The 71,844-nt window shown below is 49.2% G+C and overlaps 1 protein-coding gene across 1 annotated transcript; it reads left to right on the top strand.

Moving 5' to 3' along the window:
- The first annotated feature begins 23,720 nt into the window (after positions 1-23,720).
- On the top strand, positions 23,721-26,371 carry LOC138246703 (olfactory receptor 6M1-like). The gene is made up of 2 exons (XM_069201475.1): positions 23,721-23,801; positions 25,421-26,371. The coding sequence occupies exons 1-2, from the start codon at positions 23,721-23,723 to the stop codon at positions 26,369-26,371; spliced, it is 1,032 nt and encodes a 343-aa protein (XP_069057576.1).
- Positions 26,372-71,844: the final 45,473 nt, after the last annotated feature.

Below are 71,844 nucleotides of genomic sequence, written 5' to 3'. Positions count from 1 at the left end.
AGTGTCCCATTGGACACTACCAGATTCCTCCTAAAACGTCCACTAAATTTCAGTATTTAGTGGGAATTCCTAGACCAAGAAATTAGATCCGAAGGATACAAAGAACACCAGCTCCAAGAAGAACCAAGGCACAAGAACTGTGGACTTGGTGCACAAGAAAAGGAGCCAAACCCTGCCTGCCGCACCCAGAGCCTGACAGTCGCTGCTGCGGAGAAGCTGGACACTGGACTGACCTTAAGAAAGGACCTCCAGGCTTCACCAATCACCCAAGAACTCCCTCCAGAGTGGAGGTACCACTCTGCAACAACTCAAGAACCAGCAACCCAGTGAGCGTCACTTCACTGACTGGCTAATATCTCCTGAACCGAAAGTTGCAGCCAGACCCAATGACAAATTAACAACCATAAAGACAAACCCTACATGTACCAACTGTGGGCCGTGGACATGGGCGGCTGGTTCCCACGACTGCTCTTCGGGTGGGTAACCTTTCCAGTCTATTAGATAAAACAGATGTCCTTGTTGTCTACAAGAATCAACAATGCGATGGGGTTCAAATTCTTCATGATTATCCCTAAGTATGGAAGGTGGTGGGTGTGAGAAAGTAGCCTCTTTCTAGCCTTGTTACCCCCACTTTTACGCCTGTTTGTGAGTGTATGTCAGGGTGTTTTCACTGTCTCACTGGGATCCTGCTAGCCAGGGCCCAGTGCTCATAGTGAAAACCCTGTTTTCAGTATGTTTGTTATGTGTCACTGGGACCCTGCTAGCCAGGACCCCAGTGCTCATAAGTTTGTGACCTATATGTATGTGTTCCCTGTGTGATACCTAACTGTCTCACTGAGGCTCTGCTATACAGAACCTCAGTGGTTATGCTCTCTCTGCTTTCCAAATTGTCACTAACAGGCTAGTGACCAATTTCACCAATTCACATTGGCATACTGGAACACCCTTATAATTCCCTAGTATATGGTACTGAGGTACCCAGGGTATTGGGGTTCCAGGAGATCCCTATGGGCTGCAGCATTTCTTTTACCACCCATAGGGAGCTCTGACAATTCTTACACAGGCCTGCCACTGCAGCCTGAGTGAAATAACGTCCACGTTATTTCACAGCCATTTACCACTGCACTTAAGTAACTTATAAGTCACCTATATGTCTAACCTTTACCTGGTAAAGGTTGGGTGCTAAGTTACTTAGTGTGTGGGCACCTCGGCACTAGCCAAGGCGCCCCCACATTGTTCAGGGCAAATTCCCCGGACTTTGTGAGTGCGGGGACACCATTACACGCGTGCACTATACATATGTCACTACATATGTATAGCATCACAATGGTAACTCCGAACATGGCCATGTAACATGTCTAAGATCATGAAATTGTCACCCCAATGCCATTCTGTAATTGGGGAGACAATTCCATGATCCCCCGAGTCTCTAGCACAGACCCGGGTACTGCCAAACTACCTTTCCCGGGGTTTCACTGCAGCTGCTGCCAACCTCTCAGACAGGTTTCTGCCCTCCTGGGGTCCAGCCAGGCTTGGCCCAGGAAGGCAGAACAAAGGACTTCCTCAGAGAGAGGGTGTTACACCCTTTCCCTTTGGAAAAAGGTGTTAGGGCTGGGGAGGAGTAGCCTCCCCCAGCCTCTGGAAATGCTTTGATGGGCACAGATGGTGCCCATCTCTGCATAAGCCAGTCTACACCGGTTCAGGGATCCCCCAGCCCTGCTCTGGCGTGAAACTGGATAAAGGAAAGGGGAGTGACCACTCCCCTGACCTGCACCTCCCAGGGGAGGTGCCCAGAGCTCCTCCAGTGTGCTCCAGACCTCTGCCATCTTGGAAACAGAGGTGCTGCTGGCACACTGGACTGCTCTGAGTGGCCAGTGCCAGCAGGTGACTTCAGAGACTCCTCCTGATAGGCTCTTACCTGTGTTGCTAGCCTATCCTCCTTCCTAGGTAGCCAAACCTCCTTTTTTGGCTATTTAGGGTCTCTGCTTTGGGGAATTCTTTAGATAACAAATGCAAGAGCTCATCAGAGTTCCTCTGCATCTCTCTCTTCACCTTCTGCCAAGGAATCGACCGCTGACTGCTCAGGACGCCTGCAAAACCGCAACAAAGTAGCAAAGACAACTACTGCAACCGTGTATCGCTGATCCTGACGCCTTCTCGACTGTTTTCCTGTTGGTGCATGCTGTGTGGGTAGTCTGCCTCCTCTCTGCACTAGAAGCTCCAAAGAAATCTCCCGTGGGACGACGGAATCCTCCCCCTGCAACCGCAGGCACCAAAAGAACTGCATCACCGGTCCTCTGGGTCCCCTCTCAGCACAACGAGCATGGTCCCTGGAACTCAGCAACTCTGTCCAAGTGACTCCCACAGTCCAGTGACTCTTCAGTCCAAGTTTGGTGGAGGTAAGTCCTTGCCTCCCCACGCTAGACTGCATTGCTGGGTACCGCGTGATTTGCAGCTGCTCCGGCTCCTGTGCACTCTTCCAGGATTTCCTTTGAGCATAGCCAAGCCTGGGTCCCCGACACTCTAACCTGCAGTGCACAACCTCCTGAGTTGTCCTCCGGCGTCGTGGGATCTCCTTTTGTGACTTCAGGTGAGCTCCGGTTCACTCTTCTTTGTAGTGCCTGTTCCGGCACTTCTGCGGGTGCTGCCTGCTTCTGTGAGGGCTCCCTATCTTGCTGGGCGCCCCCTCTGTCTGCTCACGCAATTGGTGACATCCTGGTCCCTCCTGGGCCACAGCAGCATCCAAAAACCCTTACTGCGACCCTTGCAGCTAGCAAGGCTTGTTTGCGGTCTTTCTGCGTGGGAACACCTCTGCAAGCTTCTTCACGACGTGGGACATCCATCCTCCAAAGGGGAAGTTCCTAGTCCTCTTCGTTCTTGCAGAATCCACAGCTTCTACCATCCGGTGGCAGCTTCTTTGCATCCTCAGTTGGCATTTCCTGGGCATCTGCCCAATCTCGACTTTGTCGCGACTCTTGGACTTGGTCCCCTTGTTCCACAGGTACTCTCGTCCGGAAATCCACCTTTGTTGCATTGCTGGTGTTGGTCTTCCTTGCAGAATTCCCCTATCACGACTTCTGTGCTCTCTGGGGAATATAAGTGCACTTTACACCTACTTTTCAGGGTCTTGGGGTGGGCTATTTTTCTAACCCTCACTGTTTTCTTACAGTCCCAGCGACCCTCTACAAACTCACATAGGTTTGGGGTCCATTTGTCGTTCGCATTCCACTTTTGGAGTATATGGTTTGTGTTGCTCCTATACCTATGTGCTCTCATTGCAATCTATTGTGACTGTACATTGCTTGCATTACTTCCTTTTGCTATTACTGCATATTTTTGGTATTGTATACATATATCTTGTGTATATTTGCTATCCTCATACTGAGGGTACTCACTGAGATACTTTTGGCATATTGTCATAAAAATAAAGTACCTTTATTTTTAGTATATCTGTGTATTGTGTTTTCTTATGATATTGTGCATATGACACCAGTGGTATAGTGGGAGCTTTGCATGTCTCCTAGTTCAGCCTAAGCTGCTCTGCTATAGCTACCTTCTATCAGCCTAAGCTGCTAGAAACACCTCTTCTACACTAATAAGGGATAACTGGACCTGGTACAGAGTGTAAGTACCCCTTGGTACTCACTACAAACCAGGCCAGCCTCCTACAGTGGGGGAATAGGTTGAGTGGTGGGGAGAAGTGGTTTGAGCAATAAGACATGAAATACTGGATGCATTTTAAGTTTACTGGGAAGTTTTAGTTTGACAGCTGCAGGGTTGATAACTTTAACAATGGTGAAGGGACCTATGAACCGAGGCTGTAGTTTATGAACCCCTGGTATGGATAAATAACGGGTGCTTAGCCATACGTGATCACCTTCTACATATGTTGGTGCAGATGTACAGTGTTTGTCTGCTTGTTCTTCCATCTTTAACTTGGTGTCAATTAGGTTTTTTTTGATCTTATTCCAGATTTTTTGTAATTCACATAAATGTGCATGTCCTGCAGGTACCTTTTGGAATGGTAGGAATGGTATGCGCCTGGGATGATAGCCTAGATTCCAATAAAAAGGTGACATGTTATGAGCCGAATGAATGCTGTTGTTAAATGCAAATTCAGCTAAGGGAAGTGCTTTCAACCAAATGCTAGTTAATGCGGTAATTAAATAACGTAGGAACTGTTCCATGGTTTGGTTAGTTCTCTCTTCTTCTCTGTTTGACCATCAGTTTGTGGATGATGTGCAGAGGCTAACCGATGGTTAATACGTAGAACATTGGCCCTCATTGTGAACTTGGCGGTAATCACCACCGACCGCCGTGATAACGGTGAACAAAAAACTGCATACCGCCGAATAAAGATGGCAAAAACACATCCCGCCAAAAAAATGACAACCGCCACTTACCGCCAGGGCCAACAACGGTGAAAAGGAAGGACACAGCACCCCACCACTGCCATTCCAACAAACTCCCCACCCACCAAATAATGATGCACAAATCAGCGCAGCGGACAGTGGATGCTGAATGACCATTGGCGGTAATGACCGAGGCGGACAGAAATGGGAACCGCCAACAACAGAAGCACAGTGGCAAATTTGAAAAAGCACACACCTGACACACATCCACGCCACCATAAAACACACATATACACAACCCACAATCTTTTGCAACGCCAACAGCACCACAGAAATCAACACCACAACATACACCCAAACAACCACCACACAAGTCACAAACACAACACACCACCCACAACACACACCATGGCACCCCCTAAGCACCCCCGCGTCACCGACAGGGAGTTGAGGACCATGGTGTATGAAATACTCAGGGTCGAGCCGCAGCTATTTGGGGCACAGACGCAACAGATGCCCTTGGTCAAGAAGATGGAGCTATGGCAGAGGATTGTCAACAAGGTCAACGCAGTGGGAATCCATCCACACACAAGGGATGACATCAGGAAGAGATGGAATGACCTACGGGGGAAGATGCGTTCCATGGCATTACAACACAACATCGCCGTGTAGGAGACTGGCGGTGGTCCCCCACCTCCTACCACCGAAAACACCGACTGGGAGGAGAGGTTCTTGGCTGTCCTGCATCCGGAGGGCCTCACTGGACTCTCTGGAGGACTGGACCCGGGAAGTCGACTACACCTGGAATGCATGTATCACCCCATCCCTCTCACTACCTCCATGCCTCATCCCCTACCCAGCTCACAACACCAGACACTCCTACCAATGTTCCCTGCATGCCCACAACACCCCCCCAACCCACAGATCACCATCCAGCCCCCTCTGCACAGTCACCAACACATGCATGAAATGGCAGGAGCACTACAACATCCAGAATGTAACCCCCCCCCCCACTAAATGCATCCAAATGAACACCAAGGGACCCTGCATGCTACCACATAGGAATGGAACCACCAATAACCTGTAAGCAGTGCTGCAATGGACAAGTAAGTGCAGGACACCCACATCCCTATTCTCTCACACACAGGCACCACCACCCATGCCACCTGGACGGAGATGTCCAGGAGTGCCAGTCCTCCACCTGAAGACGAAGTCCCCACTCAGGAGAGTGCAGATGGATGTCTGGACACAGAGGAATTCCCTGGCCCATCCCACAGCCCTGGACAGTCACCCTCCGGAAGCCCCATCCATGACACCATTGACACCCCTACCACTTAGCCACCACCATCAGCTCTGGTCCAACTCCCCCACACCATTGTCTCCAGGACACGGACGGGCTGCCCACAAGTACAGATGCCTGAGTCTCCACCCACTACCAGACAGGATGATGAAGGGCCCAGTGCAAGTGGGACTGCCAGACATGTGCAGAGGACACAGGTACAGGGGGCTAGGGCCAGTGGGAGGGGAGCAATGGATCAGGGGTGGCTCAAGGAGGGATGCTGCTGCAGAGGAGGCCATTGCTGACGTCCTGGAAGCATACCACCATTCCCAGGACAGGATGGTCCAGATACTGGCCATGCTGGAGGAGAATCAGAGGCTGCAGGTAGCACACCACCAGGAGGCCATGGAACAATGGAAACAGCTCAATGTTACCATGGCCTCCATTGCAGGGGTGCTGCAGCGCTAGACAAACATCCAGCCTGAGTCCTCCACCCACCTGCAGGCCCCTTCCACGAGCCATGACACTGCCTTTTCAACCACATCTGCAGCTGCTAGTGGACTGGTGGCACTGCCAGAGGACTCACAGGACACCAGCACCCCTTCTCCTGCAGCCCAGTTTCCCCTTGCAAACGTGGCCTCAGACCCAGACATCCCTGTGAAACACCAGTCAAGACCAAGCCCACTGCCAGGAAGTGACTCTGCCCTGAACTGTTTTCCTTGTGTGCAACTGTGCTACCTTGTCAGCATGCCACTGCCATTTCACCACCTTCCAATGGCCCCATGGACTCTGCCCCTCTACCAACAGCTGTGGAAATGTACCTGAGTATATTGTACACCATGTGCCCACTCCCTTCCACTGTCCCATCACTCATGGATGTTTTGACTTTTAATAAATAAACTAGTGCACTCAAAATATCTGTCCTTCATCAATATGAGCAATCAAATGTAAATATGGATATAAGAGCCTGTTTCCTTCATAATGCCGTTTTTATTGCATGAAGGGGTCTAACAGACTGCAGTGTTTGAAGTATGTCACACTGTACATTCCATTGCTGTAACACACATCTCCTTCAGTCCCTGGTAAGGGACACCACAGCACTTTGCACATAAGTCACCCTGAAACAATGCAGTAAACCTATTGGCATCATAGAACAGTACCTGAGAGTCACTGGAAGTATAGCTGGATTAGCTGGGTCCTAGAGTTGATGTCTTCCCCCTCCTCTTCCCCATCACTCTCATCCATCCTCTGAGGTGGCAAGGGTGGTTGGACAGCATCCTCATCATCCAGTAGTGGGATAGCTTTCCTCAAAGCCAAGTTGTGCAGCATGCAGCAGGCAACCACTATCTGACACACCTTATCAGAGACATAGCACAGGAATCCTCCAGAGGGAAGGAGGCAACATTATCTTGCCTTTAGGAGTCCTATGATCCTCTCTGTCACCCCCCTAGTGTGGCCATGTGCCTCATTGTAGGAGGTTGGCCTGGTTTGTAATGGGTACCTTGGGTACTTACACCTTACACCAGGCCCAGTTATCCCTTATTAGTGTAGAAGAGGTGTTTCTAGCAGCTAAGGCTGATAGAGGTAGCTATAGCAGAGCAGCTTAGGCTGAGCTAGGAGACATGCAAAGCTGCTGCAATATCACTTATAGTTACACAGTACTTATACACAAGTAAAGACAATACTCAGTGTTACCAAAAATAAAGGTATTTATTTGGGCGACACAGTACCAAAAATATCCTAGAGACAATACTCCTTCTGGAGGTAAGCATTGTACACAATATATACACTAAACACCAAAATTAGACAAGTAAATAGTCATAGAACAATGCAGTAGGAAATCCTATAGAATGCAATGGGAGAAAATAGGTCTAGGGGCAACACAAACCATATACTAAAAAAGGGGAATGTGAATCACGAATTGCCCCCAGACAAGTGTAGTGTGTGCAGAATCGCTGGGAGAGTAAGAATACATTAAAGGTAAGTAAATTACCCCACCCCAGAGCCCAGAAAAGCAGGAGTAAAGTACTGCAAGTTTCCTTAGGACACACTATACTTCGTTTTTGGGATTTTGCAGCAGCCAACCAAGTCTGCAAAGAACAACTGCTGGATTATTGGACCTGAACATCTGCAAATGAAGGGGACCAAGTCCAGAAGTCGAAAGAAGTTCCAGGGAGGACAGGAGCCCCTGCCAACCCAGAAAAGGGTGCAAAAGAAGAGTCCTCAGTTAGCCGAAGACTGTAGGAATGCACTCTAGGAAGATGCCAGCGGGTTCCTGTGTGATGCAAAAGATGTCCCACAGCATGAAGATTGTTGCAGGTGAGATTTCGTGTCGGAAGTCGCCAACAAGCCTTGGCTATGACAAAAGTGTGTTTTTCATCAAAATGGTGCTGAATGGACCCAGGAGAGACCTGGGGGCCTCAAATCTGTGTGAGGAGGACTTCAGAGAGCCCTCAGGATGCCAGACAGCACCCCCAGGAGTCACAGGATGCGGGTTCAAAGGAGGTGTAAAACACAGTTGATGCAGCACACCAAAATAAGGTCCCACACCACCATAGAACAACTCAGCGAGTTGAGCATCACAGGATGGAGTGCTGGGGACCTGGGCCAGGCTGTGCATGAAGGAATTTTGAACATAATGCACAGAGGCCTCAGGAGGCGAAGAAGACTCAGTACACAGGGGTACCATCGTTCTCGGGAAAGACAAGGTCTTACCTCCTCCAAATTGTGTCAGCAGGACCTCAGGGCAGTCTATGTCAATTATGTCCACCCTCTGTGTCCTTAGGAGCATGCTCGCCGTTGTGAGAGGAGTCCCAGGGTACAGGTCGTCGTCTTGGAAGGTGCCTGCTTGGAGCAAGGGAGTGACTCCATCACTCCACAGGATATTTCTTCAGTTCTTCTGGTGCAGGATGAAGACAGGGAGTCCCCAGAGCATGCACACTCTCAAAACTGTTGCAGTTGCTGACTTGGAGCTGAGGTTGCTGAAGAAAAGTGTCTCTTGTAGACACTTTGTTGCCGTTACAGCGTTTCTTGGAGCAGGCTGCGGTTGATCTGAGGTCAGAAGAGTCTGAAGTTGTTGCAGAGGATTCCTGAAGGAAACTTGCAAGCAGAATCTGAAGAGAACCCACAGGAGAGACCCTAAATAGACCTGAGAAGGGCATTGGCTACCTCATCAGGTATGGACCTAACAGGAAGGGTCTCTGACGTGACCTGCTGGCACTGGTCACTCAGAGCCCTCCAGAGTGCCCCCACACCTTGAAGCAAGATGGCTGAAGTCTTGGACACACTGGAGGAGCTCCAGGCACCACCCCTGGGGTGGTGATGGACAGGGGAGTGGTCACTCCCCTTTCCTTTGTCCAGTTTCCCACCAGAGCAGGGAAGAAGGGGTCCCTGAACCAGTGTAGACTGGTTTATGCAAGGAGGGCACCATCTGTGCCCTTCAAAGCATTTCCAGAGGCTGGGGGAGGCTACCCCTCCCCAGCCTGTAACACCTATTTCCAAAGGGAGAGGGTGTAACACCCTGCTCTCAGAGGAAATGCTTTGTTCTGCCTTCCTGGGACTGGGCTGCCCAGACCCCAGGAGGGCAGAACCCTGTCTGTGAGGTGGCAGCAGCTGTAGCTGCAGTGGAAGCCTCAGAGAGCTGGTTTGGCAGTACTGGGGGTCCGTGGTGGAGCCCCCAGGATGCATGGAATTGGCTCCCCAATACCAGATTTGGACTGGGGGGACAATTCCATGATCTTAGACATGTTACATAGCCATATTCAGAGTTACCATTGTGAAGCTACATATAGGTATTGACCTATATGTAGTGCACGCGTGTAATGGCGTCCTGCACTCACAAAGTCCGGGGAAATGGCCCTGAACTATGAGGGGGCACCTTTGCTAGTGCAAGGGTGCCCTCACACGTAGTAACTTTGCACCTAACCTTCAGCAAGTGAAGGTTAGACGTATAGGTGACTTATAAGTTACTTAAGTGCAGTGAAAATGGCTGTGAAATAGTGTGTGCACTATTTCATGCAGGCTGCAAAGGAAGTCCTGTGTAAGGGTTTGTCTGAGCTCCCTATTGGTGGCAAAAGAATTGCTGCAGCCCATATGGATCTCCTGGAACCCCAATACCCTGGGTACCAAGGTACCATATACTAGGGACTTATAAAGGGGGGTCCAGTATGCCAATTGAAATTCGTAAATGTAGTCACTGGCCCACAGTGACAAATTTAAAAGCAGAGAGAGCATAAGCACTGAGGTTCTGATTTGCAGAGCCTCAGTGGCACAGTTAGGCACCACACAGGCATACACATTAGGCCACAAACTGGCAGGATCCCAGTGAGACAGGAAAAACACACTGACATGTAGGTTTTTATCTATGAGCACTGTGGTCCTGGCTAGCAGGATCCCAGTGACACAGTAAAAACACACTGACACACACTCACAAACAGGCCAAAAGTGGGGGTAACCATGCTAGAAAGAGGCTACTTTCCTACACTCATTATAATGGATCTCTGCATCTGTCCTTGGATTCCTCACAGGTGTCAGGAGCCATTGCATGTTTGGACAGCCAGAATTCCCTGGAAAAGTGGTCGAAAGAGGGTTGAACACACACACTATCTACTTGCATACAGCCTGCCTGTCACCTGTGTAACTGATCCAATGTCATACACAGCAAGTTCTGTCCCCCTGTAGTTGTCCCATCACGTCTGGCACCCTGCTGTCTCTCAGGACAAAAGAGTCATGGACTGATCCTGGGAAACCTTGCATTGACATGAGTAATGGACTGATCTGCGGTACACACCAATTGGAGGACATTCATGGAGTGAAAGCTTTTACAATTTCCTGAACACCTGTTCATTTACTCTTGGGGCAATGAGGGCTATGTGGGTACCATCAATGGCACCTATCGCATGGGGGATATTAGCAAAAGCATAGAATCCAGATTTGATGGTGGTGAGATCAGCCCTTTGGGGAAAATGGACAAAACTTTGCAGGTGTTGCACGAATGCATTCAGGAAATTTGGACAGCATGAGGCTGAACATTGGCTGAGATACCCCTGCAGCCATGCTCACTGTCACTTGGAATGAGCCCGTGGCCAGAAAATGAAGTACCTGCACAGTAGTAGGGATGGCATGGGGATTCCTATTAGCTGCCATCAGAGCACCATTTGTGCACAGAGTTCCAGGATTGTGACTCGATTCAGGCGGTAAGTGATGATGATGTGACGTTCCTCCATGGTGGCCAGATCAAAAAGGGGTCTGTAAACAGATGGTGCCCTCTCTCGCCACAAGGGTCTGTACCTATGCAGGTGGAAGAGAGACACATTGAGTTGCGACAAACACTTCAATGACAATATGCCAACATTCATCTTGTACATGCAACGCTATTGTCCCTTACACAGATGCAGAGAACGTGGTAAACCTGTCAGGCTAATGTCTGGTGAGGTGTGTGTATTTCAGTGCGTCACGGTGTAGCCACACTTCCCACTATGATTCTATGAGGAGGATCACTGATCATACCCGTACCTGACGAAGGGGAGAGGGAATAGAGCCATGGATTAGGACCCCGGACAGACTATGAAGACGTGGTGGATACAAAATGGCAGCTCCATGCTCTACAGGTAGTGAAGTGTAGGAAGTGGCTTAATTCTGCTGGTTTTAGTTGTCATGGCGGTAGGCAGTGTTCACCACGTGCACCTCTTCATTGGATAACATAGGCTTCTATGGGGAAGCAGGGCCAATCACGATCACTGCTGGCGGTGACGCTGCACACCGACGCGGTAAATACCGCCATTTTGCAATGCCCTTGCCACTTGACTCCTGTACCTCGAGAGGGAAGGAACTCCACTTCGTGAGCTGCTGTGTTCTGACTCTGGTCCTTAGGATGGCACATGTTACAGGGGAATGGGCCCCCGGTATTCACCGTGGAGGAGCTGGAAAAACTGGTGGACGGGGTCCTACCCCTGTATGCGAAGCTGTATGGGCGACCAGAGGCTCAGTTAAGTTGCTATTTGACCTCCATGAATGTGTGAGAATGTGGCGGGTGCCTGTAGGCATTTTTGTTGGCTCTGTGGATGCTTACCTGTATTGTGTCTGACAGTTGATTATCTTGGCTATTGTCAAAATGTGTGTCTGCATGGGCCATGGTAGGTTGAACTGGCATGGCATTTGTGTTTGGGTCACCCACACTGACGTCTGTTTCATTCCTCCGTGTGTCCCATGCCGTTCAGTGCCAATCCGAAGAAAGGATTGTGGCAAGCCATCGCCAGGGAAGTGTGGCCCCTGGGGGTCTAAAACCGGCAGAGCACTCAGTGCAGGAAGCAGTGGAAGGACCTGCGGCGCTGGGCCCGGAAGACCGGAGAGGCCCAGCTGGGGACGGCCTCCCAACGTGGGAGAGGTGCCCGTCCTAAACTGACCCCCTCTAATGGCCTTCATACTGGCGGTGGCCTATCCCGATTTGGATGGGTGCTTGAAGGCAGCACAGCAGCCACAAGGGGGTGAGTACCAACACTATTGTGATGCTACTATGCTGTGTGTAGTTAGGTGTCATGGGGTGCATGCAGTGTAGTTCCAGGCCCATAGACAGGTGTGTCCCTGCAGTCCTGCCTCCCTCTATGTCTATGGGATAGTGTCCTTAGTTAGATATGGCTGGGAATGTAGGCCTGTGAGGGGTCCCCTGTTTGGGCTATTGGTTTTAATGTAGCCTCATGAATTAGCAGATTTGTTGTCTTGGCATTGTCTCTCATTGTATCCCATTGCAAAGTGTATCAGAGTGGAGGGCCATCATGGTCATGTAGTGTACTGTGGGATCATGTCTATCAGTCAGGGGCACATTCATGTGTAATATTGTGTCTGCTGGGGATTAGTGTCTGAGATGGGTGGGGTTGTATGTGTACCAACAGGTATGTTTGATCTTAATTTGACATACTTCTTTCCTGTTTTGCCTCCGTGCTCTTGTGTCCTTGTGTGCTTTAGCATCATCTGGCGAGGGAGCTGAGGCTCCAGCGAGTGGCAGTGCTGCAGCTCACGGTTCCCAGGAGGCAGAGTCCACCGATGCCAAAGAGACCAGTGGGTTGTAGGGCGAGGAGAGTACCACGGGGAGGCAACTACTACTAGAGGTAGTGTCTCCGACACCTCCTCCGATGACAGCTCCCTGTTGGTGGTGGACCCTACTGGGCCCACCCATTCTGTAACATCTTCTGCCACCCCCCCATACCATCACCACCCTCTCAGTAGCTCCCCAGCCAGTAGTCTGTGCCTGCTCACCCAGGAGGGTGGGCGTCTCTTTCATCCCAGGCACCTCATCTTCTGCCCCTGTTAGCCCTGCTGCCCTCACTGAGGAGGCTATTGACCTCCTGAGAATTATCTCTGAAGGTCAGACAACCATTGTGAATGCCATCCAGGGGCTGGCATCAAAGATGCACCAATGTAATACTTTCTAGGAAGGCATTCACAGTGCCATGGCTGACCTACAGAGATCCTTTCAGGCTCTGGCCTCCTCGTTGACGGCAGCCAGTGTCCCTGGTCTTTCCATCCCCCCTCCCACCACCTCTACCCCTTCCAGCACCCCACTCCCTTCTCCCATCCCAAGCATGCATCCAGACAGCCATGCACCCAAATCAACACTGAAGAAGCAAGCAGACAAACACAAGCACCACACGTCCCACCACATGCAGGCACACACCCAACATTCCAAGGCAGACACAGCAACATCCACCTCCCCCACTGTGTCCACCCCCCTCCTCCCAGGACACAGAAACGCTCCCGGACATCCACTCCAAACACATCCACCAGTAATAGGCCTACTGCACAGACACCAACCACAGCAGACCTACACCGTGTACCACCACTCCTTCAACCTCCACTCCCAAACCTGTCTCCGAGACCCCTCCAGCTGCTCCTCGAAAGCTTTTCTTCGAACGTGCTGACATGTTCGAACCCAGTCTTGTCCCTAAATGTTCCCTTGGCCTCCTGAAACCAACTCCTTCCTCATCCAAGTTCTCCCCAGTCTGACCTACCCATTCCCGTGCCTCTTCCCCAGGGAAGAAAAAGGCATGTGTTGCCTGTAGGAGGCTGGACTGGCTTGTAGTGAGTACCAAGGGGTACTTACACCTTGCACCAGGCCCAGGTATCCCTTATTAGTGTATAGGGTGTCTAGCAGCTTAGGCTGATAGATAATGGTAGCTTAGCAGAGCAGCTTACGCTGAACTAGGAGACGAGTGAAGCTCCTACAGTACCACCAGTGTCACTTGCACAATATCATAAGAAAACACAATACACAGATATACTAAAAATAAAGGTACTTTATTTTTATGACAATATGCCAAAGTATCTCAGTGAGTACCCTCAGTATGAGGATAGCAAATATACACAAGATATATGTACACAATACCAAAAATATGCAGTATAGCAATAGAAAACAGTGCAAACAATGTATAGTTACAATAGGATGCAATGGGGACACATAGGGATAGGGGCAACACAAACCATATACTCCAAAAGTGGAATGCGAACCACGAATGGACCCCAAACCTATGTGACCTTGTAGAGGGTCGCTGGGACTGTAAGAAAACAGTGAGGGTTAGAAAAATAGCCCACCCCAAGACCCTGAAAAGTGTGTGCAAAGTGCACTAAAGTTCCCCAAAGAGCACAGAAGTCGTGATAGGGGAATTCTGCAGGAAAGACCAAAACCAGCAATGCAACAACGATGGATTTCCAGACGAGGGTACCTGTGGAACAAGGGGACCAAGTCCAAAAGTCACGATCAAGTCGAGAGTGGGCAGATGCCCAGGAAATGCCAGATGTGGGTGCAAAGAAGCTGCTACTGGACAGTAGAAGCTGAGGATTCTGCAAGAACGACAAGGGCTAGAAACGTCCCCTTTGGAGGATGGATGTCCCACGCCGTGGAGAGTCGTGCAGAAGTGTTTTCCTGCGGAAAGACCGCAAACAAGCCTTGCTAGCTGCAAAGCTCGCGGTTAGGGTTTTTGGATGCTGCTGTGGCCCAGGAGGGACCAGGATGTCACCAATTGCGTGAGGGGACAGAGGGGGCGTCCAGCAAGACAAGGAGCCCTCTCAGAAGCAGGCAGCACCCGCAGAAGTGCCGGAACAGGCACTACGAAGTGGAGTGAAACGGTGCTCACCCGAAGTTGCACAAGAGTCTCACGCCGCCGGAGGACAACTCAGGAGGTCGTGCAATGCAGGTTAGAGTGCCGTGGACCCAGGCTTGGCTGTGCACAAAGGAAATCCTGGAAAAGTGCACAGGAGCCGGAGTAGCCGCAAAACACGCGGTTCCCAGCAATGCAGTCTGGCGTGCGGAGGCAAGGACTTACCTCCACCAAACTTGGACTGAAGAGTCACTGGACTGTGGGAGTCACTTGGACAGAGTTGCTGAGTTCAAGGGACCTCGCTCGTCGTGCTGAGAGGAGACCCAGAGGACCGGTGATGCAGTTCTTTGGTGCCTGCGGTTGCAGGGGGACGATTCCGTCGGCCCACTGGAGATTTCTTCGGAGCTTCTAGTGCAGAGAGGAGACAGACTACCACCACAGCATGCACCACCAGGAAAACAGTCGAGAAGGCGGCAGGATCAGCGTTACAGTGTCGCAGTAGTCGTCTTTGCTACTTTGTTGCAGTTTTGCAGGCTTCCAGCGCGGTCAGCAGTCGATTCCTTGGAAGAAGGTGAAGAGAGAGATGCAGGAGAACTCGGATGAGCTCTTGCATTCGTTATCTAAGGAATTCCCCAAAGCAGAGACCCTAAATAGCCAGAAAAGAGGGTTTGGCTACTTAGGAGAGAGGATAGGCTAGCAACACCTGAAGGAGCCTATCAGAAGGAGTCTCTGACGTCACCTTCTGGCCCTGGCCACTCAGAGCAGTTCAGTGTGCCAGCAGCACCTCTGTTTCCAAGATGACAGAGGTCTGGAGCACACTGGAGGAGCTCTGGGCACCTCCCAGGGGAGGTGCAGGTCAGGGGAGTGGTCACTCCCCTTTCCTTTGTCCAGTTTCGCGCCAGAGCAGGGCTGAGGGATCCCTGAACCGGTGTAGACTGGCTTATGCAGAGATGGGCACCATCTGTGCCCATCAAAGCATTTCCAGAGGCTGGGGGAGGCTACTCCTCCCCTGCCTTAACACCTTTTTCCAAAGGGAGAGGGTGTAACACCCTCTCTCTGAGGAAGTCCTTTGTTCTGCCCTCCTGGGCCAAGCCTGGCTGGACCCCAGGAGGGCAGAAACCTGTCTGAGGGGTTGGCAGCAGCAGCAGCTGCAGTGAAACCCCAGGAAAGGCAGTTTGGCAGTACCCGGGTCTGTGCTAGAGACCCGGGGAATCATGGGATTGTCTCCCCAATACCAGGATGGCATTGGGGGGGCAATTCCATGATCTTAGACATGTTACATGGCCATGTTCGGAGTTACCATTGTGAAGCTACACATAGGAAGTGACCTTTATGTAGTGCACACCTGTAATGGTGTCCCCGCACTCACAAAGTCCGGGGAATTTGCCCTAAACAATGTGGGAGCACCTTGGCTAGTGCCAGGGTGCCCACACACTAAGTAACTTAGCACCCAACCTTTACCAGGTAAAGGTTAGACATATAGGTGACTTATAAGTTACTTAAGTGCAGTGGTAAATGGCTGTGAAATAAAGTGGACGTTATTTCACTCAGGCTGCAGTGGCAGGCCTGTGTAAGAATTGTCAGAGCTCCCTATGGGTGGCAAAAGAAATGCTGCAGCCCATAGGGATCTCCTGGAACCCCAATACCCTGGGTACCTTAGTACCATATACTAGGGAATTATAAGGGTGTTCCAGTATGCCAATGTAAATTGGTGGAATTGGTCACTAGCCTGTTAGTGACAATTTGTACAGAGAGAGCATAACCACTGAGGTTCTGGTTAGCAGAGCCTCAGTGAGACAGTTAGGCACCACACAGGGAACACATACATATAGGTCACAAACTTATGAGCACTGGGGTCCTGGCTAGCAGGGTCCCAGTGACACATAACAAACATACTGAAAACCTAGGGTTTTCACTATGAGCACTGGGCCCTGGCTGGCAGGATCCCAGTGAGACAGTGAAAACACCCTGACATACACTCACAAACAGGCCAAAAGTGGGGGTAACAAGGCTAGAAAGAGGCTACTTTCTCACACAACCCCCCCCCCCCCCCCAAACGAAGGACAATAAGGCTAACCGTGGCCAGTTGAGACTTTATTGTCTAAGTGGTGATAAGTAGAGAGTAGCTCTGCAATAGACTGATTACTCCCTTTATCATCCACTATATGGTTACTTCCCTGTGGGGATGTAAACCACCCTGTTTGAAGTTTTTTAGCTAAGCAACAATGTGAAGATGTATTTCCAGAGTTTCTATCAGTAAGTTTTAGTTTAGAGCAGTGGGAATTGTCCACTGAACCTATTTGTAGTGCTGAAAATGCCAGACAGGGATGCTGTCTCAGTAAAGCCCTAGCTGGGCAAAAACGTTGTCCATATGGCTGGGAGAGAGAACAGGGATGCTGTTTCTCTTGAGTTGGAGCAGGGCAGGGATGCTGTACTATGAGCTCCACACTAGGGCAGGGATGCTGTCCTAAGTGTTGTGAGGCAGTGCAGGGTTTCTGCACTAAAGTTTCTCTGGGAGAGTTGGAGGGATGCTCCATGTTAACCAAAATGGTGCTCTTTTTCTCACCAATGTTAGTTATCCCACAGAGAGGTACTTCTACCTCAGGGAGTACAGCTTTGCCAGCTGATGATTCCCTTGGAACAGGTGCCACCACAGGAGAGGTTTCTCCCACCACAGGAATGATATCCTGATTGGCAGGGTGGTTAGGGGATACTGTGATACCTTTTTTACCTGTTGTTGGAGAGGGATCCTGACTTTTCAGGCCTTCTCTCCTTTGCTTTTTCATTTCAGTAGAAATGAGAGGGAACAATTCCTCTGGGATGCCCAGCATGGCTGCATGGGCATAAAACTCTACATCAGCCCAACCTGAGGCCTCTAGGTCATTACCTAAGAGACAGTCTACAGGTAAGCTAGGTGATACTACCACTTGCTTAGGGACAGTAACTCCACCCCAACTAAACTGAATTATAGCTAAGGGAAGAAACTTAGTGGAGTTATGGACATCAATAATCTTATACTGTTGTCCAATGATGTGTTGTTCAGGATGCACTAGGTTTTCAGTCACCAAAGTGATACCGGCACCTGTGTCCCTGTAGGCCAAGGCCTTAACACCATTTATTGAAACTGTCTGCCTGTACTTATCCATTGTAAGGGGACAAGCAGCCAGTGTGGCAAGGCTAATGCCACTAGGTGTGACAGAAACTGTCTTGGGACTGACTACCCCAGTTTCTATGATGGACCCATAAGTGAACCCAACTACACCCTTAGTTTGACTGTTGCCAGCAGTCCCACCACTAGTACGACTACTGCTAGGGGCACTAGAGCTTGATGTATTAGTGGTGGTAGGCTCAGGGGGTTTACCTGGACAGGACTGATCCCCAGGTCTATGGCCGCTGTTTTTACACACAAAGCACCAAGGCTTTTTAAATTGTGTAGGTTGAGAAGAAGAGGAAGAATTTGTTTTATCCCCAGCCCCTGAAGAGTGTTTAAGATTTGAAGTGGGATCTTTGGTTTTACCCTTATCCCCATGCTTATCTTGAGATTTCTCACCATCTTTCTTCTTGCCATCCTTGTCACCACCTGTATGAACTTTTCTGTTCACTCTTGTTCTGACCCATTTGTCTGCCTTCTTTCCCAATTCTTGGGGAGAGGTCAGATCTGAGTCCACTAGATACTGGTGCAACAAATCAGACAAACAATTATTAAGAATATGCTGTCTCAGGATTAAGTTATACAGGCTTTCATAGTCAGAAACTTTACTGCCATGTAACCACCCCTCCAAGGCCTTCACTGAATGGTCAACAAAGTCTACCCAGTCTTGTGAAGACTCCTTTTTGGTTTCTCTGAACTTCATCCTGTACTGTTCAGTGGTTAAGCCATAACCATCAAGGAGTGCATTCTTAAGAACTGCAAAATTATTGCCATCACTTTCTTTCACAGTAAGGAGCCTATCCCTACCCTTTCCACTAAATAATAGCCATAGGATAGCAGCCCACTGCCTTGGAGGGACCTCCTGTACAACACAGGACCTCTCAAGTGCAGCAAACCACTTGTTAATGTCATCCCCCTCCTTGTAAGGGGGAACTATCTTATGCAGATTCCTAGAATCATGCTCTTTTGCAGGATGACTATTTGGAATACTGCTGCTGCCACCATGGGATTCAAATCCGAATTTCTGTCTTTCTCTTTCTATCTCCAATGACTGCCTATCTAAATCCAGCTGTTGCTTCTTGAGCTTCAGTCTGGATTGTTCCACTCTCAATCTATTGAGCTCCCTTTCTAACACTCTGTCATCAGGGTGTGTGGGTGAGGCATGTCTAGAAACAGAAGTATGCTGAGAATGAACAGAAGGAGACCTGGCCCTAACAGATGGCACTCTAACAACCTGGCTAACAGAATGAATACTCCTACTATGATGAGAAGGAACACCCTTACTGTGATGTGGGGCAACACTATTACTGTGGTGTGAAATCACATCAGTACCAGCTATGCTAGGTGGTCTGCTAATGGGCAGGTTGAGAAGCGTCCCTCCCAAATCTTTTACTAGGGGTGCCCCAGGATCAGATTGGGAACCATCAGCCAATTTCTCACCAGAAATGCCACCTAAGGTCTTATCTTGTTCAATGAGCATATTAACCAACAGTTGTCTTGAGGGATTCTTCCCTACCCCTAAACCTCTATCTATGCAGAGACTCCTTGCTTCCTTCCAGCTAAGGTTGTCATAAGCTATGTTGGACAGATCAAGAGTTTGGCCTGTACCAGACATGATAGAAAGTGTTTAAGGGACAGAAAAAGTGAGAAAAAAAAAGTTTTCAGAACTTTTTAAAGAACAGAAAAACAACTTTTTAAACTTTTTAAGAACTTTTTGAAAGTTTAGAGGTACTTTTCAGCACTAAGTAAAGAAGTGAGAGAAGAAAAGCAAAACTTTTTGGTTAGGTGTACATACACTGAACTTGTTTTGTATATTTTTCTCTTATGAAAAGTACAGTGACAAAAAGTGGTAAGTGGTTGCAAAGTACTTATCCCACCGCTGCACAACCAATGTAGGAGGCTGGACTGGCTTGTAGTGAGTACCAAGGGGTACTTACACCTTGCACCAGGCCCAGGTATCCCTTATTAGTGTATAGGGTGTCTAGCAGCTTAGGCTGATAGATAATGGTAGCTTAGCAGAGCAGCTTAGGCTGAACTAGGAGACAAGTGAAGCTCCTACAGTACCACCAGTGTCACTTGCACAATATCATAAGAAAACACAATATACAGATATACTAAAAATAAAGGTACTTTATTTTTATGACAATATGCCAAAGTATCTCAGTGAGTACCCTCAGTATGAGGATAGCAAATATACACAAGATATATGTACACAATACCAAAAATATGCAGTATAGCAATAGAAAACAGTGCAAACAATGTATAGTTACAATAGGATGCAATGGGGACACATAGGGATAGGGGAAACACAAACCATATACTCTAGAAGTGGAATGCGAACCACGAACGGACCCCAAACCTCTGTGAGCTTGTAGAGGGTCGCTGGGACTGTAAGAAAACAGTGAGGGTTAGAAAAATAGCCCACCCCAAGACCCTGAAATGTGGGTGCAAAGTGCACCTAAGTTCCCTAGAGAGCACAGAAGTCGTGATAGGGGAATTCTGCAAGGAAGACTAACACCAGCAATGCAACAACGATGGATTTCCAGACGAGAGTACCTGTGGAACAAGGGGACCAAGTCCAAGAGTCACACTCAGGTCGTGAGTGGGCAGATGCCCAAGAAATGCCAGCTGAGGGTGCAAAGAAGCTGCCACCGGATGGTAGAAGCTGTGGATTCTGCAAGAACGAAGAGGACTAGGAACTTCCCTTTTGGAGGATGGATGTCCCACGTTCTGAAGAAGCTTGCAGAGGTGTTTCCGTGCAGAAAGACCGCCATCAAGCCTTGCTAGTTGCAAGGGTCGCGGTTAGGGTTTTTGGATGCTGCTGTGGCCCAGGAGGGACCAGGATGTCGCCAATTGCGTGAGGAGACAGAGAGGGCGCCCAGCAAGACAAGGAGCCCACTCAGAAGCAAGCAGCACCCGCAGAAGTGCCGGAAAAGGCACTACGAAGAAGAGTGAACCGGAGCCCACCCGAAGTCACAAAAGAAGGTCCCACGACACCGGAGGACAACTCAGGAGGTCGTGCACTGCAGGTTAGAGTGTCAGGGACCCAGGCTTGGCTGTGCACAAAGGAAATCCTGGAAGAGTGCACAGGAGCCGGAGCAGCTACAAATCACGCGGTACCCACCAATGCAGTCTAGCGTGGGGAGGCAATGACTTACCTCCACCAAACTTGGACTGAAGAGTCACTGGACTATGGGAGTCACTTGGACAGAGTTGCTGAGTTCCAGGGACAACGCGCGTCGTGCTGAGAGGGGACCCAGAGGACCGGTGATGCAGTCTTTTGGTGCCTACGGTTGCAGGGGGAAGATTCTGTTGACCCACAGATTTCTTCAGAGCTTCTAGTGCAGAGAGGAGGCAGACTACCCCCACAGCATGCACCACCAGGAAAGCAGACGAGAAGGCGGCTGGATCAGCGATACAAGGTTGCAGTAGTCGTCTTTGCTACTTTGTTGCAGTTTTGCAGACGTCCAGAGCAGTCAGCGGTCGATTCCTTGGCAGAAGGTGAAGAGAGAGATGCAGAGGAACTCTGATGAGCTCTTGCATTTGTTATCTAAAGAATTCCCCAAAGCAGAGACCCTAAATAGCCAGAAAAGGAGGTTTGGCTACCTAGGAAGGAGGATAGGCTAGCAACACAGGTAAGAACCTATCAGAAGGAGTCTCTGACGTCACCTGCTGGCACTGGCTACTCAGAGCAGTCCAGTGTGCCAGCAGCACTTCTGTTTCCAAGATGGCAGAGGTCTGGAGCACACTGGAGGAGCTCTGGGCACCTCCCAGGGGAGGTGCAGGTCAGGGGAGTGGTCACTCCCCTTTCCTTTGTCCAGTTTCGAGCCAGAGCAGGGCTGGGGGATCCCTGAACCAGTGTAGACTGGCTTATGCAGAGATGGGCACCATATGTGCCCATCAAAGCATTTCCAGAGGCTGGGGGAGGCTACTCCTCCCCAGCCCTGACACCTTTTACCAAAGGGAGAGGGTGTAACACCCTCTCTCTGAGGAAGTCCTTTGTTCTGCCTTCCTGGGCCAAGCCTGGCTGGTCCCCAGGAGGGCAGAAACCTGTCTGAGGGGTTGGCAGCAGCAGCAGCGAAACCCCGGGAAAGGTAGTTTGGCAGTACCCGGGTCTGTGCTAGAGACTCGGGGGATCATGGAATTGTCTCCCCAATTACAGAATGGCATTGGGGTGACAATTTCATGATCTTAGACATGTTACATGGCCATGTTCGGAGTTACCATTGTGATGCTATACATATGTAGTGACATATGTATAGTGCACGCGTGTAATGGTGTCCCCGCACTCACAAAGTCCGGGGAATTTGCCCTGAACAATGTGGGGGCGCCTTGGCTAGTGCCGAGGTGCCCACACACTAAGTAACTTAGCACCCAACCTTTACCAGGTAAAGGTTAGACATATAGGTGACTTATAAGTTACTTAAGTGCAGTGGTAAATGGCTGTGAAATAACGTGGACGTTATTTCACTCAGGCTGCAGTGGCAGGCCTGTGTAAGAATTGTCAGAGCTCCCTATGGGTGGCAAAAGAAATGCTGCAGCCCATAGGGATCTCCTGGAACCCCAATACCCTGGGTACCTCAGTATCATATACCAGGGGATTATAAGGGTGTTCCAGTATGCCAATCTGAATTGGTGAAATTGGTCACTAGCCTGTTAGTGACAATTTGTAAAGAGAGAGCATAACCACTGAGGTTCTGGTTAGCAGAGCCTCAGTGAGACAGTTAGGCATCACACAGGGAACACATACATATAGGTCACAAACTTATGAGAACTGGGGTCCTGACTAGCAGGGTCCCAGTGACACATAACAAACATACTGAAAACATAGGGTTTTCACTATGAGCACTGGGCCCTGGCTAGCAGGATCCCAGTGAGACAGTGAAAACACCCTGACATACACTCACAAACAGGCCAAAAGTGGGGGTAACAAGGCTAGAAAGAGGCTACTTTCTCACAATTACATGATGCACCAAAAGATCATTAACCTCGAGAAGGTTAAAAACAGGAGAACGAGAAGGGGATTACTCATGAACCGACTACTCCTTGAATGTATTGGACTGTTTGAGGGAGATGGAATACTCTTCGTAATTTCTCCAGCCGCTGCGAAAGTAATCTGCTCCAGAGAGGGAAGCTCTGATCAAGCCTCGCACTGAAATGACGACTCCAGAAAGAATCACGGAAACTCCATCAGAACCAGGAACACCTGCGAGCAAAGGAAGACTCGAAGCCAAGCATAGGAAATACCCTGGCAGTTCTATTTATAGACTGGTGATGAGTCATTAGACAAATGCTGGTGATTAGTCAAACACTTCTGATGATTTATATGAAGGAATTCGATGTCTCCATAAACCACTTGGCACACACCTCACAAACGGAACAACACTTGCTTTTATCAATATAAACAAACATGCAATGTAGTTTTCCTTACAAGTTACAGGGAAGTGCTGTGCTGTAAACACATTCATGACATGTTTCATCGTTCTTCATACATGCTGATTTATTTTGTGAGGGTGCAGCAAGAAGCGTGCGTGTGCATGTGTGAGTGCGAGTCCTAACAGAAGGCCACCTAGAAAAATGCATATAGAACCACACAGGTGAGTTACCAGTCTCTTCTTTTGCAGGATCGTCGATGAGGTTGGTGGGCACACAGTGCCAGCTGGAGAGTCTTCTGCGGCTCCCAGTTCCGGTGGGTGCAGTGCTGAAAAGTTTCTTGGAACAGGCCACTTGGAGGGGCCACCTGGAAAAGGAGCAGGTTTGCAGATTTAAAGGTGGGGCCTTTGGGTCCCCTTGGGCTGTCGAGGTTGCAAGGGGTTAGGGACCCTTGGCACACAGCATGTTCCGCGATGCAGGGCTCAGGGCAGCTGGATGCAGGGCGAGGTGGAGGTCTTGGAGTCTATGCGCAATGGAACCCTTTGGAGCTGGAGGTAAGTCTTCTTCCCGGGGCCTTGCAGGACGATGAGGGTGCTCTGGCGGGAGGTCCGGGATATTCCTGAAGTCCCTCAACTGGGGCTTCCTACTGGTCCATTTGCCGCTCTGAGTGAACTGTTTTTGCTGTTGTCTGATGTGCACTGACCAGTACCTGGGGTATTGGCACAACTTGGTCACGTGAGGGTGCAGTGCCACCAAAGTTGGCACACTTGTAGGTCTCATCCGGGCTGTTGTTGGGTTATGGCTGTGACTTCTGGTTGAAGAGATATTGTCCAGTTGGTGAAGTGACCCTCACCGGTTTGCTGGTTCTTTGCTTCTTGAATGGTGCCTCCACTAAGGAGGGGGATCTTGGGCTATTTGGAAACCCTGGAGGCCCTCTGGGTCTTTTGAGGTTGGTCCAGTGGTCAGCTCCTCCGCAGTGGCGATTGTACAGACTCTGGTGCAGCAAGCAGGGGTCTTGGGGCCTCTTCTGGTGCAGCAGGTCCTCTGTTCTCGTCCCGTTGGGTTCTTTGGTGCGGTCTTTGTTTCTTCCTGATGAGTCTGCTTTCTTGGTCTAGAGAAGCCTACTAAATATTGAATTTATTGGGCGTTTTAGGGGGAACCTGGTAGTGCCCAATGGGACACTTGCCCTGGGGTGGCTTGCCCTATGGTAACTACAAGTTGTGCTCTCGCCATGCACAGTTTTTTGCTAAATAATCTTACTGCAAATGTTACATTGATATTATCAATGATGTTATCAAAGATGTCATGAGTGATGTAATATGTGGGGTAATTAGCAGTGGATGGTGTGGTCCAAGTTATAGCTACCTTAGTGCATGGATTATAGTTACTTGAAGTATAACTATAACTGCTGAATTTCTATGGTTTTGTGAAAGTAAATTCAGATCCTTTCTATAATGTCCTTTGTTTTATTCAGTGGATTTGTACATTTTTTAAAAAAAAGTAAAGTAATTTTAGTTACTATACGTTAATTCAACCACCGGATTTCATTTAGATGTCGAGAATGAGGGTGGGATGATACAGCTTTGAGGGTCTCTTGTTTTTATATTGTAGGGTTTCAATGACAATGGAGGAGTATGTTCTATTGTGTAGTTAGCAAATGATCCAAGTAAGAGCGGTATCCTTAATGCCTGCTGTCTCAAGTCTTAGGATTAGAGTGCCATGATTGACTGTCAAAGGCTACTGAAAGGTCTAAGAGACGTGGGACAGAAACCCCATTCTGGTCTACTGTGTTTTCAGGTCATCCCAGATGGAGATGATGGCTGATCCGGCGGCTATAACTACTTGAAATCCTGTTTGGAAGTCAGAAAGTATGGAGTTTTCTTCAATTAATTGTGACAACTGACTGAAAGCTGCTCTTTCTGTAAGTTTGCCTAGGAATCGTCTGCTATTGGCCTGTGGACGTGAAGATCTGCACTTGCATAGGTGGCGATTTAAACTCTTAGGTGTGTAATAGCATTTTGTAGTACTTTAGTAGTACTGCAAATTGCAGGTTATGAATAGGATCCATTGTGGGCGCTTTTACTCAAGAAGTAGTCATAGTTCAGAAAGACCAAACTGTTCATCCTTGAAGCATATCCTCCTAGTGAACTGGTCTTGTGCATCTTTCTTGTAGGTGCTTCACGGAACAGTTATGGAGCTGGGCAACAAGACCACAGTGACAGAAGTTATTCTTGTGGGATTCACTGGAGGGACCGGACCGCGGATTACCATCTTCATCATTCTTCTCTTGATCTACACAGCCACAATGGTGGGAAATGTTATGATGATAGTCTTGGTATGTCTGGACCGACGCCTGCACTCGCCCATGTACTTTTTCATCTGCAACTTATCTCTGGTGGAAACTGGAAACAGTTCAAATATGGTGCCTCTAATGTTAGTGCAGATGTTTTCAGTGCATAAATCAATTTCAGTGGCCTGTTGCTTTACACAGTACTTTTTTAATATTTACTTTGCTGCCAATGTATTCATCTTCCTGCCCATCATGTCCTATGATCGTTACGTGGCCATATGCGATCCTCTGCATTACTCCACCATCATGATTAATCGGTTTTGCATTCAGCTTGTCATCGGATCATGGCTGGGCTCTGTATTTGTTGTCCTCTACTCCACTATCATAACAAACATGCTGCCGTATTGTGGCCCAAACATCATAGACCATTTTTTTTGTGATGGTCTGGCTATCGTGAAACTAGCCTGCGCTGACACTGTGCTCCTCGGTATCGTACATCTACTCTTAGCGCTTGTCCTCCTGCTGAGCTCGTTGGGGTTTACGGTTCTCTCCTATATCTACATTATTTCCAGTATTCTGCGAATCCCGTCAACAGACGGACGCCAGAAGGCCTTCTCCACCTGCAGCTCGCATCTGCTCATGGTCACCATCGTCTACGGGAGCGCCATCTTCGTTGAAGTGAGCCCGGCGCTGCACCCCTCCGCGGGGCTCTACAAAACCATCAACCTCTTCAGCAGCTTTCTCTCTCCTTTGATGAATCCTTTCGTTTATACTTACAGAAACACGGTGTTCAAGGAGGTGCTGAAGAATCAAGTGCGTCGAGACGCACATTAACCTCAAAGCGCGCGCCCACCTGTGAGGAAGCTCCACACACTCAGACCCGCTTCCCGCGCTTCGGAGAACCCTGCACGCGCCTCCGCCTGCGGACCGGAAGGGGCGGGGCGTGGCAGGAGTGACGCGGCTCTCGCCCGGTGTACTGCCTCTTGACGCATTCCAGTGCTCGCACCCGCGCGCCCCTGCCGCCGGGTCACGTGCTTCCGCTTCCGGGTCACCGCCGCCTCCTTCCGGTCTTTGTCGGTCCTGCTTCCTCCGTCTTTCACGGGTTCTCGGATCTTCCGCGCGGCCGCTCCTGCCTAACTGCTCAACCCGGACCTGCAAAGACAAAAGAAAGGACAAATCACCCCTTTTAAAGATTCCTGTTACAAACGTACCTGAGATCAGCCCCCGCCTTGGGAGTGCGCTACTCTGACATCTGAGGAATATTCCTATAAAACCAAAGTAAAGATATAAGCGCTTGTTCTGGAACTCTTAAGAAGTTGTACTAAGGACTCGTAATCGCAACTCTTATTTGCTTTAGTTTTGAGTTGTTGTCACACAGAACAGAGGTTGGTAGGTATGCCTACTCGCGCATATGTACATAGGGTCTCTTGTGCTGACTCAGCTACCACATCACTGCTTCCGCTCTGCTATGCTTTCCTTACATTTCTTTATGCTTCAATTATACAACCGTTTGTCTAACTAATAGAAGAGAGGAGGGTGAGAGCAGACGGAATGCCAAGCCCACCTCAGATTTCTTCCTGAGTGATCTGGAAGTGCACAATGCCACTTTAGCTGACTTTGCAAACATGATGGGCAATTTACAAAAAGAAACACAGGCACTTACTCTTAGAGTATGCGCATGACAACATAGTAGTACCCCTAACCTTACTCCTGGGACTAGTCAGAGGGTCAATGGGAATTCCTTTTCTCCCGTCTATTCTTCTGGGTCTGCAACTCCAGTAATTCATGTCACTGCTCCCCCATCTATTCCACTGGCACCACCTGAAAGGCCCACGGGGATCCCGCAGAATTGGCCACATTTATGAACCAGCGCCACCGGCACTTTCTGTGCAAGGCCTTTTGCTTCCCTACTGAGCAATCGAAAGTGGCCTTTGTTTTGTCACACTTGGGGGGTACTGCGACTACATGGTCTTTCCCCCTAGTGGGACGTAATGACCTTATGCTGTACGATTATAATGCCTTTTGAAACTGAGTTAAGGAGACTTTTCAATAGGAATCCATTCATGCAGTCAGTGGACACCATGTTGTTGAATCTAAAGCAAGGTACTAAGGCCCATATTTATACTTATTTAGCGCCCAATTTGCGCCGCTTTTTAACACAAAATCGGTGCAAGCTTACAAAATACTATTATATTTTGTATCTTGTAATAACTTTATTTCGGCTGAAAGCCATAAAAGTAAGAACAGTACAAATACATAAAAATGTGCAACATGTCGGTTCTGAGAACAACCAAAGTGACAAATACATGACACGATATGTTTTGGGAATCATAAATAACACACTTATAAAAAAATAAGAGATATTGCAATATTTTTTAAAAGTTTAAAAGCCCCAAGGGTACGAAAATTAGGTCATTGTAGTTTTTATCTCCCGTCAATTAAAACTTATTCCACTGGATGATTGTAAGCTAAAAAACCAATATATTTAAAAACACTTGGTTAAGACAATTCTCTGTTCTTATTGCCTGGATATTCTACAAATAGCTCACTACTGTGGAGCTGGTTTTACCATCTTCCTCAGCTGTCAGGTATAAGGGAAGGAAATTCCGTAGCTTGCTTTGGGTGCAGTAAGAAAGTGATAAGAATCCAGGATAGTACAAGATAACGCAAACCATCATTAATCTTTAAGGACTAAGGTTCCAAGCCCTTGTATCTTTAGCTTCGACCGACTTAGGGCGGTTTTATAAATTACGTAAAATCTAAAATCAATATGTTAAAATTCATGCTTATGCTGGTTCTCTTGATCTTATGGCCCATGCACTTCTCAAGTAGCTTGCAATAGAGAAAACTATTTTATCATTTGTGTCAGTTGTTAAAAGTCTTAATGCTATCTTCCATTCCCTTGTTCCAAATGACCTACATAACGGCACTATCCACTTTTTCCTAGGTACCAAGTATTTGGGACAAAAAAACATGAAATGCGCTAGTGACTCTTTAGTTTTTGTGCAGTGATGACAATATATTAAATTACAGTCCTCCGATCTCCATTGCGCTGTAAATGTCTTAAGCGGAAGGATCCCTAGCCTAAACTTAATGAATAGTGTTTTGGTGTAAGGAGGTTTTACGTTGTCCATATATTCCTCGAATTTAGGGCTGCATTTATGGTCTAAAAACTGTAGAGTCAAACTGCCATAATTTGTTGACCAGGTTTGGGCCAAGACATTCTCCCAGTAGCACCTTTTTACACGTTCCTTTATTTCCTTGGTCAAATTATGAGGGGCACTCCACACCTCCTCCATCTTGAGGAGTTTGCATGTGTCTTCAATGTGTCTAAACCAAGGGATTTTCAATATACTGGCATTTGCAAGAAGCTCATCTAGTGCTGTGTGGAGGGTGGTCCGATGATCTGAGGTCCATAGACGAATCCAATACATTAATGGTCTTAGTGCGATTTCATTGTGTATTTCATTCAGGGCTAAGTCGAATCTAAGGGGAGTGAGGGGGGTACTCATCGGCAGTTTAAGAAAAATTCTTAAAAAACGGTTTTCTACCGTGGTTAGACATCTAGAATTAGTGTGTCCCCAAAGCTCAGCGCCATAAATTGAAGCTGCTACTGCCACTGCTTTGTAGACAGTAATGGCAGGAGTTATCTCCCCTGCCATAGTGTTGGTTATTTTTCTCCCTATCATTGTAGATCTCTGCCTCAGTGCTGTCAAGCTTTTCCCGATCTGGGCCGACCAACGTTGGTCGTCACTTAACCTGACCCCCAGATAATCAAACTGGCTGACTCTCTCCACTTGTTGGCCTGCTATCGTCATTTTTCCCCTAAATAGTTTATGGGGATTGAAGGCCATGAATTTCGATTTTGATGGATTAATTTCGAGTCCTCTGTTATTACAAAAATTGTAAAAAGCATCCAATTCATTTTGTAAGCCCATGGGTGTTCTTGAAATTAATAAAGTATCATCGGCAAACATAAGAATGGGAACGGGGACTCCAGCTAGCTTAGGGGCGTCATGTTTACAGTATAATAATCGATCCGCAGCATCGTTTATATACAGGTTAAACAGTGTTGGTGCCAATATGCACCCCTGCCTAACCCCTCTATCAACAGGAATAGCTTCTGTTAGGTCTCCACTTTCTGACCAGCGCACGTGAGCATAAGTCCCTTCATGTAGATATCTAATCAACCTTAGTAGTTCGTTATTGAGTTGGTAGCTTTCCAGTACTTTCCATAGATTGGCCCGAGGTACCATGTCAAAGGCAGCTTTTAAGTCAATGAAAGCTACATACAAATGGCTTTTGTTAAGTAGCAGATATTTCCAACAAAGAAGATTAAACCTAAATACCTGGTCTATTGTACACAGCCCTCTTCTGAAGCCTGCCTGAGAATCGGAGAGAATTTGAGAATCATCTATCCACTTCAGTAGTCTGTTCAGTACCTGTTTAGTGAAAATCTTTTGACTGGTATCAATCAGACTGATAGGCCTATAGTTAGTAGGTTGCTCCCTTGGCCCTTTCTTATGAATAGGGACTATAATTGCTCCTTGCCACGTGGCGGGAATACCTCCTCCCCTCAATATCTCATTACTAAGAGCATTAAGATACAGTGACCAGGTTGGCGGACGGGATAGGTATAAGTCCCCTGGAATGCCATCAAGGCCAGGGGCCTTCCCTTTACGTGTTGATTGGAGAGCCTCTGTTGTTTCCTTTAGGGAAAAGAGATCCAAATCAAATTTGGGTGGTAATGAACTATCCCACGTTAAAGTGTTGACAAAGGGATCATTAGGTTGTGCAGGAGAAGCAGTTGAACTGTTGATTTGTGATTTTCTGTATACATTTGAAAAGTGCATCACCCAGGTTTCTGGTTGGATTGCAGGATAGTTTTCCCTACTTTGTGAATTAGTTTCTTGTGCCACTAGTTTCCAAAATAAATTAAGGTTCTTCTCCTGTAGCGCAAGGACCATCCTATTCCAATGCCTAACTGCCCACTCTTTTTTTGCATTTTGGAGTGCCTCTTTGTATACAACTCTGTACTTCCTTATCTCATGACAGTTCCCGTCTTTAAGTGCTCCCAATAACTGCATTTTAGCCTGTCGGCAGGGTTTAGAAAACCACCTTGCTGATCTAGTCCTAGTTTCTGTCTGCCTCCTTACCGTCTGAAAGTGTGGTTTTAGTCGGATGATCAGGATGTTGTGCAGATGGACCATGTCCACCAACATGGTATTTGTGTGTTTCAGTGGGGAAAGCGTTGTTGCAGTTATTCTATAGATTAATAACTGGAGGTTTGCATTACCTTCAACCCATTCCCATTTCACGTTTTTGCAATCGTTGGACCTAGTGAGGGAACTATTTGGAGACCATGTTGCCGATGTCTTAGGTCTAAATAAGGTAGTGGAAAAGGAGGTACTCAAGGCTAGGTGGTCGCTATCAATCCGGGGGAGAACAATCATGTCAGTAAGAGATTTCCAGGGGGCGTCATCTACTAAAATATAGTCCAGGTGGCTGGAATATAAGCCTCTCCTATATGTAGGAGACGCCGGAGTATCTGATCTGGTATTCCCATTTACTATTCTCAATCCCTTTATTTTTATTAAATCTTCAAGTATTTCTAAGGCTCCTCCTCCTCTCTTTGAAGTGGTTTGTACCGGACCAGATCTATCCCATGGATCTACAAGCTGAAATCCTTCTTGCTGATTGCCATCTCTATAGTTCAGTTGCATATTAAAGTCACCCGCAACAATTAGACCCCGCCCGTCTGGGAGACAGTTAAACAAATCTACTAGTGTACTCATCTGGACAGTCTGGGTCTTTGGGGAGCCAGGTCTGATATATATGTTTATAATTATTATACTGACAGGACCTCTATCTGTGTTAGTTTCTACAGCAACAGCTAGTAAATCCCGCGTAGGGGTAACTATCTCTTTTAGCTTTGGGAACAGGTCGTGCTTTAGCCAAATTATCAGACCCCCTGAAGCCCTACCTGCTGGTGAAGGAAGTGCAGCCTTCTGGAAGGTCCAATAACCTTCTCTGTTTATTACAGTAGAGGCCCATGTCTCCTGTAATAAAATTATATGGTGTTGATCTATAAAGCTGCACCAATCCGGGTTGTCGATCTTCTGGCTCAGCCCTGCCACGTTCCAAGATAAAATCTTGACCAGTGAATCCTGGTCACCTCGATTTTCTAGCCGCTTCCCTTTTATCTCAGTTGGGCAAGCTGTTATTCGCTGGTCCTTCTCCTTTGGTGAATCGCTACAATATGCTTTTGGCTCTATTCTCAAGGTTTCAAGTGTGCCGTTTATTGGGATATATGAATCGGGGCTTGGTATGCCATCACTCCCAGCTTCGAGCACAGAGGCTTTACGTCAATCTATGACTGAAGTTGGACTCTGTTCTTGGTCCCTTCTCAGGGCGCAAGAGAGCTGGGCCATTATGATATTGTTGCCCTCTTGGTCAGGCAGGTTTATCAGTGATTGATGGGGTTTATGGGCAAGAGTCACTTGGGATGAGGCACCAGGTCTCGCTCTTTCGTCAAGTGCCAAGAGGCCCTTGGCTAGACTCAAACTGGTCAATTTAATCCCTATCAAGTCTGATGTTAGTCCTGTTTTTGTGAATCTCTGAGTGTGAACTATATCATCCCTTATGATAGACCTGCACTTTTTTGTCCCTCGTATCCAATGGATAACTTTGTTTTTAAGAGATTCCACTTGTTCAAGTTGACCATTGCCTAACTTAGGAACATTTAACATGTAAATATCATAGTCGTCGTGTCTAATCTGGCTTTGGGAATTATTTCCGGGATAGCGTGTAAAGCTGTCGTCTAGGGGTCGTTCTCTGTGCATCATACTACTAGGTCCTACATCTACAATTTTGTTACGTTTATTAGGGTTGCACACTTGAGGAAGTACACTGTTACCCTTTGAGCTAATTTGTATTGCCGTTTCAGCCCTGTGCCCCCTAGACCTCTGTGTCCTAGGTGTCTCAAATGTTGAGACTGGCTTCAGCACGAAGTTGGGGTCAGATTTTTGTGGTGACTTCCTTATATCCCCAACTGCTGTAGCTATGCCCTCCAGCTTCTCAAATATCATATGAGTGAATGATGTAAAATGCTCTCTAAGATTTAAGATTTCAGCTCTTATCTGTGCTGGCTGTGAATTAGTCGAATAATCCTTCTGGGTGTTGATAGCTGGTGTTGACTACTCAGTTCCCCTTGGCATTGTCCTTCCTAAATCCAGAGGCAATAGTAGAGCCAGGGGTAAGAAGCGGTTATTGCAATTTGGCAGAGGGGATGCACCAGCTGTCAGGCTAGGTAGGTTTCATTTAGGGCTCCCTATTTGATTGTTACATATTTCTGCCTTATTGGGTTCTAGGCTATTGCCTTGAGGAATAGATATCTGGGAGTCTCTATTCACGGGAGCGAAAAAGGATTTTATATCATTGGAGGTGACCAGAACATCTTTCCTGCGGGATTTTGAAGGTTTAGTGGCTAACAAGCTCTCCACTTCCTCTATAAGATCGTCAATTTGAGTAAGCGTACAATTTTCCGCCGCATGTCGAGGTGCTCTTTTTGCCCTTACCTGTTCAGTAGGGTTGCTAGTGGCTTTCCTTTTTCCCATTCTAGTAAGTTATTGTTCTCACGCACTTTTATAACAAGCAGAAGAGGGTGGAGGATATAAATGCCACTACTAATATTTTTTAGAGCCCAACTGCCTTAATTAAGATTAGCACAGCAATACTGCAAGTAGTTTTGCTCAATTGAGCACCAGCACAGTACCTTCAGGCAGCCTTTGCCTAGTCCAAAATGTCAGGGGGGTGGCCCTGCCCTGGCTCTTCCTGGCAATGACGGGCAAGGACGGGCCCGCCCTTGGCCTGCCCTTGGCCCGGGCTTTGCCCGGGCGCCGCCCGCGCGCGTCCCGCGACGGCGGGAGCGCGAGGAAAATTTAAAGGGCTCCTGCCCTTCTAATTGGACAACGGGCTCCTGCCCCTCTGCTTGCCTCCGTGATACGCGCTTCCCGCGACGGCGGGAGCGCGAGGAAAATTTAAAGGGCTCCTGCCCTTCTAATTGGACAACGGGCTCCTGCCCCTCTGCTTGCCTCCGTGATACGCGCTTCCCGCGACGGCGGGAGCGCGAGGAAAATTTAAAGGGCTCCTGCCCTTCTAATTGGACAACAGGCTCCTGCCCCTCTGCTTGCCTCCGTGATACGCGCTTCCCCAATATTATATTTTGTAAGTTTGCGCCGCTTTTGCGTCAAAAAATGACGCAAATGCGGCACTAAAAATGTATACATATGGGCCTAAGGATCTAATGACGTCTGTCTCAAACTTAAATAGACTAGTGGCAGAAGCAGGATGGCCAGAAGCCAAACGTAGCGCCTTATTTTGTAGAAGGCGGAAAGATTACCTAAAAGACCTTATGGCCCAAGATGTGGATCCTCCTGAATCCTATAGAGATCTTATTGATCTTGTAATAAAATTTGATCACAGACTAAATGAGCAACGCAGAGAAAAGCGGTGTTCTGATGAAAGAGTATTAGTATATAAGGAGAGAAAGGCTGTACCTGAGAACATAACAGAGGAACCAGAACCAATGCAAATCAGTAGTTTGTGGCCCCTTGAGCGATGTGAAGCAACAGAGGAGCAGAGATAAAAAAAAGCTCAGTTTATATTGCGGAAAACAAGGTAATTTTATACAAGAGTGCCCTGTGAAACCAAAGAAGAGAGGAGAGTTGGGAAAGTAACACTCCTGAAACCTGCTGAGATGAGCATTTCGGACAGTTCAGGTCTCATAGTCCTTGGCTCCTACTGCTTCTTAGGCCACACCCCATCATCTTTTTGTGTACGCTCATATCCAAATGGAGGATCGTTCCACAGACATACGTATCATGATAGACTCTGGTGCTACTGGGAATTTCATGGCTCTGCAACTAGCTAAACAGTTGGGTAACCCTCTCTTGCAAAAAGACTGCATAGATGAAGTAAAAACCATTGACGATAGTACCATCAAGTCAGGTCCTGTCACACATTCTACAACAGACTTCTGTCTTATCAAACTCTCATGTGGAATATGTTAAATTTGATCTTATACAAGCTCTCCGTTCCAAGCAATACTAGCAAACACAATCCAGACATTGAGTAGACGAAACATACCGTCTTCTTTCATTCTGCCTTTTGTAAAACACATTGTAGGCAGATGATAGTAACCCAAAAGGAGATCATGGTTGTAACTGAAGTTCCTATCCCTACGTTGCCATCATGCTACCAAGATCTAGCAGAGGTATTTGATGTGGAGGGAGCCACACAAGTCACCACATCCTGCATTCATCTGGGTGCCTAGTTTTCACACATGTACAGGTTTGCTAGAGTTCCCTAGGTGCCGGCTGAGCTAGAGCCCAAAATCGGCAGCTAGGCACAAGTCAGTTTTTAGTCACAAAATATTATGTGACCCGTTGCATTTTGGGGCATTTCCTGTCGCGGGCATTTGGCCTACCCACACAAATGAGCGACCATTTTTAACGGGAGACTTGAGGGAATGCTGAGAGGAAAGAAGGTTGTGGCTCCCCTCAGATTCCAGAACTTTGCATCACAGAAATGTGAGGACAAACTTTGAGGTTCGCAAGGGATTCTGGATAACAGAACCTAGTAAGAGCCACACAAATCACCCCATCCTGGATTTCTCTAGGTGTCTAGTTTGAAAAAATGAACAAGTTTGCTAGGTTTACCTTGGTGCCAGCTGAGCTAGGGCCCAGAATCCACAGCTAGGTGCACTGAAAAAAACAAGTCAGTTTTAAGTGGAAAAATGTGATGTGTCCACATTGCGTTTTGGCCTGTTTTCTGTCACAGGCACTAGGCCTACCTACACAAGCAAAGTACCATTTTTTTACGGAGGCTTTGGGAATGGGGATTAGCAGAACTAGTAGTATTACCAATTCTCTTTCTTTGCCTTTGCATCGTTGCACCTTCCAAATGTAAGACAGTGTGTAAGATAGAAGTCATTGTGGAAATGCCCTGTAATTCACATGCTAGTATGGGTACCCACAACCTCAGAGATGTGCAAATAACCACTGCCTCTAAACTCCCTAGCGTGTGCCCACTTCAGGAATACATAGGTTTCCTTGATACAGATTTTTCACTCTTGATATTTCTCCAAATGAATTGCTGTATACACGGTCTACAATGAAAACCCATTGCAAGGTGCACCTCCTTCATTGGCTCTGGGTACCTAGGGTTCTCGATGAACCTACAAGCCCTATATATCCCCCAAACCAGAAGGGTCCAGCAGACGTAACAATATATTGCTTTTGAAAATCTTCCATACTTAGAAAACATTACAGACGAAAACTGAGACACAAATGTTTTTTTTTCAACTCAATTTCAACATTGTTTTATGTCAAGTGTTACTTTCTATTGGAAAACCTTGAAGGATCTACACAAATGACCCCTTGTGGAATCTCGAATTTTGTCTACATTTGAGAAATGTATAGCTTTCAGGTCTCCAACTTTGGTTTCAAACCCATTTCTGTCACTAATTGGATGGAGGTTGACTGCACAAAAAATAGGGAAAATGGGCAATGTCCCAGTTAAATGCCAAAACTGTGCTGAAAAATGTGTTTTTTTGATTCAAGTTTCTCTGTTCCTGGAACCTGGAAATATGGTGATTTTAGCACAAGAAACTCTTTTTTCGTGCCATTTGTAAGGAAAAAAACACAAATGCTTTCTTCTGCAGAATGTTTTTCACAATTTTCCCCCAAAATTCTAAATTTAGTTGTATCTTAGCTAATTTGTCGGTTCCCTCCAAGGGAATTTACAAACTTGGGGTACCTTTAGAATCCCCAAGATGTTGGTAAAAAAAGGATGCAAATTTGGTGTGGATAGCTTACGTGGACAAAATGTTATGGGGGTCTAAGTGCGAACTAGCCTTGGAGGGGGATGGGGGCAGAAAGGCTTAGCAGCAAAGGGGTTAACTGCATGAAGTGCAGCTTGTGTGGAAGGTTGTCTAGGTATTTCTGATACCTGCCTGAGGTACTGTGTGAAAGGCTGTCCAGGTACTCTTGATTCCTGCCTGCAGCTCTTTGTGTGAAAGACAGTCTAGGCACCTTGGATACCTGCCTGAGGTGTTGCATGTGACAGGCTGTATAGGTACTTCTGATACCTGTCTGTATGTGCAGTGTGTGAAAGGCTGCCTCCCTACTTCTGACACCTGCCTGAGGTGCTGTGTGTGAATGGCTGTCTAGGTGCTTCTGAGCCTGCCTGAGGTGCTTTGGGTGAAAGGCTGTCTAGGTACTTCTGATACCTGTCTCAGGTGCTTTGCATGAAAGGCTGCCTAGGTACTTCTGATACCTGCCTGAGGTGCTTTGCGTGAAAGGCTATCTAAGTACTTCTGATACCTGCCTGAGGTGCTTTGCATGAAAGGCTGTCTAGGTACTTCTGATACCTGCCTGAGGTGCTGTGTGTGAATGGCTGTCTAGGTACTTCTGATACCTGTCTGAGGTACTTTGCATGAAAGGCTGTCTAGATACTTCTGATACCTGTCTGAGGTGCTTTGCATGAAAGGCTGTCTAGGTACTTCTGGTACCTGTCTCAGGTGCTTTGCACGAAAGGCTGTCTAGGTACTTCTGGTACCTGTCTCAGGTGCTTTGCATGGAAGGCTGTCTAGATACGTCTGAGCCTGCCTGAGGTGCTTTGCGTGAAAGGCTGTCTAGGTACTTCTGATGCCTGTCTCAGGTGCTTTGCAGGAAAGGCTGCCTAGGTACTTCTGATACCTGCCTGAGGTGCTGTGTGTGAATGGCTGTCTAGGTACTTCTGATACATGTCTGAGGTGCTTTGCATGAAAGGCTGTCTAGATACTTCTGATACCTGTCTGAGGTGCTTTGCATGAAAGGCTGTCTAGGTACTTCTGATACCTGTCTCAGGTACTTTGCATGAAAGGCTGTCTAGGTACTTCTGATACCTGCCTGAGGTGCTGTATGTGAATGGCTGTCTAGGTACTTCTGATACCTGTCTGAGGTACTTTGCATGAAAGGCTTTCTAGGTACTTCTGATACCTGCCTGAGGTGCTTTGCATGAAAGGCTGTCTAGGTACTTCTGATGCCTGCCTGAGGTGCTTTGCTTGAAAGGCTGTCTAGGTACTTCTGATACCTGCCTGAGGTGCTTTGCGTGAAAGGCTGTCTAGCTACTTCTGATCCCTGCCTGAGGTGCATTGTGTGGCAGGCTGCCTAGTTACCTCTGATACCTGCCTGAAGGGCTTTGCATGGAAGGCTGTCTCTGTACTTTTGATACCTGCGTAGGATGCTCTGCTTGGAAGGCACTATAGGTACTTCTGATACCTGCCTGAGGTAATGTGTGTGAAAGGCAGTCTCAGCACTTCTGATACCTGCCTGTGGTGCTGTGTGTGAAAGGCTGTATAGGTACTTCTCATACCTGTCTGAGGTGCTGTTTGTGAAAGGCTGTCCAGGTACTTCTGATAACTGCCTGAGGTGCTTTGTATGAAAGGATGTCTCTGTACTTCTGAAACCTGCCTACGGTGCTGTGTGTGTAAGGCTGTCTCAGTACTTCTGATACCTGCCCGAGGTGCTATGTGACAGGCTGTCTAGGTACTTCTGATACCTGCCTGAGGTGCTGTGTGTGAAAGGCTGTCTCTGGACTTCTGATACCTGCCGGAGGTGTTGTGTGACAGGTTGTCTCAGTATTTCTGATACCTGCCCGAGGTGCTGTGTGACAGGCTGTCTAGGTACTTCTGATACCTGCCTGAGGTGCTGTGTGTGAAAGGCTGTCTCAGTACTTCTGATACCTGCCTAGGATGCTCTGCTTGGAAGGCTCTGTAGGTACTTCTGATACCTGTAGGAGGCTGGACTGGCTTGTAGTGAGTACCAAGGGGTACTTACACCTTGCACCAGGCCCAGGTATCCCTTATTAGTGTATAGGGTGTCTAGCAGCTTAGGCTGATAGATAATGGTAGCTTAGCAGAGCAGCTTAGTCTGAACTAGGAGACGAGTGAAGTTCCTACAGTACCACTAGTGTCACTTGCACAATAGAGTACCCTCAGTATGAGGATAGCAAATATACACAAGATATATGTACACAATACTAAAAATATGCAGTATAGTCTTAGAAAACAGTGCAAACAATGTATAGTTACAATAGGATGCAATGGGGACACATAGGGATAGGGGCAACACAAACCATATACTCCAAAAGTGGAATGCGAACCAAGAATGGACCCCAAACCTATGTGACCCTGTAGAGGGTCGCTGGGACTGTAAGAAAACAGTGAGGGTTAGAAAAATAGCCCACCCCAAGACCCTGAAAAGTAAGTGCAAAGTGCACTAAAGTTCCCCAAAGGACATAGAAGTCGTGAGAGGGGAATTCTGCAGGAAAGACACAAACCAGCAATGCAACAACAATGGATTTCCAAATGAGGGTACCTGTGGAACAAGGGGACCAAGTCCAAAAGTCTCAAGCAAGTCGGAGATGGGCAGATGCCCAGGAAATGCCAGCTGTGGGTGCAAAGAAGCTGCTACTCCACAGTAGAAGCTGAGGATTCTGCAGGAACGACAAGGGCTAGGAACTTCCCCTTTGGAGGATGGACGTCCCACGTCGTGAAGAGTCGTGCAGACGTGTTTTCCCGCCGAAAGACCGCCAACAAGCCTTGCTAGCTGCAAATCGTGCGGTTAGGGTTTTTGGATGCTGCTGTGGCCCAGGAGGGACCAGGATGTCGCCAATTGCGTCAGGGGACAGAGGGGGCGCCCAGCAAGACAAGGAGCCCTCTCAGAAGCAGGCAGCACCTGCAGAAGTGCCGGAACAGGCACTACGAAGAGGAGTGAAACAGTGCTCACCCGACGTTGCACAAAGGAGTCCCACGCCACCGGAGGACAACTTAGAAAGTCGTGCAATGCAGGTTAGAGTGCCGTGGACCCAGGCTTGGCTGTGCATAAAGGATTTCCGCCGGAAGTGCACAGAGGCCGGAGTAGCTGCAAAAGACGCGGTTCCCAGCAATGCAGTCTGGCGTGGGGAGGCAAGGACTTACCTCCACCAAACTTGGACTGAAGAGTCACTGGACTGTGGGAGTCACTTGGACAGAGTTGCTGGATTCAAGGGACCTCGCTCGTCGTGCTGAGAGGAGACCCAGAGGACCGGTAATGCAGTTCTTTGGTGCCTGCGGTTGCAGGGGGAAGATTCCGTCGACCCACGGGAGATTTCTTTGGAGCTTCTAGTGCAGAGAGGAGGAAGACTACCCCCACAGCATGCACCACCAGGAAAACAGTCGAGAAGGCGGCAGGATCAGCGTTACAGAGTTGCAGTAGTCGTCTTTGCTACTTTGTTGCAGTTTTGCAGGCTTCCAGCGCAGTCAGCAGTCGATTCCGTGGCAGAAGGTGAAGAGAGAGATGCAGAGGAACTGTGATGAGCTCTTGCATTCGTTATCTAAGGAATTCCCCAAAGCAGAGACCCTAAATAGCCAGAAAAGAGGGTTTGACTACTTAGGAGAGAGGATAGGCTAGCAACACCTGAAGGAGCCTATCAGAAGGAGTCTCTGACGTCACATGCTGGCCCTGGCCACTCAGAGCAGTCCAGTGTGCCAGCAGCACCTCTGTTTCCAAGATGGCAGAGGTCTGGAGCACACTGGAGGAGCTCTGGGCACCTCCCAGGGGAGGTGCAGGTCAGGGGAGTGGTCACTCCCCTTTCCTTTGTCCAGTTTCGCGCCAGAGCAGGGCTGAGGGGTCCCTGAACCGGTGTAGACTGGCTTATGCAGAAATGGGCACCATCTGTGCCCATGAAAGCATTTCCTGAGGCTGGGGGAGGCTACTCCTCCCCTGCCTTAACACCTTTTTCCAAAGGGAGAGGGTGTAACACCCTCTCTCTGAGGAAGTCCTTTGTTCTGCCTTCCTGGGCCAAGCCTGGCTGGACCCCAGGAGGGCAGAAACCTGTCTGAGGGGTTGGCAGCAGCTGCAGTGAAACCACTGAAAAGGCAGTTTGGCAGTACCAGGGTCTGTGCTACAGACCCGTGGGATCATGGGATTGTGCCAACAATGCCAGGATGGCATAGAGGGGGCAATTCCATGATCTTAGACATGATACATGGCCATATTCGGAGTTACCATTGTGAAGCTACACATAGGTAGTGACCTATGTGTAGTGCACGCGTGTAATGCTGTCCCCGCACTCACAAAGTCCGGGGAATTTGCCCTGAACAATGTGGGGGCACCTTGGCTAGTGCCAGGGTGCCCACACACTAAGTAACTTTGCACCTAACCTTTACCAGGTAAAGGATAGACATATAGGTGACTTATAAGTTACTTAAGTGCAGAGGTGAATGGCTGTGAAATAACGTGGACGTTATTTCACTCAGGCTGCAGTGGCAGGCCTGTGTAAGAATTGTCAGAGCTCCCTATGGGTGGCAAAAGAAATGCTGCAGCCCATAGGGATCTCCTGGAACCCCAATACCCTGGGTACCTCAGTACCATATACTAGGGAATTATAAGGGTGTTCCAGTATGCCAATGTGAATTGGTAAAATTGGTCACTAGCCTGTTAGTGACAATTTGGAAAGAAATGAGAGAGCATAACCACTGAGGTTCTGGATAGCAGAGCCTCAGTGAGACAGTTAGTCATAACACAGGTAACACATTCAGGCACACTTATGAGCACTGGGGCCCTGGCTGGCAGGGTCCCAGTGACACATACAACTAAAACAACATATATACAGTGAAAAATGGGGGTAACATGCCAGGCAAGATGGTACTTTCCTACAATACCTGTCCGAGGTGTTGTGTGACATGCTGTCTAGTTACTTCTGATACCTGCCTGATGTGCTGTGTGTGAAGTCTGTCTAGGTACTTCTGATATCTACTTGAGGTGCTTTTTTATAAAAGGATGTCTATGCACTTCTGATACCTGCTTGAGGTGCTTTGTGTGATAGCCTGTCTAGGTACTTCTAATACCTCCCTGAGGTACTTTGAGTGACAGGTTGTATAGGTACTTCTGATACCTGCCTGGGTGTTGAGTGTGAAAGAATTTCTAGGTACTTCTGATACCTGCCTGAGGTGCTGTGTGTGAAACGCTGTCTCGGTACCTCTGATACCTGCTCGAGATGACTTGCTTAAATGGCTGTCTAGGCACTTCATATACCTGCCTGATGAGCTTTGTGTGAAAGGCTGTCTATTTACTTCTGCTACCTGCGAAAGGCTGTCTATGTACTTTTGATACCTGCCTGAGGTACTGTGTGTGAAAGGCTGTATAGGTACTTCTCATACCTGTCTGAGGTGCTGTTTGTGAAGGCTGTCTGGGTACTTCTGATACCTGCTTGAGGTGCTGTGTGTGAAAGGCTGTCAAGGTACCTCTGAAAAGGGCCTGAGGTGCTATGTGTGAGAGGCTGTGCAGGTACTCCTGATACCTGGCTGAAGTGCTGTGTGTGAAAGGCTGTCTAGATACTTCTCATACCTGTCTGAGGTGCAGTTTGTTAAAGGCTGTCTAGGTTCTTCTGATTCCCGCATGAGAAGCTGTGTGTGAAAGCTGTCTAGGTACTTCTGATACTTGCCTGAGATTCTTTGCATAAAATGCTGTCTAGGTACTTCTGATACCTGCCCGAGGTGCTTTGTGACAGGCTGTCTAGGTACTTCTGATACCTGCCTGAGGTGCTGTGTGTGAAAGGCTGTCTCAGGACTTCTGATACCTCCCCGAGGTATTGTGTGACAGGCTGTCTCAGTATTTCTGATACCTGCTCGAGGTGCTGTGTGACAGGCTGTCTAGGTACTTCTGATACCTGCCTGAGGTGCTGTGTGTGAAAGGCTGTCTCAGTACTGCTGATACCTGCCTGTGGTGCTGTGTGTGAAAGGCTGTATAGGTACTTCTCATATCTGTCTGAGGTGCTGTTTGTGAAGGCTGTCCCGGTACTTCTGATAACTGCCTGAGGTGCTTTGTATGAAAGGCTGTCTGTACTTCTGAAACCTGCCTAAGGTGCTGTGTGTGAAAGGCTGTCTCAGTACTTCTGATACCTGCCCGAGGTGCTGTGTGACAGGTTGTCTAGGTACTTCTGATACCTGCCTGAGGTGCTGTGTGTGAAAGGCTGTCTCGGGACTTCTGATACCTGCCCGAGGTGTTGTGTGACAGGCTGTCTCAGTATTTCTGATACCTGCCCGAGGTGCTGTGTGACAGGCTGTCTAGGTACTTCTGATACCTGCCTGAGGTGCTGTGTGTGAAAGGCTGTCTCAGTACTTCTGATACCTGCCTAGGATGCTCTGCTTGGAAGGCTCTGTAGGTACTTCTGATACCTGCCCGAGGTGTTGTGTGACATGCTGTCTAGTTACTTCTGATACCTGCCTGATGTGCTGTGTGTGAAGGTTGTCTAGGTACTTCTGATATCTACCCGAGGTGCTTTTTTATAAAAGGATGTCTATGCACTTCTGATACCTGCTTGGGGTGCTTTGTGTGAAAGCCTGTCTAGGTACTTCTAATACCTCCCTGAGGTACTTTGAGTGAAAGGTTGTATAGGTACTTCTGATACCTGCCTGGGTGTTGAGTGTTAAAGAATTTCTAGGTACTTCTGATACCTGCCTGAGGTGCTGTGTGTGAAACGCTGTCTCGGTACCTCTGATACCTGCCCCAGGTGACTTGCTTAAAAGGCTGTCTAGGCACTTCTGACACCTGCCTGATGAGCTTTGTGTGAAAGGCTGTCTATGTACTTCTGATACCTGCGAAAGGATGTCTAGGTACTTCTGTTACCTGCCTCAGGTGCTGAGTGTGAAAGGCTGTCTAGGTACTTCTGATACCTGCACGAGGTGCTGAGTGTGAAAGGCTGTCTCTCTACTTCTGATACCTGCCTGAGGTGCTGTGTGTGCAAGGCTGTCTAGGTACCTCTGATAAGGGCCTGAGATGCTGTGTGTGAAAGGCTGTCTAGATAATTCTGATACCTGCCTGAGGTGCTATGTGTGAAAGGCTGTGTAGGTACTCCTGGTGCCTGTCTGAGGTGCTGTGTCTGAAAATCTGTGTAGGTACTTCTGACGCCTGCCCGAGGTGCTGTGTGAAAGGCTCTCTAGGTACTTCTGATACCTGCCCGAGGTGCTGTGTGTGAAAAGCTGCGTAGGTACTTCTGATACCTGCACGAGGTGCTGAGTGTGAAAGGCTGTCTCTGTACTTCTGATACCTCCCAGAGGTGCTGTGAGTGAGAGGCTGTCTAGGTACCTCTGATAAGGGCCTGAGGTGCTATGTGTGAAAGGCTGTCTAGATACTTCTCATACCTGTCTGAGGTGCAGTTTGTTAAAGGCTGTTTCTGTATTTCTGATGCCTGCCTGAGGTGCTGTGTGTGAAAGGCTGTCTAGGTACCTCTGGTAAGGGCCTGAGGTGCTGTGTGTGAAAGGCTGTCTAGATACTTCTGATACCTGCCTGAGGTGCTATGTGTGAAAGACTGTCTCTGTTCTTCTGATACCTACCTGAGGTACTGTGTGTGAAAGGCTGTCTAGGTACTTCTGACGCCTGCCCGAGGTGCTTTCTGAAAGGTTCTCTAGGGACTTCTGATACCTGCCCGAGGTGCTGTGTGTGAAAGGCTGTGTAGGTACTTCTGATACCTGCCTGTGTGCTGAGTGTGAAAGGCTGTCCAGGTACTTCTGATACCTGCCCGAGGAGCTGTGTGACAGACTGTCTATGAACTTCTGATACCTGCCCGATGTGCTGTGTGAAAGGCCGTTTAGGTACTTCTGATACCTGCCTGAAGTGCTGTGTGTCAAAGGCTGTGTAGGTACCTCTGATACCTGCCTGTGTGCTGAGTGTGAAAGGCTATGTAGGTACTCCTGATACCTGCCTGAGGTGCTGTGTGTGAAAGGCTGTCTAGATACTTCTCATACCTGTCTGAGGTGCAGTTTGTTAAAGGATGTCTAGGTACTTCTGTTACCTGCCTGAGGTGCTGTGTGTGCAAGGCTGTCTAGGTACCTCTGATAAGTGCCTGAGATGCTGTGTGTGAAAGGCTGTCTAGATACTTCTGATACCTGCCTGAGGTGCTATGTGTGAAAGGCTGTGTAGGTACTCCTGGTGCCTGTCTCAGGTGCTGTGTCTGAAAAGCTGTCTAGGTACTTCTGACGCCAGCGCGAGGTGCTGTGTGAAAGGCTCTCTAGGTACTTCTGATACCTGCCCGAGGTGCTGTGTGTGAAAGGCTGTGTAGGTACTTCTGATACCTGCACGAGTTGCTGAGTGTGAAAGGCTGTCTCTGTACTTCTGATACCTCCCAGAGGTGCTGTGAGTGAGAGGCTGTCTAGGTACCTCTGATAAGGGCCTGAGGTGCTGTGTGTGAAAGGCTGTCTAGATACTTCTGATACCTGCCTGAGGTGCTATGTGTGAAAGGCTGTGTAGGTACTCCTGATACCTGTCTGAGGTGCTGTGTCTGAAAGGCTGTCTAGGTACTTCTGACGCCTGTCCGAGGTGCTGTGTGAAAGGTTCTCTAGGTACTTCTGATACATACCCTCAGTGCTGTGTGTGAAAGGCTGTGTAGGTACTTTTGATACCTGCCTGTGTGCTGAGTGTGAAAGACTGTCCAGGTACTTCTGATACCTGCCCGAGGTGCTGTGTGACAGGCTGTCTAGGTACTTCTGATACCTGCCTGAAGTGCTGCGTGTGAAAGGCTGTGTATGTACTTCTGATACCTGCCTTTGTGCTGAGTGTGAAAGGCTATGTAGGTAATCCTGATACCTGCCTGAGGTGCTGTGTGTGAAAGGCTGTCTAGATACTTCTCATACCTGTCTGAGGTGCAGTTTGTTAAAGGCTGTCTAGGTACTTCTGTTACCTGCCTAAGGTGCTGAGTGTAAAAGGCTGTCTAGCTACTTCTGTTACCTGCCTGAGGTGCTGAGTGTGAAAGGCTGTCTAGGTACTTCTGATACCTGCCCGAGGTGCTGAGTGTGAAAGGCTGTCTCTGTACTTCTAATACCTGCCTGAGGTGCTGTGTGTGAAAGGCTGTCTAGGTCCCTCTGATAAGGGCTTGAGGTGCTATGTGTGAAAGGATGTGTAGGTACTCCTGATACCTGTCTTAGGTTCTGTATGTGAAAAGCTGTCTAGGTACTTCTGACGCATGCCCGAGGTGCTGTGTGAAAGGCTCTCTAGGTACTTCTGATACCTGCCCGAGGTGCTGTGTGTGAAAGGCTGTCTCTGTACTTCTGATAAGTGCCTGAGGTGCTGTGTGTGAAAGGCTTTCTAGGTACCTCTGATAAGGGCCTGAGGTGCTGTGTGTGAAAAGCTGTCTAGGTACTTCTGACGCCTGCCTGAGGTGCTGTGTGAAAGGCTCTCTAGGTTCTTCTGATACCTGCCCGAGGTGCTGTGTATGAAAGGCTGTCTAGGTACTTCTGATACCTGCCTGAGGTGCTGAGTGTGAAAGACTGTCTCTGTACTTCTGATACCTGCCTGAGGTGCTGTGTGTGAAAGGCTGTCTAGGTCCCTCTGATAAGGGCTTGAGGTGCTATGTGTGAAAGGCTGTGTAGGTACTCCTGATACCTATCTTAGGTTCTGTACGTGAAAAGCTGTCTAGGTACTTCTGATGCATGCCCGAGGTGCTGTGTGAAAGGCTCTCTAGGTACTTCTGATACCTGCCCGAGGTGCTGTGTGTGAAAGGCTGTCTCTGTACTTCTGATAAGTGCCTGAGGTGCTGTGTGTGAAAGGCTGTCTAGGTACGTCTGATAAGGGCTTGAGGTGCTGTGTGTGAAAGGCTGTCTAGGTACTTCTGACGCCTGCCTGAGGTGCTGTGTGAAAGGTTCTCTAGGTACTTCTGATACCTACCCGAGGTGCTGTGTGTGAAAGGCTGCCTAGGTACTTCTGATACCTGCCTGTGTGCTGAGTGTGAAAGGCTGCCTAGGTACTTCGGATACCAGCCTGAGGTACTTTGTGTGAAAGGCTGTTTAGGTACCTCTGATACCTGCCTGTGTGCTGAGTGTGAACGGCTGCCTAGGTACTTCGGATACCTGCCTGAGGTGCTTTGTGTGAAAGGCTGTGTAGGTACTTCTGATACCTTCCCAAGGTGCTTTGTGAGAAAGGCTGTCTTGGTACTTCTGATATCTGCCTGAGGTGCTTTGTGTAAAATGCTGCCTATGTACTTCTGATACCTGCCCGAGGTGTTTTGCTTGAAAGTCTGTCCAGGTACTTCTGATACATGCCTGAGCAGCTTTGTGTGAAAGACAGTGTAGGTGCTTCTGATACCTGCCCGATGTGCTTTGTGTGAAAGACTTCCAGGTGCTTCTGAAACCTGCCCGAGGTGCTTTGTGTGAAAGGCTGTCTAGATACTTCTGATACCTGCCCGAGGTGCTTTGTGTGAAGGCTGTCTAGTACTTCTGATACCTTCCCCAGGTGCTGAGTGTGAACGGCTGTCTTGGAATGTCTGATACCTGCCCCAGGTGCTGTGTGACAGGCTGGCTATGAACTTCTGATAGGTGTCTGAGATCCTGTGTGACAGGGTGTCTAGGTACTTGTGATACCTGCCTGTGTGCTGAGTGTGAAAGGCTGTGTAGGTACTTCTGATACCTGCCCAAGGTGCTTTGTGTGAAAGGCTTCCTAAGTACTTCTGATACCTGCCTGTGTGGTGAGTGTGAAAGGCTGCCTAGGTACTTCGGATACCAGCCTGAGGTGCTTTGTGTGAAAGGCTGTGTAGGTACTTCTGATACCTTCCCAAGGTGCTTTGTGTGAAAGGCTGTCTTGGTACTTCTGATATCTGCCTGAGGTGCTTTGTGTGAAAGGCTGCCTAAGTACTTCTGATACCTGCCTGAGGTGCTTTTTGTGGAAGGCTGTCTAGATACTTCTGATAGCTGCTCGAGGTGCTGAGTGTGAAAGGCTGTCTCGGTACGTATGATACCTGCCCGAGGTGCTCTGTGACAGGCTGTCTATGAACTTCTGATACCTGCCTGAGGTGCTGTGTGTGAAAGGCTGTCTAGGTCCCTCTGATAAGGGCTAGAGGTGCTATGTGTGAAAGGCTGTGTAGGTACTCCTGATACCTGTGTTAGGTTCTGTATGTGAAAAGCTGTCTAGGTACTTCTGACGCATGCCCGAGGTGCTGTGTGAAAGGCTCTCTAGGTACTTCTGATACCTGCGCGAGGTGCTGTGTGTGAAAGGCTGTCTCTGTACTTCTGATAAGTGCCTGAGGTGCTGTGTTTGAAAGGCTGTCTAGGTACCTCTGATAAGGGCCTGAGGTGCTGTGTGTGAAAGGCTGTCTAGGTACTTCTGACGCCTGCCCGAGGTGCTGTGTGAAAGGCTCTCTAGGTACTTCTGATACCTGCCCGAGGTGCTGTGTATGAAAGGCTGTCTAGGTACTTTTGATACCTGCCCGAGGTGCTGAGTGTGAAAGCCTGTCTCTGTACTTCTGATACTTGCCTGAGGTGCTATGTGTGAAAGGCTGTGTAGGTACTCCTGATACCTGTCTTAGGTTCTGTATGTGAAAAGCTGTCTAGGTACTTCTGACGCATGCCCGAGGTGCTGTGTGAAAGGCTCTCTAGGTACTTCTGATACCTGCCCGAGGTGCTGTGTGTGAAAGGCTGTCTCTGTACTTCTGATAAGTGCCTGAGGTGCTGTGTTTGAAAGGCTGTCTAAGTACCTCTGATAAGGGCCTGAGGTGCTGTGTGTGAAAGGCTGTCTAGGTACTTCTGATGCCTGCCTGAGGTGCTGTGTGAAAGGTTCTCTAGGTACTTCTGATACCTACCCGAGGTGCTGTGTGTGAAAGGCTGCCTAGGTACTTCTGATACCTGCCTGTGTGCTGAGTGTGAAAGGCTGCCTAGGTACTTCGGATACCAGCCTGAGGTGCTTTGTGTGAAAGGCTGTTTAGGTACCTCTGATATCTGCCTCTGTGCTGAGTGTGAAAGGCTGCCTAGGTACTTCGGATACCTGCCTGAGGTGCTTTGTGTGAAAGGCTGTGTAGGTACTTCTGATACCTTCCCAAGGTGCTTTGTGAGAAAGGCTGTCTTGGTACTTCTGATATCTGCCTGAGGTGCTTTGTGTAAAATGCTGCCTAGGTACTTCTGATACCTGCCTGAGGTGCTTTGTGTGAAAGGCTGTGTAGTTACTTCTGATACCTGCCTGAGGTGCTTTTTGTGGAAGGCTGTCTAGATACTTCTGATACCTGTCTGACGTGTTTTGCTTGAAAGTCTGTCCAGGTACTTCTGATACATGCCTGAGCAGCTTTGTGTGAAAGACAGTGTAGGTGCTTCTGATACCTGCCCGATGTGCTTTGTGTGAAAGACTTCCAGGTGCTTCTGATACCTGCCCGAGGTAGATTGTGTGAAAGGCTGTCTAGATACTTCTGATACCTGCCCGAGGTGGTTTGTGTGAAGGCTGTCTAGTACTTCTGATACCTTCCCCAGGTGCTGAGTGTGAAAGGCTGTCTCGGTACGTATGATACCTGCCTGAGGTGCTGTGTGACAGGCTGTCTATGAACTTCTGATACCTACCCGAGATCCTGTGTACAGGCTGTCTATGTACTTCTGATACCTGCCTGAGGTGCTGTGTGTGAAAGGCTGTGTAGTTACTTCTGATACCTGCCTGAGGTGCTTTGTGTGAAAGGCTGTCTAGATACTTCTGATACCTGTCTGAGATGTTTTGCGTGAAAGTGTGTCCAGGTACTTCTGACACCTGCCTGAGCAGCTTTGTGTGAAAGACAGTGTAGGTACTTCTGATACCTGCCCGAGGTGCTTTGTGTGAAAGGCTGCCTAGGTACTTCTGATACCTGCCTGTGTGCTGAGTGTGAAAGGCTGCCTAGGTACTTCGGATACCAGCCTGAGGTGCTTTGTGTGAAAGGCTGTGTAGGTACTTCTGATACCTTCCCAAGGTGCTTTGTGTGAAAGGCTGTCTTGGTACTTCTGATATCTGCCTGAGGTGCTTTGTGTGAAAGGCCGCCTAGGTACTTCTGATACCTGCCTGAGGTGCTTTGTGTGAAAGGCTGTGTAGGTACTTCTGATACCTGCCTGAGGTGCTTTTTGTGGAAGGCTGTCTAGATACTTCTGATACCTGTCCGAGGTGCTGAGTGTGAACGGCTGTCTTGGTATGTCTGATACCTGCCCCAGGTGCTGTGTGACAGGCTGGCTATGAACTTCTGATAGCTGTCTGAGATCCTGTGTGACAGGCTGTCTAGGTACTTCTGATACCTGCCTGTGTGCTGAGTGTGAAAGGCTGTGTAGGTACTTCTGATACCTGCCCAAGGTGCTTTGTGTGAAAGGCTTCCTAGGTACTTCTGATACCTGCCTGTGTGGTGAGTGTGAAAGGCTGCCTAGGTACTTCGGATACCAGCCTGAGGTGCTTTGTGTGAAAGGCTGTGTAGGTACTTCTGATACCTTCCCAAGGTGCTTTGTGTGAAAGCCTGTCTTGGTACTTCTGATATCTGCCTGAGGTGCTTTGTGTGAAAGGCTGCCTAGGTACTTCTGATACCTGCCTGAGGTGCTTTTTGTGGATGGCTGTCTAGATACTTCTGATACCTGCTCGAGGTGCTGAGTGTGAAAGGCTGTCTCGGTACGTATGATACCTGCCCGAGGTGCTCTGTGACAGGCTGTCTATGAACTTCTGATACCTGGCCGAGATCCTGTGTGACAGGCTGTCTAGGTACTTCTGATACCTGCCTGAGGTGCTGTGTGTGAAAGGCTGTGTAGTTACTTCTGATATCTGCTCGAGGTGCTTTGTGTGAAAGGCTGCCTAGGTACTTCTGATACTTGCCTGTGTGGTGAGTGTGAAAGACTGCCTAGGTACTTCGGATACCAGCCTGAGGTGCTTTGTGTGAAAGGCTGTGTAGGTACTTCTGATACCTTCCCAAGGTGCTTTGTGTGAAAGGCTGTCTTGGTACTTCTGATATCTGCCTGAGGTGCTTTGTGTGAAAGGCTGTCCAGGTACTTCTGATACGTGCCTGAGGTGCTTTTTGTGGAAGGCTGTCTAGATACTTCTGATACCTGTCGGAGGTATTTTGCATGAAAGTCTGTCCAGGTACTTCTGATACCTGCCTGAGCAACTTTGTGTGAAAGACAGTGTAGGTACTTCTGATACCTGCCCGAGATGCTTTGTGTGAAAGGCTGTCCAGGTGCTTCTGATACATGCCCGAGGTGCTTTGTGTGAAAGGCGGTCTAGGTACTTCTGATACCTGCCTGAGGTGCTATGTGTGAAAGGCTGTCTTGGTACTTCTGATACCTGCCTTGGGTGCTGTGTGTGAAAGGCTGTGTATGTACTTCTGATACCTGCCTGAGGTGCTGTGTGAAAGGCTATGTAGGTACTTCTGATACCTGCCTAAGGTTCTGTGTGTGAAAGGCTGTCTAGATACTTCTCATACCTGTCTGAGGTGCAGTTTGCTAAAGGCTGTCTCTGTACTTCTGATGCCTGCCTTAAGTGCTGTGTGTGAAAGGCTGTCTAGGTACTTCTGTTACCTGCCTGAGGTGCTGAGTGTGAAAGTCTGTCTAGGTACTTCTGATACCTGCCTGAGGTGCTATGTGTGAAAGCCTGTGAGGGGGGTGTGGCTAACATGGCTACCGGGATGGCCGTATAACTCGCAGCTCCGATCCCGGCCTGAAACAAATATCCTGCCTTAGTCGCCCCATTCTCCAAAAGTGTAAGGCGCCGTGAGCTTTGAAGGGGGAACGAACATCGCTGGACACCAGCCCCAAATCGGACGCCTCGCACTCTGGTAAACAGCCTGCAGTCCAGGGAACGGCCGAAACCTCGTGGGAAAGGGCGCGCCCCGTCTGTCTGCGCCACCGGACCACGAGGCCGCCCTCCGCTGCCGGGATCCAGACGGAGACTGGAGCCGCGGACTACACGCATTCGCGGACCGTCCCTGCTGATGCCGGAGCAGGTGTGGCGTTGTGCGGGTGCCCCTGCTCCGGGGCCCGGCCCCTGATGAACCTCACCCATCGGAGGGAGTGTCTGACTCCGAGTTGCTCTCGGGTCGGAGCCGCTGGGCTCTTTGCGCCCTGAGCCGGGGGATCCCGGCACCGAGACTGCCCACAGCGCGGGGCGTTATATGGGACGGTAATCCCGTGTAACTCTGACTGTGCCCTGATTGCGCTGTTGGCCAGAGAGGACACAGGTCTTATGCCCTAAGAGGCAAAAGACTGAGAACGGGCCAGACCTTGCGTTGCAGCTGTACCACAGCAGGGAAACAGGATCTTTATGCAGCAAAACAAATAAAAGTGCAAAACTCCATGACCTTCCCTTGCGCTTTATCGGCGACAATAATCAAGTCGCAGCGCACTTAAACGACTTAGGGGTCCCCATCAACAAAGTGTATACAAACAACAGATAAATAGCTATTTAAAAACAATCTAGTCTGATTTAGACCGCTGACTGCACCGACACAGCCAGCGATTTTGGATAAACTCCATATATCTGCCACTCAAAAACGTGTGCTATTGACAGAGCGCACACTGCGCAAGTAAAGCACCCCCACCCAGATCTCCCAACTCCAAATAGACTCCACGGCGTAAGCAACTACAAAGCGAACTTACAAATCTTGCGCCACCGCTACAATAATTACCCTGCTGGATACCGCGTTCTAGAGCTCGTATGCTGAAAATCTTTTTCGCGCAACACGCAGCAAGCTCCCCACCTTAAAGGGACAAACCCCTGCAGTGCTAATCAATTCAAGCCGTACACAATACAACTGCTAGCAACAACACCGCAACATTGACAATCAATGGGCAACCCAAAGACTCCACGTGCACCCCCAGGGAACATGGACTCTGGAACACCACCCCCACCTGAGGAACCCTCGGTCACATACCAAGCGCTACAAAAGATGGAAATAACACTTCAAACTCACACAACGCAATTTGAAAAGATATTACAAGCTATATTAGATACCAAAACCACTTTGGAAGCGAAAATAGGTTCAGTAATCGAAGATGTTAATTTATTGCGCACAGATCAACACGCGCTGGCTGAAAAGGTTGCTGAACTGGAAAAAGACACGTCACACCATTCACCAGCGGTAATTAAACTCCAGTCACAAATGGGGGCTGTAACGACAGAGGTGGAAGCATTAAGGCGCAGAGCTGAGGACGCTGAAGGCAGGTCTCGACGTAACAACATCCGTTTTGTGGGATTCCCTGAACGTGTTGAGGGCACTAGCACAGAACTGTTCATTGAGCAATGGTTAACAGAAACAGTATTGAAAAACAATATCCCAAAGTTCTTCTCTGTTGAATGTGCCCATAGGGTTCCTGGAAGGCCCTTGCCACCTGGCGCTCAAACTCGCCCCCTAATAGCAAGACTCCTTAATTACTGCGATAGAGACCTCATACTGCAACTGTTTCATAAGGCAGGCCCAATACGATTCGAAGGTGTGGAAATATCGGCCTATCCAGATTTCACTGCGGAGGTACAGAAAAATCGCAATTCATTTTTCCGGGTCAAAGAGCGATTAAGAGATCACAACATCAAATACGCTCTGCTGTTCCCTGCCAAACTCCGTATACAGGATGACACCCGCACTCTTTTCTTCGCTTCGCCAGAGGATGCTTGGACCTGGTTACACGCAAAGGGACTTGCTGACTCGTCAAATAGAAGAAGTTCCACAGACAAAAGGGCTCCCCCTAAGGACAAACGCAGACCCTGCAGGAAACAAAACACTAAACCTACCCCTGAGCAGTCTCATAAGGAGCGTTCTTTACTATTACAGACTACATCCCGGTTTGCTAACACATCTCCAGCGTCTATGTCAATACAATCGAAAATGGATCCTGACTTAGAGGTAAACTCAGACTCTGCAGACTCCGCCCGCGGCCCCAATCTTACTCCACGAATGGCAGATGACATTTGCTAGCGCCTATTAGACTCGTAGGCCAAGGCTCATTGCTTCTAACCCTGCAGACGGAGTCACTAATCACTCAGCGATGCCTTTAGCAGGCCGCCGGTACTACCTTTGATTCATCGTCACTTCTGGCCACATCAACTGGTTTGTGGATGCCCCCGGATAGCAGCAACATCAACAAGGGCACAACGGGCCGGGATCATCACCGATTTGAATTTACTAACTTGAAACACCCCCGCACCATATGGACCGTTTCACCTGGTTGGCAAGTACTATACCAACAGTGCCCTTGCTACAACCACAGTTATTGCTATACATAGTTAATGTTATTGTTTTAATTAAAAGAGACACAACCTTGATGCATATCTTAGCTTATGGTGTTAGAAGTAAATGTCATTATCATGCTAGTAACAGGTACATATTAGGTAGTAGTAACACAAAATAGCTAGGCGTAATAAGCATGAAGTATATGATTTACACAGGCAGGGACGGATCCGCAAATTCGCAACATGCTCACATAAAATCACAAATACTCTATGGCTTCCAAAAAGACAACAGGATAACCCACAATATAAAATGCTTACATGGAACATAAGAGGCATGGCAACCTCCCGTAAACGGCAACAGATCTATACATACCTCAGGAGACACCAAATACATTTCGCCATGTTGCAGGAGACACACCTGGCTAAGCCCTCTCTAGAGAGCACAAAAGCAAAATGGAAGGGACAATTATATGGCACTACCTTCTCAACATACGCCCGGGGAGTGGCGATCTGGATAGCCCCTGGGGTCCCATACGTTATGTCTCGCGTACAATGCGACCCAAATGGACGTTATGTGATCCTGGAGGGTGCCCTAGATGGTAACCGCATAGCATTGGCAACAATATATGTCCCCAATTCAAATCAAGGGGAATTTTTACGGTCACACAACAGTAGCAAACTCAGCGACCCGGAGATAGATACTATATGGGGCGGTGACTTTAATTGAGTACTAGACACTCAGAAAGACCGTTCAATCCCTCCACTAGACAATACCCCAGCTAAACGAGCCTCACTCGAACTCACAGAATGGGCCACCAATAACAGGCTAAGTGAAATTTGGAGAATCTGCCACCCCACACTTCGCGAATACTCTTTCTACTCCCCGGTGCACAAACTACATACTAGAATAGACATGATATTTGCATCAATTGACATAATCCCAAAAATAACAACATCAGGCTATCTGGCCCGTACCATATCAGACCACAACCCACTCCAAGCCACCTTGAGGTGGGGCCGCACACACACTTGTATTCCAACATGGCGCCTACAACCAGACTCCCTTATAGACCCTCCTTTTCATGCTGAACTAGCCAAATGCTTATCGGACTATTTTGCCTTAAACAAAAACACAACATCAGTGCGTGCCACAGAATGGGACGCTCACAAAGTTGTAGTCCGAGGCTACTGCCTGGCTGCCTCGGTAGGGGTCAAAAGAACAGAATAGGGAACTACTAGTGTTGGAATCTGAAATGCGCAAGACAGAGATCGAGATTACTTCAAACGTAACCTCAATTGACACATTAAACTTGCTGAAGGCTAAATATAGAGAGGCTGACATCAGACTCAGCAGACACGACTACAGACATTTTAGAGCGCGACAGCATGCGGAAGGAGATAGGTCGGGCAAATTGCTAGCATGGCTAGTACGTCAGCCATCGCAATCCTCGCCCATAGGCGCGATCAGAACACACTCAGGAGATGTGGTCAACACGCAAGTTGAAATGAATAAATCCTTTTTTACGTACTACCGCTCCTTATATCAGCCCACTACTTCCCCAAATGAGCAACAGCTGTCTGAACTCCTATCGTCGATTCCCCAAAACCTAAACATCACCGACAGCGCAGACACACTAGATGGCCCCATCACTATTGAGGAGCTACGTTTAGCTCTTTCTCAAATGGCACGTGGCAAAACCCCTGGATCTGATGGATTACCAATGGAATATTATAACTTAGAATCCACCTACCTCCTGCAGCCCCTGCTCAAGGTATTTAACAAAGCACGCAACAGAAAACAGCTGCCAGACTCCATGTGCGAAGCACTGATAGTGGTACTGCCAAAACCAGGCCGCGACCCACTGGATGTTAAATCTTACAGACCACTTTGTCTGCTAAACTCTGACTGTAAACTTCTAGGGAGGATCCTAGCAAATAGATTACTCCCTCATCTACCAAACCTAATTCACCCTGACCAATCGGGATTCATCCCAGGGAGAAACCCCTTTCTAAACATAAGACGACTAATCCGTATAATGCATAGCACCATAGAAGCAGAGACAGTGGCCGTATCCTTAGACATAGAGAAGGCATTCGATACGCTCGGATGGGACTATCTCTTCCGCACTCTTAAGTCGTTCGGCTTTCAGAACGGTTTCATCAGTTAGATTGCTACATTATACTCCAACCCAACGGCCTGCGTTAAAACGAGTCAAGTGATTTCAGAGGCGTTCCCCATTGGCAGAGGCACCAGACAGGGCTGCCCTCTCTCTCCCTTATTATTTGCAATAGCTATGGAGCCATTGGCAATCAAGCTCCGTAGCTATGCCCAAGTATGGGGCGTCCAAGAATTTAACGCATACCATATTATGGTGGTCATTACAACCCTGGCGGTCAGTGTTAAAGCGGCGGTAATACCGCAAACAGGCCAGAGGAAACAAAAAGGGAATTATGACCGTGGCGGAAACTGCCAACAAAGACAGCCACTTTAACACTCCAACCGCCACGGCGGTACAGACAAGCAGCGCGGCGGTCACCACCAACAGACAGGCGGGAGACAAAGTACCGCCCACAGTATCACAACCTACCAATCCGCCACCTTTTCCGGGGCGGATTCTCCGTGGATAAAAACACGGCGGAAACAGCCTTTTCAATGGGAAAACGCTCACCTCTACACACTCCACGAGGAACGAGGGCATCATGGAGCCGGAACTCCAAATACTCCCTGCAATAGTCTTCCTGCTTCTCTACAATCTCATAAGTCTCTACAGTTGGTGGGTTGCCCACTGCCATATCCTGGGGAGTTCAAAGCCACAGTCTCACAAGTCTCTACAGTGGGTGGGTTGCCTACTGCCATATCCTGGAGAGTGCAAAGCCACAGTCTCACAAGTCTCTACAGTGGGTGGGTTGCCCACTGTTCAGTCCTGGGGAGTGCAAAACCACAGTCTCACAAGTCTCTACAGTGGGTGGTTTGCCCACTGCTTTATCCTGGGGAGTGCAAAGCCACAGTCTCTCAAGTGGATAACAGTCTCCACTGGTTCTGGAGGGGGCTTGGTGCCCAGAGTGCTTCATCCTACCAAGGACTGAGGTAGTGGATGTGAATTTCCACTGGTTCTGGAGGGGGACTGGTGCCCAGAGTGCATCACTCTCACGTGACGGTCCCAGTTCCGTCACTGCCCCTGCCGCACATGGGCTAGCGGTGCTTGCCCTGTTCAGCGGTGCTTGCCATGGCGGTCTTTGCCCTGTTCAGCGGTGCTTGCCCTGTTCAGCGGTGCTTGACGTTGCTGTCTTTGACCTGTGCAGCGGTGTTTGCCACGTCGGTCCCTTATTGCCCAGCAGGGCTGTGGCTGCCGGGGCCCTCCTGGGCACTGACTCTGGCGGTGGTCTCCTGACCAGTGACGATAGGACTGCCCTCCTGGGCACTGACTCTGGCGGTGTTCTCCTGACCAGTGACGTTCGGGCTGGCGGTGGCCTCCTGGGCAGCGGGGATGATGGCGGCCTTCTCCGCCGTGCTGCTCTTCCCAGACTTTGGCACTTTCTTCTGCCCCTTCCCCACCTTGGGAGGAGTCACAGCTGACTCGACACTCCCCCCCGGGACCCTTTGTGAGCGGCTTTGCCGGCTGGAGTCTTCCCCCTATCCCGCCGGGCACTGCCCAACTTCTGGTGCTTCACAGTGGGGGGACTGGCTGTGCTGTGGCTCTGTGTCACACTGGCTGCCCTGGTGGCCGGTGCACTCCACATACCTCTAACAGGCACCACTGGTACCGCCGATTTTTAGCTGGAGGGGGCCTGTGAGTGGAGGAAGAGGAGTTGGTTGTAGGAGGTGTAACTTTTGATGATTTGGGTGCAGGTGCTGTTGTGAGGTGGATGGATGTTGGGTGTGTGTGTGCCCGCGTTTGTGTACTTTGGGAGGGGGCGTCACAGACACACTGGGAGAGGACACAGGGGTCGTGTAAATGGTAGTGGGGGTGGTGAGTGCAGGTGAGCGGGGTGTGGTGGTGGGTGTGCTGGTGCGGGTCCTAGTGGCTGTAGTGGTAGTGCATGCAGGTGAGTGTGTAGACGACACTGGGAGGGAGGAGGGAGGCGACGAAGAGGGGGACACAGTGGAGGCAGTGGATGTTGCTGTGTCTGTATGTGGGTGATGCTTGTGTGAGTGCCTGTGGGATGTGTGGTGCCTATGGTTGCCTGAGCTTCCCTTGTGTGTTGACGTGTGTGCAGGCTGGTCTGATGGTGTGCTTGGGATAGGCAGAGGTACAGGGGATTGGGTCTGGGTGGAGGAAGTTGGAGGGGGGAGGCTAGACACAGGGACAATGGCTGCCATCAGTGCTGAGGCCAGAGATTGCAGGGTTCGATGGTGGGCAGCCTGACCAGAATGAATGCCCTCCAGGAATGCATTAGTGTGTTGCAACTCCCTTTCTACACCCTGGATGGCATTCACAATGGTAGACTGCCCAACAGTGAGTGACCTGAGGAGGTCAATGGCCTCCTCACTGAGGGCAGCAGGGGTGACTGGGGCAGGGGCTGAGGTGCCTGGGGCAAAGGTGATGCCCACCCTCCTGGGTGAGCGGGCACGGAGCGAAGGCTGAGGGGCTGCTGGGAGGGTGGTGCTGGTAGGGGGGTGGCGGCTGTACCTGTTGAAGTGGGGGGAACAGATTTTGCCACCACCACAAGGGAGCTCCTATCGGAGGACGAGTCCGTGCCGCTGGTTGCTGATCCGCTGGCCGCCGTGAAGCTCCCCTCGCCCTCCGTCCCACTGGTGCATTCAGAGTCCGTGGTGTGGCCCTCCATGGCCATGTGGGATGCAGCTCCCTCGTGCTCCAGTGCCACTGTACCTCCGCCTGATGATGCTGATGCACTAAAGAACAGGGAGAGCACAAAAAGTGGGGGGGGGGGACAGAAGAAAGACAGGTTGAGTGCATGGCTTACCGCTACAGTTGGCGGACAATACAGACACAGCAGCCCCCTGCACTACGCCGCGCTGTTGGGCTCTACAGATGCAAATCCTGGGATATGTCCTACATGGCTATGCTTGACATCTGTACACATAGATGACACAGGGGCATGTATACCTGTACTTGGCACTCTACAGAGGTGGGGTGGAGTGCCACATGGCCTGCATTTCGGAGGGGCCTAGGCTACGGAACTCGCCCTGGCCTAGGGGAACCCACAGCCCTCCTCCCCCACCCAGACACCTTCACTGCGCGCAAAGTCCGCAGAATGATGTTGTACTCCCCCCCTTGTGTCTGCTGTGATGCCCTCAAGCGCCCATCCAACTCAGGGTAGGCCACCGCCAGGATCCTGAACATCAGGGGGGTCATGGTGCGACGGGCACCCCTGCCACGTTGGGAGGCCATCCCCAGCAGAGCCTCCGCCGTCTTCTTGCTCCAGCGGCGAATGTCCTCCCATCTTTTACGGCAGTGGGTGCTCCGTCTCGGGTGGACCCCCAGGGTCCGGACGTCCTTGGCGATGGCACGCCAAATAGCCTTCTTCTGGTGTGCGCTGACCTACATGACATGTACAGGGGGAGAAGAGAAGTCATTACCAACTGCACCGTCGAAGCGAGTGGCCCACATTCCTACCCTTGCCATGTGGCACATGCATTCACAGTCCTTCATGCTCGCAGAACTGTGCCCCTTCCTTTTTACAACCAGCCCTCTCCACCCAGGCATAGCCCATACAACTTGCTCCCTGTGTACTCACCTGTTGGTCTGGAGGACCGTAGAGTAGCGTGTACTGTGGGAGCACCCCGTCCACGAGCTTCTCCAACTCCTGTGCAGTGAAGGCAGGGGCCCTTTCCCCAGACGCACGAGCCATTGTCTCTTCCAGACCGGGGTCACAGCAGCACTTGCAGTATAGGTCCTCTCCTGTCGAAGATCAGGTATCGAGTGATTGTACAGATAGAAAATGGCGGTCACGTCCGTGTCGGTGACGTCCGCGGCGGTGCGTATCATCACCGCCGGCGCACTTTGTCATTGGCTCCTGGGACCCATAGGGTCCAATGTTAACCAATGCAGCATTGCGCCGTGGTCTTCGACCGCCTACCGCAACGGTGTACAACGCCAGCGCAGTAACCTCACATCCCATTGTCCCAGTTTAGAGGTCAGGCAGCCGCCATTTCAGGGGCCCACATGGCTTCATTTTCAACTGCGTCACACATACCTAGGCCTGGACTCAACACACTTACAAATAACTTTTTGGATTATGTTTCGTATTCTGTGTGGACTGTGGGTACATACCTCTGAGTAGATTGACTCTGTGGTCGCTGTTGTCCTTCGTAGGCACCGTCCGCTGGGACATGTGAGGAGATGGCGGAATCCTCCGGTGTACCGACTGCTGGTGGACCTGTTGACAATGGAGGAGCGACATTTAATCATCACCTACAGGTTTGACCGTACCACAATCCAGGAACTGTGTACCCAGTTGGAGCCTGACCTGATGTCAGCAATCCGCCATCCAACAGGAATCCCCCCTCAAGTGCAGGTGCTGTCAGTGCTCCATTTCCTTGCAAATGGGTCATTTCAAACAATAGTGGCCATGGCATCAGGGATGTCCCAGCCTATGTTTTCCAACGTGTTGTCCAGAGTGTTGTCTGCCCTGCTGAAACACATGAGGAGCTACATCGTTTTCCCTCAGGTGGAGGATTTGGCTACAGTTAAAGGTGACTTCTATGCCCGTGGACATATCCCCAACATCATAGGTGCCATTGATGTGACCCATGTGGCTTTGGTACCCCACTGCAGGAGTGAACAAGTGTACAGAAACCGGAAGAGTTATCATTCCATGAATGTACAGATGGTATCTTTGGCAGACCAGTACATCTCCCAGGTAAATGCTATGTTCCCTGGCTCAGTGCATGACGCCTACATCCTGCGGAATAGCAGCATCCCTTATGTGATGGGTCAACTCCAGAGGCACCGTGTGTGGCTATTAGGGGACTCTGGTTACCCCAACCTGTCATGGCTACTGACCCCAGTGAGGAATCCCAGGACCAGGGCAGAGGAACGCTACAATGAGGCCCATGGGCAGACTAGGAGGGTGATCGAACGCACCTTCGGCCTCCTGAAGGCCAGGTTCAGGTGCCTCCATATGACAGGTGGTTCCCTATTCTACTCACCAAGGAAGGTGTGCCAGATCATCATCGCCTGCTGTATGATTCACAATCTGGCTTTGCGACGCCAGGTGCCTTTTCTGCAGGAGGATGGTCCAGATTACGGTGTTGTGGCAGCTGTGGAGCCTGTGGACAGTGATGAGGAGGAAGCAGAGGAAGAAGACATTGACAACAGGGACTCAGTCATCCAGCAATATTTCCAGTGACACACAGGTGAAAACACATTCCTGCCTACTACAAGTACTTTCACACTTCTACCTTTATCCTGTCTGTCTGTTTCAAGCTGTTTCAGGTAACTGAGTTGTACATATCCATTACGGTTTCACAGGTGTGGTTACCACCGTGTGTCATCTGCTTGCATCCTTCATGGACTTGTGATGTGTGACATAGGTATGTTGACATTACATTTGAAAACGCTTTTTGTCACTGTCATTGCTAATACACATTTTCAAAATCACAGACTGACTCCAGATTGTTTTGTGCTTCAAGGGTGTTTATTGAAGTGCTAATTATTGGAGGTGGTAGTAAAATGGTGAGGGGGGATGGTGGAGGAATGTCCATGGCAGAGACCAGTCTAGTAGTCTCACAGGTTCACTGCCCATATGGGCATAGAAAGTGGAGCTGGGGCAGTTCCAATATGGACAGGGTTACAAAGTGGGACAGTGGGATGACAATCAGGGTAGTCTCATTTCTTGGCGGGGGTCTTGCCATCGTGCTCTGTCCTGTTCCTGGTTCTCAGGGACCGCTTGCGGGGTGGTTCTCCGTCTGCAGGGGGTGGGGTGCTGGTGTGGTGGTCCTGTGGTGGGGCGTCCTGTCCACTAGCGCCGGCGGAGGTGGTGGGCAGTTCTTCATCCATGCTAGTGTCAGGGGCCCCTTGGAGTGCCACGGTGTCCCTCATGGTGTTCTGACCGTCCTTCAGCACCCCTACGATGGTGGCCAGGTTGGAGCTGATGGTTCTGAGTTCCTCCCTGAACCCCAAATACTGTTCCTCCTGCATGTGCTGGGTCTCCTGAAACTTGGCCAAGACCGTCGCCATCGTCTCCTGGGAGTGGTGGTATGCTCCCATGATGGAGGAGAGGGCCTCGTGGAGAGTGGGTTCCCTTGGCCTGTCCGCCCCCTGTCGCACAGCAGCCCTTCCAGTTCCCCTGTGTTCCTGGGCCTCCGTCCCCTGGACTGTGTGCCCACTACCACTGCTCCCAGGTCCCTGTTGTTGTTGGGGTGGTGGGTTATCCTGGGTTCCCTGTAGTGGTGGACACACAGCTGATTGACGTGTCCTGGGGACGAAGGTATAGGCCCGCTGGGTGGGTGCAGTGCTGGTGTTTCCAGAGGGTGGAAGGTCAGTGTTGGGCTGTGCCTGTGCGAGGGAACTGACTGTCCCGAGGCCCACGATGGTCCGGGCTGGCCATCTGGATCCAGGTGGACACGGCTGTCATCACTGTGGGCCTCTTCTGTGGGTGGGGTAGAGATGTCTGGGCCCTCCTGTCTGGTGACGTTGGGTAGGGGTCCTGCAGGGGTATAAAGGCATGATTATTGCATCTGTGTGTGTCATGGTGTGCAATGGGTGGGTGAGCGTGTACCCCAGTGCTAGCATTCCAGTGTGGGGGCTTGTGTGATGATGGTTGGGGGGGGGGTTCTGGGTATGTGCTGTGGGCATGCTTTAGTGAGGGGTGACCATGCTTTGTTGTGTCATGCAGGGCTTGGTGTTGGGATGTGTGGTTTGTGTTATTAGTACATTAGTGAGGAGTTGGAGTGATAGGGGAGGGGGTGAGGGTGGGGGTGTGTGATAGCATGCAGGTAGAGTGGGCTATATGATAGTTAAGGTTTGACTTACCAGTGTCCATTCCTCCGAGGCCCTCAGGATGCATGATGGTCAAGACCTGCTCTTCCCATGTTGTTAGTTGTGGGGGAGGAGGTGGGGGTCCGCCGCCAGTCCGCTGTATCGCAATGTTGTGCCTGGATATCACGGAACACACCTTCCCCCATAGGTCATTCCACCTCTTCCTGATGTCCTCCCGATTTCTTGGGTGCTGTCCCACTGCGTTCACCCTGTCGACTATTCTTCGCCATAGCTCCATCTTCCTAGCTATGGAGGTGTGCTGCACCTGTGAGCCAAATAACTGTGGCTCTACCAGTACGATTTCCTCCACCATGGCCCTGAGCGCCTCCTCGGAGAACCTGGGGTGTCTTTGCCGTGCCATAGGGTGGTGTAGGTGATGTGTGTGGTGGTGTAAGTGGTGATAATTGTGGTGATGTGTAGTGGTGTGTGGTGTTTTGTGCGTGGATGTTGTGTGGGTGATGGTGTTGTGTGCCTCTGTGTGGTGGGGTTGTCTATGCTGTGCTGTCTCTCTGGCCTTCTGTCGCAATTGTTGTCATAGGGGTTTGTGGGTGATGTGGGTGTGTGTTTTATATTGTGTTGGGTGTGTGGGAGTGGTGTGTGTATGTGTATCAGGTGTGTGGATTTCGAATTGTCCAATGTGGCGGTGTTTTGGAGATGTGTGTGTATTTTGAGCGCGCCAGTGTGTACCGCCAATGGAATACCGCATTTGAAAGACCGCCGCATGGATTCGTGGGTCGTGGTAGCATGGGCGTGTTTCTGTTGGCGTGACGGTGGAGGTTTTGTTTTCGCCAGTTTATCACTGACCTTTGGTGTGGCGGAGTTGTGTGGGTGTCTGAATTTCAGCGGATTCCGAGATGTGGGTCATAATAGCTGTGGCGGTTTTCCGCGGCGGTGTATTGGCGGTCTTCTGCACAGCGGTAAGCAGCTTTTACGGCCAATGTTGTAATGACCCCCTATATCTTTATACGCGGATGATGCCCTAATATACTTGCGCAACTATACCTCCTCCCTTACAGGGATAATGCAAATCCTAAATAACTTTGCCCTCTCTTCTGGCTTACGCGTTAACTGGGCAAAAATCATGCATTTTTCCTCTTACACGTATACCTAGCGAACAGCAAATGTCACTACCACTGCACCAACTGACATGGGCACACCAGACTTTTAAATATCTCGGGGTTCATGTATATCATTCTTTGATGGACCTACGGGAGGGCAACTTTGACAGACTGTTGCGCTCAACTCGCATGTCCTTGTCATTCTGGAGCTCGCTTCCTCTATCACCATTGGGCCGAACAGCTATAGCCAAAATGTTAATACTTCCGAGATTCCTATATTACTTTACCGCGCTCCTGATATCCCTGCCACGTTCGTTCTTTCATAAATTACATTCTCTGCTAACTGATTTGATATAGGGCAGGGATAGACGCAGGGTAGCACTAGCCGTCACACAATACCCACAAGAAGAGGGCGGACTCGGCATGCCAAACTTTGAATTATATTATGCAGCAGCCCAGCTTCAATGGGTAACCATGTGGCTTGACGTATCGCCTACCCCAGAGAGTGCAGCGATAACAGCTTATATGGCACCACAAACAATACTGACATCCCTGATGGCTGGGCCTCCCTATCCACCTAGCAAAACTCCCCTACTGGATACGGCCAGATACTGCTGGCGGAGATATGTTCAGGGCAGAACCCCAACTCCCCCCTACTCACCTTCAATACCACTGGCTCAGGTACCGGGCGTTCACGCTCTCTCATATCATCACGATATAAGGGTAACCAAAACACTGAACGTGGGGGACCTGTACTCGGACTCTAAAGCAAGCACCTTCGCAGAGCTTGTGTCCGCTGGAATTATGCAACCTGGGGCCTTCCTGACATTCAGCCCCATTACCAAACTCCTACACAACCTCTGGGGCCGCAATCCCAACGAACCTGACGAATCCCCTCTACTTACCTCACTACTTACCATGGACACTGTAAAGGGCATCATCACCAAATTATATAAAACACTCCTAACAGGTACCTGCACTGCTCTGACTCAAGTCAAACACCGCAGGGACACCGTCCTTCCCACACCAATCGCCCAGAAAACCTGGGGAGCAGCCCTCGCTACGATTAAATCTGTATCCGCAACGCGAGACTAAGATACACACAATTTAACTACATCCACCAATCATACATGTCACCGGCCCGCATTAATAAAATATACCCAAACTCTAAACCAGAATGCCCTAGATGCGCCACTCCCGCCGCTAATTTCTATCATATGGTCTGGGACTGCCATTCAATAAACACTGGCTGGTGTCGTATTACCGAAGCCATAGCAGATATAATAGATCGCGCGCTTGCGCCCACCCCGGAATCCTGCTTGCTGGGTATGCGACACCAGGGCAAGAATGAAAAAACACATTCACAAGTTTATAGATCTTGCGTTTGTAATATATAAGCGCTTGATCGCTGCACACTGGAAGGCCCCTTATGCCCCTCCCTATCCTGCCTGGCTTAAAGACTTGCACAATTCCACACTAGCAGAGGCACACACATTAAGGCAGATGCAACAAAAGGGCCAGATACAAGAAGGTGCTGAAAACTGGGATCACTTCGTAGTAAAAATAGAAACCAGAGATGACATGTACCCCCCCTGAAATGCTAGGTGTTAGAAATGGGGTTTCTGGTTGGCTAGGGTATGCACCTCAGCCAGGCAGAACTTACCCACTCTAGTCAGGGAAAGGGAGTTACACATCCAAGATAACCCCTGCTCACCCCCTTGGTAGCTTGGCACGAGCAGTCAGGTTTAACCCGGAGGCAATGTGTAAAGCGTTTGCGCAACACACACTCACATGTGACGCAATATCCTCACCACAAAGGAAACACAACACCAGATTATATGAAAATATACTGTATTGTACACAACGCAATTATCAGACCAAACATCACATATCAGTACTATCCTGCTACCTTAGCAGTTGTCAGAACGTTACACATTAGTTACTCTGCCAATTAGCAGTAGTCACACATAACACACAGGTTACTCAGCATTCTGCAACATAAGCAGTAGTCAGGACACACGTTATCACATTAGAACACTTGTCATAAGAATATCATAAAACGCCTATAGAAGGAACATTAGAAAACATATGGCAAGTTAGGGAAACATATTAGCAAGTCATGCCCATAAAAGGAACATTTGTACATATATGCAACAACATCATAAAACAGGTAGGCAATATATAACAATCAGCAAAGTCTTTAGAAAGAACTTCGATTATAATTATATTGGTCCTTTTGAAATACCTGGTAGATGATAAAGGCACCTCCAGTGCCTAAGGAACAGAAACAAGGGGACCCCCGGCGCTCCCTGCGCAAAACGGGGGCCTCGTGATACTGTAAAGGGAGAGGGGCAGCACGCACCCTCCCCGATCCTTATTGGGTCCCTCCTGGGGACTCGTGATCTTTAGGGCTCAACCGGCTCTCTCCAAAAGGGGGGGGCCCAAAGCGCCAAAGATTAGAGCCGTAGGGGCGTTCGCGCCCCTAGCGCAGTGACCGGGGGAAGGGGAACCCCCTTTCTCCCCGCGTCCTGCTTGCAGGGAGGCAGCCGCCCTTGTCCTCGGTGCGGCTGCCACCAAAGTAGTGAAGGAAGCAGGGGCCTCCGGTGAGGCACTACACCTGCTTCCGAAAGCGCCCGCAGCCGGTCCGGTGCGCGAGCCGCGGCGGTGATCCCAACAAAGAAGAGGCGCCGTGGAGCGCGCAAGGGCACTTTGAGGCTCCCGGACTGCGGCGGTGTTCTCGGGGTTCAGAAATAAAGCGCTTCCCAAAGTGCTAGAGCAATCTAAAGCCCGGGCTGCGGCGGTGATCTTTTACAGCTATTTTTAAGAGAGAGCGCTTTTTCTAAGCGCTTCAGGCAAAGCTGTGGAGATCGTGGCAGGGGTCAGGGGCCACAGCACCCTGCCCCTGGGAACAATAAAGCAAGAAAAAGGTACAGGGCTGGTTGGCCCAGCTACAGGCCAGCACAAGGGGTGCAGATGGTGGCAGTTCCTCCTAGGGACCAGGCAGGTCACAGGTCAGCACAGCAGCAGCAGTCCAAGGCGGTTTCCTGGTGAGTCCATTCATCAGCGTTCTGTGTCCAGTTTCAAGTTCCAAGAGAGTTCAAACTGTGGGTTAAATTCCCCTGTACTTATAGTCAGTTCTTACAGTGTTTTACAATGGTAGGGAGAGGAGGTTCTGGGAGTGTCCCCTCTCTCCTTTCAGCACAGGCTCCAAACATCAGTGGGGGGTTAACGACCCTATTGTGTGAGGCCAGGGCACAGTCTTTACAAATGCAGGTGTGCCCCACCTCTCTCTTCTCTCAGCTCAGGAAGACTATTCAGTATGCAGATGCACCTCTGTGACACCTCCACCCTCCCTGTGTACAGGCTGTCTTAAAAGTATGCACAAAGCCCCAACTGTCACTCTGCCCAGACGTGAATTGGAATCAAGCTGCAAAACACCAGAGTCATAAGCACAGATAAATGTGCACTTTCTAGAAGTGGTATTTCTGTGATAGTAATAAAAAATACACCCACACCAGTAAGCAGTATTTATTATCACCATCACAACCATACCAAACACGCCTACGCTACCCCTCATAAATCAGACAATACCCTTTACACATAAGGCAGGGCATTTCTAATGCAATCCTATGAGAAGGCAGCACTCACAGCAGTGAGAGACACCAAGTTAGGCTGTTTGTCACTACCAGGAGAGGCCATGAAATATGGCACATGTCCTGCCTTTCTACATACATGGCACCCTGCCCATAGGGCTAGCTAGGGCGTACCTTAGGGTTGACTTACATGTAGTAAAAGTGGAGTTCTGGGCCTGGCAAGTAAGTTTAGATGCCAGGTCCCTGTGGCAGAAAACTGTGCACACAGGCCCTGCGCTAGCAGGCCTGAGACAGGTTGGAAAGTCACCTTCAGTGGGTGGCGCAAGCAGCGCTGCAGGCCCACTAGTAGTATTTAATTTACAAGCCCTGGGTATAGAGATACCACTGTACAAGGGACTTATAGGTAAATAAAATATGCCAATTAGGTATAAGCCAATCATACCAGCTTTAGATGGGAGAGCACCTGCACTTTAGCACTGGTCAGCAGTGATAAAGTGCTCAGAGTCCTAGAGCCAACAGCGAGAGGTCAGAAAAACCAGGAGGAAGGAGGCAAAAAGACTGGGGATGACCCTGCGTATGGCCAAAAGTCCAACACTAGGCAAAAGTAACGATACCTCCTGTTAAATACTCAACACTCATAACAGTAATCCTACCATGCCTGTCGTAATATCTCTACTGATCCTATCATATTAGGCCAAAACATAAAAGTAGGTAATAAACGAAGATCCACCTAGTTATGTACATAAGTGTCAAGATTGGGCGTTACTAACCCGTCAGCCCTGCCCCGGCTTCATTACCAATCACATACTACACTAGCAAAGAATAAACACATCTCATGCCTAGACACCCAAATGTTACCATTATTACTTAGAACACCATTATATATACCTAAGCAAAATTAAAGACATGTCTATTGTTATAAATTGCACAAATTTAAGTTGTATGTCAGTACACTAAAATGAAACCGTATTGTATAAAATTACAAGTACGTGAAGATGTACATGAAAAGAGAAAATGTTCATCCTCTTAATAATCTAAGAGAAAAGTACTGCTGTTTGTGTGCTACGTTTAATAAACAGATTTTAAAAAAAAATGTGTGAAAGGCTGTGTAGGTACTCCTGATACCTGTCTGAGGGGCTGTGTGTGAAAGGCTGTCTAGGTACTTCTGATGCCTGCCCGAGGTGCTGTGTGAAAGGCTCTCTAGGTACTTCTGATACCTGCCCAAGGTGCTGTGTGTGAAAGGCTGTGTAGGTACTTCTGATGCCTGCCCGAGGTGCTGTGTGAAAGGCTCTCTAGGTACTTCTGATACCTGCCCAAGGTGCTGTGTGTGAAAGGCTGTGTAGGTACTTCTGATACCTGCCTGTGTGCTGAGTGTGAAAGGCTGTCAAGGTACTTCTGATACCTGCCTGAGGTACTGTGTGTGAAAGGCTGTATGGGTACTGCTGATACCTGCCCGGGGTGCTGGGTGGAAAGGCTGTCTAGGTACTTCTGATACCTGCCTGAGGTGCTGTGTGAAAGGCTGTCTCGGTACGTCTGATACCTGCCCGAGGTGCTGTGTAACAGGCTGTCTATGAACTTCTGATACCTGCCCGAGATCCTGTGTGACAGGCTGTCTAGGTACGTCTGATACCTGCCTGAGGTGCTGTGTGTGAAAGGCTGTGTAGGTACTTCTTATACCTGCCCAAGGTACTTTGTGTGAAAGGCTGCCTAGGTACTTCTGATACCTGCCTGTGTGCTGAGACTGAAAGGCTGCCTAGGTACTTCGGATACCAGCCTGAGGTGCTTTGTGTGAAAGGCTATGTAGGTACTTCTGATACCTGCCTGTGTGCTGAGTGTGAAAGGCTGCCTAGGTAATTCGGATACCTGCATGAGGTGCTTTGTGTGAAAGGCTGTGTAGGTACTTCTGATAGCTTCCCAAGGTGCTTTGTGAGAAAGGCTTTCTTGGTACTTCTGATATCTGCCTGAGGTGCTTTGTGTGAAAGGCTGCCTAGGTACTTATGATACCTGCCTGAGGTGCTTTGTGTGAAAGGCTGTGTAGGTACTTCTGATACCTGCCTGAGGTGCTTTTTGTGGAAGGCTGTCTAGATACTTCTGATACCTCTCTGAGGTGTTTTGCTTGAAAGCCTGTCCAGGTACTTCTGATACATGCCTGAGCAGCTTTGTGTGAAAGACAGTGTAGGTGCTTCTGATACCTGCCCGAGGTGCTTCTGAAACCTACCCGAGGTGCTTTGTGTGAAAGGCTGCCTAGATACTTCTGATACCTGCCTGAGGTGCTTTGTGTGAAAGGCTGTCAATGTACTTCTAAAACCTGCCCGAGGTGCTGAGTGTGAAAGGCTGTCTCGGTACGTATGATACCTGCTCGAGGTGCTGTGTGACAGGCTGTCTATGAGCTTCTGATATCTGCCAGAGATCCTGTGTTACAGGCTGTCTAGGTACTTCTGATACCTTCCTGAGGTGCTGTGTGTGAAAGGCTTTGTAGGTACTTCTGATACCTGCCTGAGGTGCTTTGTGTGAAAGGTTGCCTAGGTACTTCTGATACCTGCCTGTGTGGTGTGTGAAAGGCTGCCTAGGTACTTCGGATACCAGCCTGAGGTGCTTTGTGTGAAAGGCTGTGTAGGTACTTCTGATACCTTCCAAGGTGCTTTGTGTGAAAGGCTGTCTTAGTACTTCTGATATCTGCCTGAGGTGCTTTGTGTGAAAGGCTGCCTAGGTACTTCTGATACCTGCCTGAGGTGCTTTTTGTGGAAGGCTGTCTAGATACTTCTGATAAATGTCTGAGGTGTTTTGCGTGAAAGTCTGTCCAGGTACTTCTGATACCTGCCTGAGCAGCTTTGTGTGAAAGACAGGGTAGGTACTTCTGATACCTGCCCGAGGTGCTTTGTGTGAAAGGCTGCCTAGTTACTTCTGATACCTGCCTGTGTGCTGAGTGTGAAAGGCTGCCTAGGTACTTAGGATACCAGCCTGAGGTGCGTTGTGTGAAAGGCTGTGTAGGTACTTCTGATACCTTCCCAAGGTGCTTTGTGTGAAAGGCTGTCTTGGTAATTCTGATTTCTGTGTGAGGTGCTTTGTGTAAAAAGCTGCCTAGTTACTTCTGATACCTCCCTGAGGTGCTTCTTGTGGAAGGCTGTCTAGATACTTCTGATACCTGTCTGAGGTGTTTTGCATGAAAGTCTGTCCAGGTACTTTTGATACATGCCTGAGCAGCTTTGTCTGAAAGACAGTGTAGGTACTTCGGACACCTGCCCGAGGTACTGAGTGTGAAAGGCTGTGTAGGTACTTCTGATACCTGCCCGAGGTGCTTTGTGTGAAAGGCTGCCTAGGTACTTCTGATACCTGCCTGTGTGGTGAGTGTGAAAGACTGCCTAGGTACTTCGGATACCAGCCTGAGGTGCTTTGTGTGAAAGGCTGTGTAGGTACTTCTGATACCTTCCCAAGGTGCTTTGTGTGAAAGGCTGTCTTGGTACTTCTGATATCTGCCTGAGGTGCTTTGTGTGAAAGGCTGCCTAGCTACTCCTGATACCTGCCTGAGGTGCTTTTTGTGGAAGGCTGTCTAGATATTTCTGATACCTGTCTGAGGTGTTTTGCATGAAAGTGTGTCCAGGTACTTCTGACACCTGCCTGAGCAGCTTTGTGTGAAAGACAGTGTAGGTACTTCTGATACCTGCCCGAGGTGCTTTGTGTGAAAGGCTGCTTAGGTACTTCTGATACCTGCCTGTGTGCTGAGTGTGAAAGGCTGCCTAGGTACTTCGGATACCAGCCTGAGGTGCTTTTTGTGGAAGGCTGTGTAGATACTTCTGATACCTGCCTGAGGTGCTTTGTCTGAAAGGCTGTGTAGGTACTTCTGATACCTGCCCGAGGTGCTTTGTGTGAAAGGCTGTCTAGGTACTTCTGATACCTGCCTGAGGTGCTTTGTGTGAAAGCTGTCTAGGTACTTCTGACACCTGCCCGAGATGCTGAGTGTGAAAGGCTGTCTCTGTACTTCTGATACCTGCCTGAGGTGCTGTGTGTGAAAGGCTGTCTAGATACCTCTGATAACGGTCTGAGGTCTTATGTGGGAAAGGCTGTGTAGGTACGTCTGATACCTGCCTGAGGTGCTGTGTGTGAAAGGCTGTCTAGGTACCTCTGATAAGGGTCTGAGGTCTTATGTGGGAAAGGCTGTGTAGGCACGTTTGATACCTGCCTGAGGTGCTGTGTCTGAAAGCCTGGATAAGTATGTCTCATACCTGCCTGAGGTGCTTTGTGTGAAAGGCTGTCTAGGCACTTCTGATACCTGCCCAAGGTGATGAGTGAAAGGCTGTCTAGGTACTTCTGATACCTGCCTTGGGTGCTGTGTGTGAAAGGATGTCTAGGTACTTCTGATACCTGCCTGAGGTGCTGTGTGAAAGGCTATGTAGGTACGTCTGATACCTGCCTGAAGTGCTGTGTGTGAAAGGCTGTATAGATACTTCCCATACCTGTCTGAGGTGCAGTTTGTTAAAGGCTGTCTAGGTACTTCTGTTACTTGCATGAGGTGCTGAGTGTGAAAGGCTGTCTAGGTACTTCTGATACCTGCACGAGGTGCTGTGTGTAAAAGGCTGTCTCTGTACTTCTGATACCTGCCCGAGGTGCTGAGTGTGAAAGGCTGTCTCTGTACTTCTGATACCTACCTGAGGTGCTGTGTGTGTGGAAGGCTGACTAGGTACCTCTGATAAGGGCCTGAGGTGCTATGTGTGA

This window comes from Pleurodeles waltl, chromosome 7 (assembly GCF_031143425.1).
Source record: "Pleurodeles waltl isolate 20211129_DDA chromosome 7, aPleWal1.hap1.20221129, whole genome shotgun sequence".
Classification (NCBI taxonomy): Eukaryota; Metazoa; Chordata; class Amphibia; order Caudata; family Salamandridae; genus Pleurodeles; species Pleurodeles waltl.
Note: the sequence above shows the minus strand (reverse complement) of the source record. Positions and strands in the feature narration are given on the sequence as shown.

What these genes read in the sequence shown, in the direction of transcription:
- LOC138246703 (XM_069201475.1), top strand. Translation starts at nt 23,721, where the DNA reads ATGCAGGGCTCAGGGCAGCTGGATGCAGGGCGAGGTGGAGGTCTTGGA. An exon ending in GGAACCCTTTGGAGCTGGAG is followed by an intron (nt 23,802 to 25,420) that starts GTAAGTCTTCTT and finishes TCTTTCTTGTAG; the next exon opens with GTGCTTCACGGAACAGTTAT.